Below are 72,089 nucleotides of genomic sequence, written 5' to 3'. Positions count from 1 at the left end.
TTCCTTCTGTCATTAAATAATGGAGAATGGTAGGAAACCGGAGAATTATGTATGACATGGGTTTAAGTAATGAAGTTGAATGATGGAGGAAAAAATGAATTAACAAATGATATAGAATGAGAAAATTGTGTATGGCACATAGTCTTCGTATAAATAATTATCGGTAAATAGATCACAATTTGAATTGTTAAACTTAAAACCGAGTTTCTCAAGTAATGAAAATAATAATATCTTTTTTAATAAAAGATCGGTTGGGTTATGATATTGGGATAATCCGCCCCATTTTATAATACGAATTTGATTTTGTATTCTTGTAAAATATGATAGTATATAATAATTGCTTATTTTTATGGTTTGGTGTAGCGATGTAAGCAAACCGGATGTCGGACTGTTCGTTCGGTGGAAAGTTCATTTATATTAACGATTTAGACACGGACAAAAAAAATTGTTCGGTAAGCTTAATAGACGAACACGGATAAAGGTCGGTTTCGTTCAATAGCGTGAACGTCCGATAACATCCGTTCGATTACGTCCGGTAATGTCTGTTTAATAGTGTTATGTATATTGAAATTCTTGACGAATGAATAATTTGAAGCTTGTTTCTCATGAAACACTAGAAGTTTGTGAATTTTGAACACCAAAACACTATTTGGGCATGATTAGTGTTTGGTTAATACGTTAAGTGTTAAGTATTTTTGGATATCATGTGGTGTAATGTTCATTAGTGCTTAAGTAGTTTGATATGTTTATGTTTGTTTGTCCATTAACGTTCATTAGTGTCCATTAGTGTTTGTTTGCCTATTAGTGTGTGACATTCGTGACAAAACCGGATACGCCTCTGTATTCAGAAATCAAATAATCGTTTAACTGCTTATTGCGTAACGAACGAACGATTAACCGAACGGGTCGGTTTATGACCCAGATATCCCGGGGGGCCATATATAAGTGATATATGTTTAATATAAGCTAAAATATTAGTTTTATGGCCTTAGTTCGATAGCAAACAAGTTAAACGAAAATATGCTCGTTTAACTACCCGCTTTAGATTTAAACGCGAAAGATAGTTGCAAACCAAGTATTGTATCATCCGTTAAGCCAAAAAAGACTTACCAAACACTTATTTGAAATGTTTTAAGCGATCCGTGAAAATATTTTCGATTTTTACAAACGTATAGTATGTTTTTATAAATTTACACAAAAATGGCCGAAAAACGCTCGTTTTTGCATTGTTGGTCGTACCCGATATATTTTCTAGCCAAAAACCAAACCCGAAATAAATTTGGACTCGGAATTTCACATTCGAGCACATAAATCGAGAATAGTGGGTCAAATGGGCCCAAAAGGGGGCCCAACAAGCCTAGCTCGCCAACTTGGACCAAACCCCTTTCTTTATTATTATTTGGTTTCCTTATTTTTAAGTAAACCATGAGAATTTTCCAAGTTGTTCCAGAACTGATACAAGCTCTCCCTGTTGCTCTTTCACATATCAACAAAACCCTAAGATGATTATACTTATTTTGATCATTTAAACTTTGTTTAATCATGTTTAATCTCATTTAACATAGTATGATTGCTAAAAATCATTCCTAACCATGTAAAAATCCTAAAAATGGTCCAATAACATGTTTTGATCATACACATGGTTAGAAACCTGGGTTGATAGTTTTTTGGCCATAAACACAAATTAAAGGGTTTAAACGGCATTTTGACGGTTAAAAAGTTCGGTTTTGTACCCTAACCGAAACCCTAAGTTAAGGGGCTGTTTGGTTGATGAAACTTGCTTGGTTTGTGATATAGGACTTGTATCTAGCCTGTAAAGAAGCACAAGAGCTTGAAACCTTGATTAGAAAGGAGAAATCGAGCCAAACCCGCTAAGGTAATACCGAAACACTCGTTTACGTGCTGTTTAGGTTAAGGTTGTGATGTGTATATTTTTAGGTCTTGAAATTTTTCAGGGACCATATCATTGAGTCCCTGTTCAAATTTGGATATTTTTCGACCATCCGAGAATATTTGGCTAATTTATTATCGAATTGGGACGTTTATTTGGGAAAAATAGTTAAAATACTTGAAAAATTATGAACTTTTGTGGAGAACTCAAATTTGGTATATTTTGATCACATATGAAATTTGGGAGCATTTAGAAAAGTCTAATGGTGTTTTGTGCATATACGTTCGTATGAACTTTTATAGCCGAATTTGGGCCGAAAAGAAATATTGAACAAGCTTGTTACATTCTGGAATTGAAACATATGGTTTTGGGATATAATTTCCAAGATTTTTTTTTGAATTTTTGGAAATCGTTTGAGATAAACGGACGATTTTCAGGCTAAATATAGCTGATAAAATGAATTTTTATAAATTAATAAATCAGTAATTAATTCCAGAAATATTTTTATAAGAATCTAAATATTTTATTTGATAAGTGACTAAATTTTCATAATTTAATGATTAATAGTTAATTAATTATGCTAATTGGAAGATTAAACAAATTCAATTTTAATAAAAACCGGCAAGTTCGTGATTAACGAAATTGCGGGAATAACAAAACACCAAGAGTGATCAAAAATCATATTTTTGGATTAATTAAGTAAAAACGAACTTTTTATGAGAAACCTGGTCAATCTAGATAGATTGTGCGCGTTTCTTCTCAAATCAAACTGAATAAACGGAAACGGACCCCGTAGCGAATCCGGAACCCCAATGGGTGATCTTTCTTTATAAGTTAATCATTTTATCGACCAACGCATTTACCCAAGCTTACTTCCCCATAACTGTTTTCTGAACAACTTGGCCTAGCTGGGAAAACGGGGAAACTGAGCCAAATTCGATTTTTAATATTAGACATTAAACAACATCATAACCTAAGTCTATTAACACTTTCTGGGCGTTCTAGCTATACCCAGATTAGATATACAGCCCGGTTTAGTATTGAGATTATAATAATATTAAAATATTAATATTATTATAATATTAATTAAAGGGACCAGTGATTACGAGTCGAGCAAATCCTGAACTGCCGCACTACTGATTACTTATTAAACCGTGAGTTTCATGACCCAACTTTTAAACTGCTTTTACGAATTTTTGGGGTGAAAAACATGTTGATACATATCTATATATACTTGGAATTGTTTGATGATGAGAGTAAACTAAGTGCTAACACACGAAAGTCCCCACGAACACAGTGATTAACTTCGAGCCGGTGGCTTGTGAATAATACTATTGGTTTGACAAACCCAGGCGGGGCCAGCACGGTTTGCTGAGACATTATCCCGTTTGCATATGACCATAATTATACAAACACGCTATGTAGTGTTAGACATAGCTACTCGGGGCATGTTGTGGGCGAAAAGGGGGCCACAGTTGTTGATTGAGCGTGGGAATGGAGGCACGCAGCACGAACAGTCAAGGCTTCACTGTAGCTTAGCATAATTACATCATACACATACAAACAAACGTACTTGCGAACGTACATACATACATACTTGCGTATTTACAAACTGTGATTGTTGTACGCATAACTGATTTCTTGAAACTCGTGAAACGCACCTACTATTTGTAGTTGACCCGTTTTAACATGTTTTTCAGGTACCGGATTGGATTAGAAAATCAATGTCCTACGTGTTTGACTAGCGATCAATGCTGGGTGAATTGATGCAAGTATGCTAGTAAGAAGTAAAGTCGCTTACGGACTGGATTTAGTATGTATCACCTAGTTGTAAATAAAGTTAGATCGATGTAAAATATTGTAAATTAGTTTGTATTATTCTTTATAAACAATGTGGTTGATACCAGAGGTGTCTGTTACATTTTCGTTTTACGCTTCCGCAAATCGCTTAACGGGGTGTGACATAGTGTTTGTTAGTGTTCGGCTGTCCATTATTGTCCGTTAGCGTTCGTTCACAATACTAACGAACGAACACAAACGGACATGGACTAACTTAATTTCTTAATAAACTGACATGAACACGGATTTTCATTCGGTAGTGGTATGGCCATCAAACGCCGATTATAGCTTGTGGTTGATACAATATATAGTATTTGTAGGTAGGGGGTATAACAATCAAATTTAGATTATAGCTTGTGGTCGATATATAGCTAGGATTTGTAGATAGGGGTACAACTAGAGGTGCACAAATCGGTTTTTTTAAAAAAACCGGTTCGGTTATTAACCGGACCGGTTTTTTTGGCCCGGAAAAAAACCGGTTCGGTTAATAACCGGACCGGTTAATAACCGGTTTTTGTCTGTCAAAACCCTAACCGGTCTAACTGGTTAGGACCGGTTTAGAAACCGGTTAGAACCGGTTAATAAACCGGTTTTTTATTAACCGGTTTTTTAATAACCGGTTTTTAGGTTAACCGGTTTTCTTTTTTTTTTTTTTTAATAACCATTATTTTTTCACAGTATAAACAAACCGGTAACTACAAGGCAAAACGGACTGACCGAAGCCATTCTTTGCTTTCGTTGTTAGGGTTCTTTGCTTGGAAGATGAGTATGAGTGTGTGTTGGTGAATGTGTTTTCAACAAACCAAAGATTAAAAACACATAACTTTCATTTATAGTTTTTACATTAAAAATACAAACATTAAATCGTTATCGCATATTCGTAACTCAAAAATACAAACACATAACTAATTTTCTTCGCTACCCGATCCCGAGCTATTTCTTAGGTAATCGTCGTACGCGGCTTCTTCATCGGTCATTGGTTGAGTGTGTCCTTCATTGACCTCGTCTTCATACAAGCCCGCTTCATACTCCATTTCCCCCTCGAGTGAGCGTTGATGTTGTGCCCTATCTAAAGAGTCCAAGTAATCCTTGTAGCAAATCGACATCTCTATAGCTGGTGGAGTGAGTCGAGTCCTCCTAATCGATAATATGTGCAATGCATCGGCTATGAAAAAACGCTCCATCACAAATAGGTTTATACTTTAATTTTAAATGGCCAACCGCGGCCGTATTGTTGGACGCGTTATCAAACGAAATTGAAAAGATTTTATGTTCAATCTTGTATTGTCGAATGACTTTATCCAAGATTTTAAAAATATTTCTACCCGTGTGCGGGTAATCAAACAATAGAAACGCAACGGTTCGTTTCATCATTTGCCACGACTCGGGGTCAACCCAATGAGCCGTCACACAAATGTATGAGTCGGGCGAACCATGAGGTGCCGACCACACATCCGTTGTTAAGTTTACACCAGTTTGTAAGTTTGAAAAGTATGAAATTAGTTCGGGCATATAGCCGTTATACAACGTTCAAAAACCGGTTTTTAACCGGTTAACCGGTTATGAAAAAACCGGTTAACCGGTTTTTTCACAACGGTCAAAAACCGGTTTTATTTATAAACCGGTTAACCGGTGAGAAACCGGTTATTAAAAAAACCGGTTTTTTCAATAACCGGTTCGTTAACCGGTTTTGGATCTAAAACTTGTAACCGAAATACGAACCGGCGGTTTGTAAACCGGTCAAACCGGTTTTTAAAAAACCGGTTTTCGTAAAAACCGGTTTCCGGTTTAAACCGGCAAACCGGTTCCCCAACCGGTTTTTTTGACCATCTCTAGGTACAACCATTAAATGTTCTCCATGAGTTCTCTGTTTCCTTGAAAAAGACGCTTAGCCTACATTGTAGGGCTATAAATGCCTACAATAAATGAACCGAGCGGACAAAAATAAGGCTTTGTTCATGTTCGTTCATTAAGGAAATGAATATGTTCAAGAACGGTTCGCGAACACAAATAAATTCGACAGGGCCTAGAGATTGAGACCGATATATTAATCAATATGAATAATGAAAGCATGTAAACGAATCGAACGAACACGAACAAATGCATGCTCGTGTTCGTTCATTTAATTTTAAATGATCACGAACACTTAATTGAACAAATATGAATGTTCATATTCATTTTTTTAATGAACATTTGTGTTCGTTTATTTAAAATCTAAACAAACATAACTAAGCAAAGATAAATGAGCATAAATGAACACATATGAACAAATATAAATTAACACAAACAAATATAAACGAACATAAATGAAAACACTTAAATGAACACAACTTAACAAATATAAAACCTTTAAGTAGAAAATTCATCCAGATATTATTTAATTATGTTTTATTAATACATACATGAACATAAATAAACAAATATAAACGAATACAGATAAACGAACATAAACGGACGTTCATGAATATATTTGAATGAACAAACCATGTGTTCGTGTTCATTCGCTTAATTAAACGGCCACAAATTTTTTGTTCATGTTCGTTCGTTTATTAAATAAACGAACTTTTCGTCGAACGATTCACGAACAATTCACCGAACGCTCGGTACGTTTACAGGCCTAGCCTACAGAAATTGTTCGGGATATTTTAAAAGATGAAGAAGCCTCTTTAGCAATGAAAAAAAACTGCCTTTATCAATGCTACTTTCCCGATCTTTTCCCACCTTAAATGGCCCAAATATACAACGACCCAATTTTGTATGTTTTGCCACCTAAGTAAGTAGTTTGCATATAAGTTTGCAATTTCAATCAATCAATCATGCCCAGTAAAATCCCACCGACAGCAAAGCTATAAGTAGGGTCTGGGGAGGGTGGGATGTAGGCACACCGTACCTCCATCCAAAGGAATGAAGAGGTGGCTTCCAGAGAGACCCTCGGCTCTAAGTACATGTGTATGAAGCAAAATAAAGGAAATCAAAGTTTAACAGTTATATACAAACTACTACTAATTATAATAATATTAATAATAAGATCACAGTTTAACAGCTATATAAAAGCTAATAATAATAATAATAATATATGTAAGGGAAATACCATTATGGTATGCGACCTAAATAAGTTAAGTCTAAGCCCTAAGGTATTCAATTCTCTCTAAAAATCCTTAACTTTAATTCTACTTCTCCACGAATTCCTATCCTCAACCATGTCCTCGGAAAGGTTTTGGTCTATCAAATCATGCCTAATCCTCTCATCCCAAGTCAATTTCAGTCGTCCTCTACGCCTCCTCCCCTCTATAGTAATGTTTTCTACGGATCTAACAGGATTCGTCGTCTGTCTTCTCTTTACATGTCCAAACCATCTCAATCTCCACTCTCTTATCTTGTCTGCTATGTTCGCCACCCCTAATCTCTCTCGAAACACAACGTTTCTTATTCGGTCTAGCCTTGTGTGCCCACACATCCAACGTAGCATTCTCATTTCTGCTACCTCCATCTTCCGCACTTGTGCCTTCTTGATGGCCCAACACTCTGTTCCATATAGCATTGTAGGTCTAACTGCCACCCTATAGAATTTTCCCTTTAGTTTAGTCGGGAAACTCTTGTCGCACAATATACCTGTGGCTGCTTTCCATCTACACCATCCTACCTGAACTCGGTGGGTGACATCACTGTCTTTCATCTCTCTTTCCATCTGCATATTGCTTCGTACAATTGTAGGCCTTGTGTAATGCGTTTTTAACTTCGTATCTTAGCCTCTCTATCTTTATGCAATACTTCAACTACTACTACTTAAGTTACGCAAACAACCAAACAAGTTTTTAACATGGGACAAATCGATATCATAACGAAGTAAACCAATACCGTCGGACTTCCTGTTGCATCCCCCACCACAACGCACGGATTTAAAGTTATACATACAGTTGGGCCATTAAAGCATTATTCGCCAAACAAGATTACCAAAACATCATTCGGTCATTTTTAATATTAAAATGATACATGATATGCTTGTATGTAATTAGGTAATATTTGTTGCACAGAATTACCAAAACACTACTCGATCATTTCAAGACTTATCGGACAAGTAACATAACTTATTACTTATTGTTAGACTAACATACGTATTCCAAACCGGATAAACGACTGAAATGCATATCCTAACTGGATAGCAATAACATAACTCATTACCTTGTCTCTTGTAATCGGTTATATTTCTATCAGGTCTTGTTTCATCCTCTCTAGTTTCTTACTAGTTAAAGTTTTTTAATTGTAATATAATTCTTGCCGTTAAAGCGGATAAACATAACCAAAACTAGTTATTATCTAATAACCACACCACATAAGTGGTGCACAAAAACCTGAACTTTGAACCAAACCCGAAAAAAAAAAACTAGGAACCAAGTTTTTTATATACGAGTTTTACTACCCGAACCCGTAGGGTATGGATAGGGTATACATTTCAGTACCAAACCCGGAACGGCGGAACATGACCCGATTTGTATCCAGTAATGCCTAACAACTGAAACTGGTTCCATACCCAGAACTGAGTTTTTAAAATGCCTGAAAAATACCCGAAAAATACAAATCCTTAAAAAGCTCAATCTATACACGAAATACACCTGAAACTATGGGTCAATACCAGAAAGTAGGGTTACCCGGTTTTAGAATACCTGTTACCTGATTCCATATCCAACCGAGCCCGGTGCATAGGGTACAGTTGTAAGAGACAATACATGAACCCGAACCCGAACCCGACCCAGGTATGACCAAACTCGATTTTCCAATAGCTTTATATACTCAAACCCGGTTCCATACGCGAAATTGGTATTATAAAAACCTGATTGGTGCACCACCACATATCTTCTACTCCAAGTAAACTTGTATCCCAAGGCTCCTACTGGCCGGTTCGAAATTAGGTCAACAAAAAATTCAAGTTTTACACCGACTACTTATTCGACAATATAAAAGCATCCATAACATAACATTATTATTATTATTATTATTATTTCAATATATTCCATCAACCTCCAAGCCGGCAGTTATTTTCTCCCAGACTCTCATTCCGTCATATTCATTCACTAATCTAGGGTTACATATATTCATATCTCTGATTCAAATCAGTTTCCGTATTATTCGTAATCATGCAACCGCCTCCTAATTACGTTGCCGGATTAGGCCGTGGTGCGTCCGGTTTCACCACTCGTTCTGATATCGGTCCTGATAATAATAATAATAATAATAAGTTTGAAGGTAATGATGAAGGATTGTTTGATTCTGTTGAATATGATGAGGAAGAAGAAGAGGCCGATGCTGTGTGGGATGAGATCGATAGGATTATGGATTCGAGACGGAAAGATAGGCGAGAGGCTAGGTTAAAAGCGGATATCGAGAATTATAGAGAAATAAACCCTAGGATTACTGAACAGTTTGCTGGTGACAAGCGGAAGTTGAAGACATTATCTGATTCCGAATGGGATAGTATACCTAGGGTATGATGATGAGAATAAAAGTATGGTTTTGAGAAAGGCTCTTGAAAACATACCAGATTCTGTTAGGTTATGGAAAGCGGTTGTGGAACTTGGTGATGAAGATGATGCAAAGCTTTTGCTTCAGAGAGCTGTGGAATGTTGCCCGTTGCATGTGGAATTCTGGCTTGCTTTAGCTAGATTGGACAACTATGATGCAGCTAAGAAGGTGTTGAATAAGGCTAGAGATAATCTTTCTAAAGAACCAGCAATTTGGATCGCTGCAGCTAAACTAGAAGAAGCTTCTGGAAACGCATCTATGGTTGGGAAGATAATAGAAAGGGCTATTAGGATGTTACTGAGAGATGGGGTGGAGATTGACCGGGAAACTTGGATGAAAGAGGCTGAAGCTTCTGAGCGGGCCGGTTCAGTGGTGACATGTGATGCAATTATTAATAACACAATTGGGATTGGAGTCGAAGACAAGGACCGTAAGGCAACATGGGTTGCTGATGCAATCACTGCATTTAAGTTAAAGAAGAGTGTATGGCTAAAAGCAGCACAATTTGAGAAGGCTCATGGCACTCATGAGTCACTTGATGCTCTGCTTTGTAAAGCGGTTACATACACACCACAAGCTGAGGTGTTATGGTTGATGAGTGCTAAAGAGAAATGGCTTGCTGGTGATGTGCCTGCAGCAAGAAACATTCTTCAAGAGGCGTATGCTGCAATTCCCGAATCTGAGGAAATCTGGCTTGCTGCGTTTAAGCTGGAGTTTGAGAATAACGAGCCAGAACGGGCCAGAATGCTTCTGGCTAAAGCTCGTGAACGGGGTGGGACTGAGTGAGTGTGGATGAAGTCTGCAATCGTTGAGAGAGAACTCGGGAATAGTTCAGAAGAAAGGAGGCTGCTTGATGAAGGGTTAAGATTATTTCCTTCGTTTTTCAAACTATGGTTAATGCTCGGTCAGCTTGAAGAAAGACTCGGTTGTTTACCACAAGCAAAGCACGTGTATGATTTGGGTTTAAAGCAGTGCCCAGATTCTACTCCGTTATGGCTCTCACTTGCAAATCTTGAGGAGAGAATGTCGGGATTGAGTAAGGTTAGAGCCGTGCTCACGATGGCTAGAAAACGGAACCCGCGCAACCCTGAACTATGGCTGGCTGCTGTTCGAGCTGAGTCAAAACACAGGTCTGAAAAAGAAGCTGATATTTTGATGGCGAAGGCGTTACAAGAATGCCTAGTGGTATATTATGGGCTGCTGCTATTGAAAAGGCTCCAAGATCACGGAGGAAAATTAAGAGCATTGATGCTTATAAGAAATGTGGACATGATCCTCATGTAATGGCTGCAATTGGGAAGCTGTTTTGGCATGATAGGAAGGTGGACAATGCACGTGATTGGTTGAACTGGGCGGTTACAGTTGCACCGGATGTTGGGGACTTTTGGGCTTTGGTTTATAAATTTGAACTGCAGCATGGGACTGAGGATCAGCAGATGGAGGTTTTGAGGAATTGTGTTGCTGCAGAGCCTAAACATGGTGAAAAGTGGCAGCCTGTATCGAAAGCAGTTGAGAGTTCGCATCTGTCAGTAGAAGCTATATTGAAGAAAGTAGTTGTTAAACTTTGAAAGGAAGATAAAGCTGCAGAAGACAACAAAGATTAGTAATCTCTATTTTGACTCTTTTTTTCTAGTTGGTTATGTTTCTGTTATGTTGACTTTATTGCTTGAACGCATTTCTTTTCTACTTGGGAGTCTATTATAATTGTCTTATGTTCTTGGAAATTGTTATGCATAGGGTCTGTGTCCCATAATATTATTGATTTAACTGTGTTGCAGATGACATGGAGCCATGGACTCAAGGCTGCTTGCATGAGAATATAAGCTTTCAGGCTTTGACATTGTTGATAACGTAAGTTTTATTTTTAACTGTTTGTGATTCATGAGTTCTGTAGAGCTTTTGCATGATTGCGATTATATTACAAGATAGTAATTTTGTCACAAATTAACAATTAAACCAGATGTGTTAATCCTTCGATCAGAACATATGGGATCATAACTCTAGTTGAATTTTTGAAGCAGTTTTTAGTTAAAGAAAAGGATAAAAAATTAAGAAAAATGTTTAAAATGGAAACTGGTCAAAAAGGTTGAAGGTCACCCAAAGTGTATGCACAATGCATAAAATCTCATAAAACCCTTTTATTGATTGTTGGCTTTTAATCATATTCACAACATCAGTTGCTTAGAAAGTTCGTAACAGAAGATCTTGTGGGCCAGCACTCAAATCTATTTTGATCATGCTGAAAAAATAATCCAAATGCTTCCTTTTTATGTAATATCTATTTCAATTTCTTTCATAGTAGCTATATCAGTATATATCTGTGTTTTGGAATTTTTTTCATGTTACAACTGTTAGGAGCCACCAAAATCTATATAAATATTCTTTTCTTGGCTTGTGTTTATGTTCATCTTTCCAGATTTTTTTCGTCTTTACTTTCTGGGTTGTGTTTATGATATTTGTAACAATAAAAAAACAGGGATGCGACGTATTTGATCTTCATGACTATTGTTGGTACTTCCTATTTCCTAAGCTTCATTCCTAATCTTCATGTTACTACTAAGGGCCAGCAGTTTCCGACACGACAAGAACACGGTACGAAAATATTAATGTTTGGGCCGACTCCTTTATTAAGCACTAAACCCGGACACAATCCACTTAATGAATGGGTTGACTGAACACAATCTTTTTTTAATAAGTACTCGGGTAAGGGTTTTTTAAAAGTTCGTATTCAGATTTTAGATATTATATAAAACTTAAAATTAAAAGTTTGATTATGTTCCATCATTTTCAGAAATTAATTATGCTAAGTTTTCTTCATGAACTATTGGCACATGGGTTTCTTCCTTTTAAGTTTTCGAAACCTGTTTAACTAACCCAAAGGGCGTCCCTAGGTATATATCTAACCATTCTATTACATATTTTTTGGTCCTTTTTTTTAATGTAACTTTGGAAATGGAGGAGGAAACACTGACGTGAAAAGTTACGTTCAATTTTTTTTTTATTTGTACTCATTTATGGATTGTGTTTTCGTATTATGTTGCTTTATTTTTTGGTCCGTTGAAATTTTGTGTCTCCTAATTAGTGGCGGAACCTATTGGAATCTTTTTCTAAAACAACTCACTTTGACCCGACGCCATTTTAGCTAGAACCTCTTTGACCTGAACCAAAATAATGTATTTTTAGAGCAATTCGTTTTAACCCGAAGTCATTTTGCTCAAAATGGACTAGTTCGTTGTTTTAGTTATTTGTTTTATCTACTCATTTGACCCTTTAGAGGTAAAGATCAACCTGAATCGACCCATTTGTAAATGGGTCGAAATTTCCATCTCAGCTGCTTATGCACACTGTTGATGTCGATGTTATTCGATGCCAAGTTTACAACTGGAAGCGTGAGCACGCACTTGAATTATTGAGGGAGAAGTTGAAGCGGACATCAGCAGTTTGATTGGGTCAGTTGCAGTTAGGTTTGTTCTTATTCTTGACACAAACTGAACCCCTTCATGCAATACCTCAGTTTCAAATATTTGCTGATTTTATATTTTTTGCAACATGTAAAACAGTTGGTTGTTAGGAACATAATTGCAGAAGGGAAAACAAGAACATTGGGGGAAAACATAATAGCATAGCAAACTTGTGTATCCTCTATTTGTAATATTTGAAAAGTACAGCTAATGATCAGTGGCCGAACCCGCCTAGGACCCGGACCAAGTAATCAAGTATACAAAGTTGGGTTGGTCGCGGGTCTGGCATTACCATTAAACGGATACAAGTCCGGTTTGTTTTGGTGAGTAAGACCCGTTGCACGCCCCTATGGGTTAAAAGGTTTTTACATAAAACAAATACATTTAACTTTTTTAGTCACTTTTTTTGTTAGTTTTTTTTATATATTTTAAGCACTTTCAATCACTTTTTTTAGTTTATTTTTTATATATTCTGATAAAAAAATACCAAGAACTTACCTCCTTCGTTAGCATACAACATGAAAAACATGAAATTATATGGCATAGGCTTTGATTTGATGCTACTTGATGAGGCTAGTAATATAATTACACTTTTTTATGTTCATATATTATGATGAATGAACAAAGATGACGAGGTTCAAAACAAAATCATTGTATATTTTGGAACTGATGCCGCATTTAGGGCTGTAAACGAACCGAACGAACACGAACAAGACCTTGTTCATGTTCGTTCGTTAAGAAAATAATGTGTTCACGAACACTTACCGAACGAGATTTTATGTTCGTGTTCGTTCATTAAGGAAATTAATGTGTTCACGAACACAAATAAAATCGGCAAAGCCTAGAGATTGAGACTGATGTATTCATCAATGTGAATAATGAAAGCTTGTAAACGAATCGAATGAACGCGAACAAGGGCATGTTCGTGTTCGTTCATTTAACTTTAAAAGAACACAGACACTTAATCATACAAATATTTATGTTCATGTTCGTTTTTTTAAAAATGGACATTTGTGTTCGTTTGTTTAAAATCTAAACAACATAACTGAACAAAGATAAACGAACATGTATGAACAAATGTAAATGAACACAAATATAAACGAACATAAATGAAAACACTTAAATGAACATAAATTAACAAATATAAAACTTTTAAACAGATGACCTACCAAGATAATATTTAACTAGTTTCTATAGTATATAAATGAACATAAATAAGCAGACATAAATGAACGTAAATGAACGAACGGAACATGTGTTCATGTTCGTTCGTTTAATTAAACGAACACAATTTTTTTGTTCATGTTCGTTCGTTTATTAAATAAACGAACATAAACGAACTTCCTGCCGAACGGTTCACGAAAGTTCACCGAACGTTCGGTTCGTTTACAGGCATAGCCGCATTTATTGTACATCATCGTCTCCTTAATCTCAAGAGGTGATTTGTCAGGAAACCCTATGCACCTACTAATAGAAACTTTTATGATAATAATGTGCTTCTCATTACTCATATATGCATTTTATTATCCTTCCAATTTCATGCATCATTTATATATTAACCTCCAAGAATAAATACATTCCCTATAGCTCAATAACTTATTATATCCTAGATGCTTTACTATATGCATTTAATATTTATGAATATTCCTACCACCAACTGCCCAACTCTTCCATAATGCCCTATGATTTGGGGGAAGGGGTCTTGATTGGGGCCCAGATATCTGCTCCATTGCTGACAGCTACTCCGGCTGTATACGAAACCGGAACTAAACACAACCCTTTATCTTTCAAGTTATATAAATCCAAATCCTACAAATAGCCATACACCACATACCAGTTATAATACTAATGCGAGGTGGCAAAACAGGCAGGTCAAACATGTAGGATAACAGGTAAAAACGGGTTTACCAGTCAAACTATTTTGTCGATTATTTTAAAACTTTTAAAGAACTAATGTAACTATATCATCAAAAAACAGACTTAAGTTCTTTAAATTTGAATGTAAGCTATGTGACCACCTGGTTGACCAGTTTAACTCGTTTTGTTTTAATTTATGGCGCGCTCGTTTCACAGAATAGAGTGGATTGGAATTGGAATTTACATAGGATTTGAAATCCAATTTCATTATTGATGTGTTCGTTTGATAAATGTGAATTGTAATCTATCACCACAAATGAATTGAAATCGTTTTTTTTAACGAGGACAACGACGGAAACATTTTAGTTCTTTTAGATTTTTTTATTTATATTTTGCGATATGATTTTTTTATTATCTTTTTTGAGTTTTTTTAAAAGTTTTCTATCAAGATCAAAAACCCCTCAAAAAATATTCATAAATAATAATAAAAAATTCATAATTCAAAATATAAATCAAAAACAAAAAAAGTAACAAAAAAAACTAAAATGCTTTATTCGTTGTTCTCGTTCCAAAAAAAAAATAAATAATAAAAAAAATAAAAAAAAACCTCGAGAAAAGATTCTTAATGAATTTACTTGAATTCCTCCACATTTTGGAAGGAATTGGAATTCCTCTATTTAAAGGAATCCAATTCTTTGAACCGAACACACCAAAATGGAATTAAGATTCCAATTCCAATGAAACGATCACGCCATGTCATGGGATTTGAATTCCCACGAATTCTGTGAAACGAACACGCACTTAATTCTTTTTCATTCTATTTTATCAATCAGGCATGTCATCAAGTGGGCTCTCACCTGAGACTGAGCAGTTGGGTTGCTATGAAGATAAGGAGCACTTGACACCTGAAACAAAATACAAAAAGTTAACAAAGGTAAGTCGTGTGACACACATCCAATCATGTTTTGATCATGTCCATTAGTAAATTTTACAAAATATTAATGGAATTGATCAACGACAAAATTGCAATATTTTTCAAAAATTGTCTATTCAAACTGTTGCATTTCTAGAGAGAACATGTGGGCATGTGTTTATAATAAATGACAGTAGGTGATATAAGAGGTGGAAAACCTTGACTTGGTCATGAAGAAAGTGTATGTACTCTATTGCTTCAAGAAGCACCGAAGCCGTATCCGTCTGCAATTAGAAAAACAATATATAGATGACTAGTTATGCATCTTATTTACGCATGTGCGATTAATATTCAATGTACGTACCTTGCCATATGGTGAGACAAGCTGTTGAAGGGCTGCTATCCTCTCACCAACCTTCTCTTTTCTTTCCTATTAACAATGCCAAAAACAATGTTACAATAATTTTTGTGTAAATCATATTTTAGACCGTAAATTAAAGTAAGCGAATGTGAAACCTTTGGGGAAATGGATAAACCAGCCTTTTGCCTTTTTGGTGTCAAAGAAGCAAGACTCCCTTGCTCAAAAGATGGAGGACTCCAGTTATGCTCCATCATTTTAATCACTCGCTCTATTCCTTTTGTGTCTACAGATTACAAGTATTAACTGTCGTAAACTGGAAACAAAATGTATAAAATGTCATAACAGATTTGGTTCAGCAACAGTCTTATTTGCAAGAGTACTGAAGTGTCTTAACATTGCTACTTGGATAAGGATGACACAAAAAAAATAATTTTTCAACCTCTGAGTTCCCTTCTGTAATAGAATTCAAATGTTTGAAGTAAGGGCCACGCATAAACAGGTTCATGTCTATCTTGTAGCTCGTTTAGTCGAACCCATCATACACCAAGCACGCTCAAATTCTAACTAAATGTTAATATAATAAATGGTTATGCCATAAATATCTTTATCGGAATAGTCATAGAAAAAGTAAATAATATACATCAATAGTTAAATAACATATACAACTAACACACATGATGTGTTGTATACTTGCAAAACTGGTTGTAAATGCAAACCATATATGAGATATGCTTACATTTTCTTTTGTGATTGTAATTTACTAGTATACTGATACGACGCGTTTTAATTTAACATCAATTATCTTTTGACTAAACATCAATTATCTTTTTTTATTTTCTAATGACTAGTTATTAATTATAATGCAATAATGCATGCTGGATGTAAAACATCAACCAAAAGAGAGTGAAATGAAGGGTATAGTACTAGTAAAAGAATCAACTTTGTATATTGACATTAATATATATATGAACATGGGTCCCTATATGATATCATATTTGAATATGTGAATGTTGAAAGTAGCACACATATCATATATTTAGGTTACTGTAGGACCCATCAATCTTATTCAAAAAGAGTAGGTAAGTGTGTCCATATCAAACTCATCTGTTCATCTGTAAATAAATATCAACTGTACATGCTAAATCATACATATAACCAAACAAGAACCACAAATAATAAATAAATAAAATTATTAAGTTCTAAAGTGACTACAAAATTGATAATTATCTATGTAATTTTCACTCATAAGTCACAACTTAAAAATGAGCATCCAAATCCTAGATTAACATGTAACAAGTAAAAACAATTAAAGGTAATCTACAATGTTAAAACACAAATAAATAACCTCAAATTATTTGAAAATCACAAACACGCCATATTTATGACCCGCAATTAGGGGTGTAAACAAACCAAGCCGTCCATGAGCTGCTCTAGAGATCGGGTGGTAATAAGCTGAGCCAGAACCTAAACAGGCCCGAGCCTATAAACCCCAAGTTCACTTAAGTTATCGAGCTCCTAGAGCTGACTCACAAGCCAGAGTATTTATTTAAATTATTTATATAATTGTAATAAAAGTAATTAAATAACATATATTATGTTATATATACTTACAGTTAAAACATATATCAAATAGTTTTAAATATTTATTGTTTAATAATAATTTAATTGAAAGATGAAGATAATAAATAAGTGAGGTTAAGCTTTAGAGATAGAGCTCGAAACGAGTCTAAATAGCAAGTTAAAGGAGCCGAGCTCGGTCAGGGCTAGTTTACTGTTTACACGCTACTTGCAATTCAGCAGGTGTACTAAAAATATAGGCACACAAATGGTAACAGAAAGTGCAATTTGGCTGTAGGTAATATAACGAAACTGGAATTTACTTTACCTGTCAACCTGGCGTAAATTCAATGCGAATGTTATCTCGTAACGGAACCTCTGATCATATCATATGCTTAATTCATATTTAATAATATATGCAGAAACAGAGAGTTTGAGTTAACTTATTATTATTATTTGTGACCGGAGAGTGTATTAACCGCCGGACGGCAAGGTGTGAGGGGGGAATTAGGGGATTTTGAAAGGGGTTTATGGATGGGTATTTATAGAAGGTTAGATACAGGATAAAACAGTGATTGATGTCATTATTACGTCAATATTGAATATTATTTTATTTTATGGGTCGCTTTTGACAGCTAATATCCAACCCTAGCGGTAATTCGGTAATGAAGGAACTAGTTTACTGACCATTTACCAACAGCTAACTAGGTCAGGTTTACGGGTTGTAAAAAATAGGGTAAACATGTTTTAAACGGGTGGGTTGGCTAGACGACTTGTTTAACTAAATGTGTAAAACGAGTCTGCCCAAACACTCAAATATGACCCATTATCTAAATAGGTCTGCCTGTGTATACGACTCATTTGACAATCAATAACCTTATAATATATGTTGTGACGAAACTTGCTGCTTCTAGTAATGAATTCTGTCTAATAGAATTAGCATAATAGATATTTATATTAACATATGTGCATCAGTATAACCAAATATCATAAGCGTACGTATATGATGTATACGACAATGGTAACACACATCCAAGGAAACCAAGTCTGAGAAATAGAACTTATCGATCATTTATATGTTCAAATTTGCTTAGACGTGCTACTAATATCGTCGGCCACATGTTTAGAAACAAGTTGAACCCTTAGTTTTTTTTTTCGAAAGGCAACTTTCATTAAACAGGCCAAACTAGCAAGAAGCTAAGGTCGACAATACAACACAACAAAAGAAAATGCTTAGAAAGAAAAATTACACCATTCTATTCAAGATAGGTTTTTGAACGACAATCTGTTCTTTATCCAAAGAAACGCCAAAGATTTAACGTCTTCAATCACCTTATCAACCGAGCTCTCCTTATTTTCAAAGATAGTTTGGTTCCTTACTTTCCATATGCACCAACATGTAGTCATAATAATACCTTGTAGAACCTTTTCTTTTTGTTGCAAAGTGAAGTTGTTTTATGAATTATAAGATCACAAACCACGAATGCGAAAATGGGAGGTATCTTACACCAAGAGCCAATACACTGCCAAACGCGATTTGCCATTTGGCACGAGAGAAGCAAGTGATTTGCATTTTCCGGGCATTCCTCACAGAATGAGCAAATGGTCGTGTTTACCGGAATGTTTCTAAAAGCAAGAACTTTCCGAGTCGGTATCCGGTGCATCTCAACTTTCCACATGAAAATATTTTTTTTTTTTGGGATCCGATTGTTCCAACCCATTACAATGGACCATTTAAACTAAAAGTATTAAACAAAACCTTTTTCATAAACACCACGAAAACTTCCCCGAAGAGTCAGCGGTCCAAACCCATTTGTCTAGTTGATTCGAAAGATTTACGTGTTGTAGTAAATTTTTTAAATCAACTAATTCATTTCTTTCATCCCCGCTCAAAGAATTTCTTTTCCATTTCCATTTCCAAGAATGAATCCTCTCGTCAAAGCAATCCACAACATAACAATTTTTATAGCCCACATTAGCAAAAAGGTTTGGAAAAACATCCTTGAGAAGTTCTGATATCAACCACGTGTTAATCCAGAACCTTATTCTTCTACCATTACCAAGATTACCTTACCAAGGTTACCAAGTTTTTGACTTGAAACAGCCAAATGGTTCTCCAACTTTGCAATTGTCATCTAAACCCGGTGAAGCGCTTAGCATGAGAAAGAATTGGCCAAGATCTAATTGAGCTATGAATTGACATGATCACTTTTCGCCATAAGGAATCATCTTCGAGTTAATATCGCAAATACCATTTTGATAATAAAGTAATGCTTGAGTCTCGGAGAGGAGAGAGACCAAGATCACCAGCTTCGATTGGCGTAGTAACCCGGTCCCAACTTACCCAACAAATCTTATTTCTGCCTGAATTACAACCCCAAAAAAATTCCTTCTTTTTGCTTCGAGTTGCTTAATGATCTTTTGCGGAGCTTTATATAAAGAAAAGAAATACGTAGGTAGAGATTCCATTACCGATTTTAAGAGAGTAAGCCTTCCACCTACAGAAAGCGAGGTTGATTTCCAAACGGCTAGACGTTTGTCAAAAGTGTCCAAAATCGAAGACCAGTTTGCAATCCGATTCATGTTGGCTCCTACCATGAGACCTAAGTAGGAAAAGGGAAGTTTGGTTGAATTACAATCCAAAAGATCTGCCTATCAGAAGCTTCCCCATCATCCACCTCAATTCCAATTAACTTTGATTTACAAAAATTAATTTGTAAACCAGAAATAAGAAAGAAACATTTTAGAATACAGTTCATGTTAAGAACATTTCGTTGATTCCAATCACCAGTGATTAACGCATCGTCCGCGTAAAAAAGGTGTGTGATAACTGGCTCGTTATGGTGAGTTTGTAAACCATGAAAAATGCCTTTATCACTCGCGCAATTGATCATACAAAAAAGGGCCTCCATACCTTGTCCTTATAGTTGTTAAATAATTCATAAATCATGTTTGGGAATAGTACTATTGTAAACCCATATCTTCTTATTTTAATATGGCTTTATAATTTGAAATGGTATATTGCTTCTCAAAAACTGATTTATTAGTCTCATTATTATATCAGTATTAATGAATATTGGCGTTACGATTGATGTGGCAGCCTATGAGCGCTAGCAATACCACGCCGCACGTAAAGGGGGTTGTGTTAACGTGCTAGCGAACTCTTTAGCAGACGGAAGGTGGAGTCACTCGCTAACAACCAATCAAACCTTTTTTTTTGTTTCTTTATTTCTTACACCATCATAACTAGTTAGCTAATCTACAATGTTCATGTTAACAAGTGGACTTGTTAAAAACCCTCTAGCTATGTGGCACTAATGCAGCACTTTAATCTTGCTAGTAAAACACTAAAACCATAGCACATAGCCTAAGGGCTTTAAAATACGAGCTTTACCATAGCTAGAAGAAATGAACAGTTCAAGTATCGTACCAAATAGTGAATTTGGATATCTATCGCACATACTGATCAATGAAAAGAATAATTTTATGTATTATCTAAATATTTGGTCATTTAAATAAAAAAAATAGCTTGAAATTTTGAGTGTAGTATTAACATTTGGGGGAAATAATTTTCCTTTTAACCACTAACAACCAAGTACATCAATCCTAATCTTTTAAGACTAATTCAACAACGAGTCGAATCCTTACCAAACTTTCAAATTTCAATGATTTTTAGCAGTGTATCAATAATTTTATTTTGTTAAATCTTATAACTGATTTATTGCTGTATATTTTATTATCTAATTAGTACGACACTAAGCTAATTTTATTTGTATCAACCAACACTCCCAATGTTTTCATTGATATAAAAACTAACCCAAACTCACACGCACTTGATATATCTAACCCGAACATGATTAATTAACTCATTTATTTAAGCATGTTGACATTTAGTAATCAAGGTGCACATGTTAATCAACTTGGTGGGCTGTGAAAGGCGAAATTAAATAGGTTGAAACAGGTTGGTCGGACGAGTTAGCTTAATTAGTTAAACAGGTTAAGCATGCAAACCCAAACATAACGTGCTCAAACTAAAAGTAGTGGCTCCTTTTAGTGGCGCTAAATCAATGACATGCAAGCAAATGCTAAAACCACTACGATAATTATGAAGGTATTCCAAAGTTTTCTCCGTTAAGCCCTTAACGGGCTCTATTGCAACAAATAATTAATTTATGGACCGTTGAGTGGGAATTTGTCACCAATTCAATATTTTTTTTCTTTTTTTTATATCTATACATATAAACTTAGGTATATTTTTAATCATATTATCTCATAACTCGTTTTCCGATTCTCTCATATTTTACACAAAAAACGATCAACTACCCAGTAAATGAGGCGGTGATAATAGATGCTAGAGTGGGGGTAAAACTTTTAGTTGAGAACGATCAAACATCATGCGGGAATCACTTAGACAACGACCACCATTAGAACGGTTGATTTTGATCTACATACAAAGCGGTTTGCCTAAATGGTAGAGATAAAGCAAAGGCTAAGGCCCGATCCTCATCATCTATTTCGACTAGCTACAATAGATCCTTAGATAATATCTCACGTGGGAAGCTTGGATTCTAAAATCGACCGCTTACTTGAGTTTAGAAAGGAACAACAAATTGATATTGATTTTGCTTTTCTCGAAAAGACTTATCTCATTTACCACCTGAAGATCGAGCTATATTTAAGCAAAGAACGATATCCGTGAAAAATATCGTGCCAATGAGTACTCGTTTTTTCTTTAAATAAAGATATTCTGGTATTTTTTTTTTACTTCAAGTATCCTTTGTTTTTTTTATGATTATTATTTCAAGTATCTGTGTTTCTTTTTTTCTTATTTCAAGTATCACTTTTTTATTCCTATGTGCTTTTATCTTTTATTATATTAAAATTTTTTAATATTTTATTGTGTGGTTCTATTATTTAATCTACTACGTTTATTAAATAATATAATATTAGGTAAACAAAAAATTAGTTGAGTAATAAATGCAATTAGTTAAAATCACTACACTTAGTTTAAAAGAAGTTTTAGTGTATTCATTTATGCTTGCATGGCGCCTAGGTGACATTTTACCATAACAATTAGTTAAAACCACTACACAATGTCTTATAAACGGTTAAGATGTGCCAAATCAATATTGGATGATTTTTATCTTATCTTAATCTCTCATCTCACTCCTAGCCTATTTTTCCCTCATAATTCTTAATCTCTCATCTCATTCATCATAGTTATTTATGGGTCATTAGTCAAAACCACTTTGTCAATTGGGCTATAATATAGTTGGGTGGATTTTATTCATTATTCAAATGGGTGTAATCCGAACATGACTAGTGCAACATAGCTGATTGGTTGTGGCTTTTCAATATTGCAGAAAATTTATATTTAGGTCTGATTTATGGTGTTTGATGACATTATGCTTTAGATTATTGTCTACATGCGCATTGATCGTCATCTTTTAAATATTGTTACACGGAAAATTGCATTGAGTTCGTATTTTCCATCATGTGTAGTACACAAGGTGAAATATGAAAAAAAAAATACATTTCAAAAGTCGTGAACACACACAAACATACATACACAAATATATATATATATATATATATATATACATACATACACACACACACACACACATATATATATATATATTAATTTGCATTAATTGTAGTTTATTTTGTACACTACATTAATTTACATGTTAAATGAGAGCTTAAAATGATTATTCGCAAATTTGAAAGTATTTCTTTGTATAAAACATTTGTATCACATGTTGCGCTTAATGTGACATTCGTCAATTTCGGATCTTGTTTGTATACGTTTTTGTATTTGTTTATTATGTAAACCGACCCGATTTGTAAACCGAAGCTTATGTTATAATCAAAATGATGGATTTATGTTACAATATTGTTTCACACTTGTTGGATCTTGAAAACATCCTATTTTTATTTTTATTTATTTATTATTTATTTATTTATTTTTTTGTTGTTTTGTGTTTTTGTCTTGATCCATTTTGCATGAAAACTCTTGTGTCTAACACCCATATTTGACCACCAACATTACCCTATATATACACCACCTTTCCTCTTCATTTTCCCTTGCTACAACTCCAAAAAAAAAACTCTCTCAAACATCAAAGATTCAAGGTTATCTTCTTAAGTGTTCTTGAAGGATTTTGGTCTTTCATCTTAATTAGTTTATGTAGCCTTATTAATACTTGTTTATGGTTGTGCAACATATATATAATATACACCCCTTGTTTACCTTTGGTAGTTACTTCTCCGATTCCGGTCGGTGAGGTTTCGGACCCCATAAGGCAAGGCTTCATGGAGGACTTCGTGTCCTTGATATATATACATCTATATAACTTGTTTATACATATTAATCTTGCTTATTTTAGTTTGTTGGTCATGTTTACAAGTTCCATGGTTATGGGTTTTTAAGAGTCTATGCTTCGGTTTAACCATAAATAGCTCTAAACCGTAAACCAAACTTTGTTACTAGTTTTGTTTGTTTAAACATACTTAGTGTTAGATCTAAGTTTCTAAAATCATTTTTACAAATTCTATGGTTATGGGTTTGTAGAATCTTACCTCGGTCTTAACCCGAAACACAATCCGAACCGAAAACCAAACTTTTGTTTAAAGACTTTATTGTTAACTTTTGGTATTTTTTTATTTGTACATTATTATACAAGTTATTTAGTGTTTGGACATGTGGAAACCATCTATGAACTTGTTGTAAGATGGAAACCAAACCAAACCGATTCTTGCTCGCTTAAGACACACAAGTGTGTTTGTTTTTTTTAGCCATCAAGACTTGTATATTTCTTTAAAAATAGTTACAAATTGATTTTTAAATATTTTCTTAAGTACTTGGAAATGTTGGATCCAACTTGAATCTCATAACAAAGTTTGGACCGACAAAATCGAACACTCGCTTAACGTGCGTTGTTAGTTCTAAAACAATGGAACTACATACTTGGTTAAGTCTTTTATTGAGTTATCTCATAACATTCAATATTTTGGAAAGTTGACTTTGGGTTTGACCAATTATCAAGACCCGAACCGACAACCCGAACACTCGATAAAAAAAAACCCGTTTTAGTATCTTTATTCCAAAGGGATTTGCATTCTTGCATTTTACCCACCTTATTACTTAACATAGGTTGAGTAAATATAAATGTTAGATACTTTAACCCGGTTTCGAGCAAACTTACATTTTTAAAGGGTTATTATTATAAATTCTTAAATAGTCACATTTTAAACCTTGAACTTTAATTATTTACATTTCTCAACATTTATTTTGTTTAAAGACCTTCAAGACAACCTTTCTAAATTCAAGACTTCTTTTCTTTTTAGGCATTGTGCGTTAAACTCGTCGTTCAGACAAATCTCCAAATTATCATCTTTCAAGTTTACCACTTGAAGGTGAGTACTTCATACCCCATTTTCCATCTTTTATTTTGGGGGTGACATTTCATACTTATTCAACAAAATGCTTTATATTTGAATCTTAAACCACAAACGTAGTTGTATACTTTACCTAAATAATTGCTCGATTTGGTGTTCTATGCTTATATGCCTATGTGTTTATCGCTTTTGGTTGATGGAACTATAAAATCCTAGACTATTTGGCATCCCCTTATAGCAAGGTGTCGTTAACGTAATACAATTAACGATAACTATAAAATCCTAGACTATTTGGCATCCCCTTATAACTAGGTGTCGCTAATGTGTTTAGCGATATTTATTTATCCAAATTACCACTTTTATTTATCGTTTCGTATGCAAGTTTTGTGGCTATCTTTATTATATACTAATATGATTAAACTTATGAATTGCTCACTGACCTTTGTGTTGACAAACTTTATTTTATGAATTGTTGCAGGTTTGCATCTTGGTTGATTTATGATTGTGAAGAAAACGACATCAAAGACCTTAGGATATTAGTAAAAATGAACAATATCAATTTGCCATATTTTGTGATATCTTGTTTATGGTTATTTTATGGATAATTGTTATGTGACATTTTCGATGTTGTGAAATGAAATGAGTTTATTAAATACTGTCACTTTAATTAGTGTCATGTGCTTATGGACAATCGTTACACCTTGGCATGTTCTGCCGCCTTTGGTCGGGGTGTGACAGATTGGTATCAGAGCCATGACAATAGGATATGTGGTTAGACGTAACGACCTAGTATTGTTATGCTTAGGGTCCTATACGTGTGCTCATACGTGTTTACTCTATTTTGATTGTTCATATCGCATATTCTTTATAAACTTGTTTAAGATTCACCAATATCCCAAATGTTCACATACGCACACTTTCATAGTATTTCCAAGGTATCCTTACCTTAAAACGCAAAAAGTAGATTTTCATTGTGTTTTATGGATTACAAGATTAACTTGGATCCCGTTGTTTATAATCCCTTAAAGATTGCATTTATATCGGGTTCGTAGCTCTTATAGGAAGCGAGACATTATAAAATGACCATTTGACAAAAAGATTCCAAGAATCGAAGGTGATTTACTTACCTGGAATGGTGGGATTATAGTGCTCGTTTTCTAAGCCACAAACCATGTTATACATGTCAATACTTTAAGTAGTCGAATGCGAGCGTTCCGGTCGCCATCCTAATTTTTCGGTGTCAAAACAATAGAACTACGGTGATTCGTGGACTAGTGCTTTGACATGACGTTGTATCCCGATTTATGGTGTTATTATCGTTATTTGAGTTAAAAACATGAAAAAAAAATTGCGGTGATTCGTGCACATGTTTAGACTCCAACGTTGTGTTTTATAAAATTTTTTTTTTGAGTTGGAATATCAAATCATAGTGGTTCATGTACGATTTTCCGACTCTATAAACCTCAAAATCTCAAAATTTTAAGCTTTAACCCCTCAAAATCTCAAAATCATTTATGATTGTTTCCAGTTTGTTGTTTATATATAAAGATTTATATTTTATCTAACACTAACATCTACTCCTCACTAACTCTAGGATTCACAATCAAAAAGAAAATTTAACTTCACCTTATTCTTATTTTATACACTCTCATATCCATTTCTTTTTTACCTAAAACTTATTCCATTTCTTTATAATCTTTTAGCATGCCTCCACTAAGACCGCGCAAGAGCACCAACCGACGTATGGCTGCTTTTATCATCAAGCAAATAGCCGCTGTGATTCCCGAACTTTTAACTCAAATCCAAGCTACCCAACCTCCTCCACCCGTTGTTGCACCCGTTGAACCCAAACTCGTATCCTACCCATATAAGCAATTTACTAGTGCCAACCCAACCTAATTCTGGGGTACGAACTGTGCGACTACCTTGTTGCAATGGTTCGAGTCTATGGAGAATGTGTTTAGATATAGCGAGTGCCCCGAAGCGAAAAAGACAAATTTCGCTTCAAGCATGTTCAGAAAAACCACTCTAACATGGTGGGGTAGTGTCATGCATCTCCAAGGGTCGGAAACGGCTATGGCTCTTCCATGGTCCGACCTCAAGGCACTCATGATGAAGAAGTTTTGTCCCAAACACGAACTTCAAAAGCTTGAGGAGGAATTTTGGAACCTCAAGCAAGATAGTGGTGATAACGCCGCTTACTCACTCCGTTTCCACGAGTTGAGCATTCTCATCCCTCATTTGGTTACCCCGGCTGAGCGTGAGCTTGACAAATACATTGGGGGTTTACCTATGCAAATCCGGGACTCATTCATGAGTAGCAAACCCGTGAATCTTGAGGATGCCATTACTCTAGCAGGTGCGCTATCGGAGAATCATGTGAAAGCGGGTACCCTAACCCTTAAGAAACCAAACGAAAAAGCCAAACCCGAGCCCGCACCATAAGCCAAGGTTGAACCCGCACCACAAGCCATTAACTACTCCAACTCTTCCCGTCACAACAATAACAACAACAACAAACCCAAAACCAACTACCGAAACTATGCCGTTACCCAACCCCAACCTCAACAACAAACCCAAATTCCACCCAAAACCCGAAAACCCTATACCGGTACCGCCCCACTATGCAACATTTGCCAACTCCATCACCCACCAAACATGCCTTGTCGCCATTGTACCATTTGTAACCGACTTGGTCATCTCAACACCACATGCCGATCCGCACAACGAACCCAACCTAACCAACCAAACCAACCAAGAACTTTTCCCCAAAATACTCAACACCGATATGCACCTTACCCACCAAACCAACCTCAACAACTCCGAGCTTGCTACAATTGCGGTGACCCTAACCATTTCCGCAACAATTGTCCTCGCCTCATTCTTACTAACCAAACCATGACCGCACCTTACTACCAAACTCAAGCTTACCAAGTTAAAACCTACCAACCTCAACTTTCCCAACACAATGCACCACTCATCCAACCCATCTAAGCCATACAAGCACCACCTCCTCCACCACCGCAAGCACCTCAAGTCAACCAAGGCAATCAAGGACGAGCTTTCATGATGAATATTAATCAAGCTCAAGCGGCAAACAATGTTGTGAACGGTATGTTTTTAGTGAACCAACATTTGGCTTCCATTTTATTTGATACGGGTGCCGATAAAAGTTTCATTTCTTTGAAATTTGAGTCAAAAATTGCCGTGTCTCGAACCAAGCTTTCCCGGTCGTTTTCTGTTGAAGTCGCCAATGGGAACTCCATCACCATAAATTCCGTCGTCTGCGATTGTACTCTCGTTCTTGCTAACCATAAATTCTCCATCGATCTCATCCCGATGCAAATGGGAAGTTTCGATGTCATAGTAGGCATGGATTGGTTATATTTGCACCGTGCCGAAGTTGTTTGCTTCGATAAATTCATTCGCATTCCGCTTGTTAACGGTAAAATCCTTAAGGTCATCGGAAAAGCTACTTCGAGAAGGCTTAATCTCATGTCGTGCTCTCAATCGCAAAAATACTTACGCCAAAAGTATGCTCCGCTCCTGGCTCTTTTGGCGACAAAAGACAAAAGGGAAAGGAAAATCCAAGATATTTCTATTGTTCGTGATTTCCTCGATGTCTTTCCCGACGATGTCACCGGTCTTCCACCCATTCGTCCGATTGAATTTCGAATCGATCTTATGCCCTGCGCGATGCCTGTGGCCAAGGCTCCTTACCGTTTAGCCCCGTCAGAAATGCAAGAATTATCGAACCAACTCGAAGAACTTTCCAATAAAGGTTTCATTCGTCCTAGCTCTTCTCCTTGGGGCGCTCTTGTTCTCTTCGTGAAAAAGAAGGATGGTTCGTTTCGTATGTGCATCGATTATAGGGAACTTAACAAACTCACCATTAAAAATCATTATCCCTTGCACGAATCGCCGACCTATTCGACCAACTTCAAGGCGCAACTTGCTTCTCCAAAATCGATCTTCGATCAGGTTATCATCAATTGCGTTTTCGCGAAGAAGACATTCCAAAAACCGCTTTCCGTACTCGATATGGACATTTTGAATTTTTGGTTATGCCCTTCGGGTTAACAAATACACCTGCGGTGTTTATGGACCTCATGAACCGCGTTTGCAAACCATTCCTCGATAAATTCGTTATTGTCTTTATTGATGACATTCTCATCTTTTCCAAATCCAAAGCCGAACATGAGCATCATTTGCGTTCCATTCCCGAACTTCTTAGAAACGAACAACTTTATGCCAAGTTCTCCAAATGCGAATTTTGGCTGGTGCAAGTTCAATTTTTGGGACATATCGTAAACAACAAAGGTATTCATGCTGATCCCGCTAAAATTGAGGCCGTTAAGGATTGGAAAACTCCAATGACTCCCACGGAAATTCGATCCTTCCTCGGTTTAGCCGGATATTATCGACGTTTCATTCAAAACTTTTCCAAGATCTCTTGCCTCTTACCTCCCTCACTTATAAAGGAAAACAATTTGATTGGGATTCGAAGCAAGAAAAAGCCTTTTGTACTCTCAAGGACATTCTTTGCAATGCTTCCATTTTAACCCTTCTCGATGGAAACGACGATTTCGTGATATTTTGCGATGCCTCTCATCAAGATCTTGGTTGTGTCCTCATGCAACGAGGTCAAGTCATCGCTTACGCATCAAGGCAACTTAAGGTCAACGAGAAGAACTACACCACTCATGATCTCGAACTTGGTGCCGTTGTTTTCGCTCTCAAAATCTGGAGACATTACCTTTATGGTACGAAATGTGTGGTTTTTACCGATCATAAAAGCCTTCAACACATTTTTGACCAAAAAGATCTCAATATGAGACAACGACGATGGGCCGAATTACTTAGTGATTACGATTGCGAAATTCGTTACCATCCCGGTAAAGCGAATGTTGTCGCCGACGCCCTAAGTCGAAAGGTTAATGTTAAATCCGTTCTGCTTCTAAGCATTGTCATTCAAACCGATCTTCAAATTCGAATCTTCCAAGCTCAAGTACCTTCGTTGAAGAAGGTAACATGTATGACGAAATGTCATGTGGAGCCGAACTTCAACTCGAAACCAAACCCGATGGTCTTTTGTACTTTCTCAATCGTTTGTGGGTTCCAAATCGCGATGACCTTTGTACTTGTATACTCGACGAAGCTCACAATTCGCGGTATTCCGTTCATCCCGGTGCGGATAAGATGTATTTCGATCTTCGTGCTACCTTTTGGTGGCCGGGTATGAAAAAGGACGTAGCTTTATTCGTATCTAAATGTCTTACTTGCTCAAAAGTTAAAGCCGAACATCAAAGACCTTTTGGTCTACTCGAGCAACCACCGATTCCCGTTTGGAAATGGGAAGACATTGCTATGGACTTTATCACTAAATTACCCAACACCCAAAAGGGCAACGATAGCATTTGGGTGATCATCGATCGTTTGACCAAATCTGCTCATTTCATTCCGATCCGCGAGAAGTATTCTGTCGAGCAGCTTGCTCAAATCTATGTCCGAGAAATCATGTGCCGACACGGTTTACCATTGACTATTATCTCTGACCGTGATGCTCGTTATACCTCTCATTTTTGGCGTTCACTTCAAGAAGTTTTGGGAACACGTCTCGATCTTAGCACCGCTTATCATCCTCAAACGGACGGTCAATCCGAACGTACAATACAAACTCTCGAGGATATGCTACGAGTATGTGTTCTTGATTTCGGTGGGAATTGGGATTCTCACATTCCGTTCATTGAGTTTTCTTATAACAATAGCTACCATTCGAGCATTGAGATGGCTCCTTTCGAAGCTCTTTACGGTTGTAAATGTCGTTCTCCGATAAGTTGGAACGAAGTCGATGAAGCTCAAATCACGGGACCCGAAATGGTTCAAGAAGCCACCTACGTTATTGATCAAATCCGTAAGAACCTCCTAGTCGCTAGAAGTCGTCAAAAGAGTTACGCCGACAAACGGCGAAAACCGATCGAATTTAATGTTGGCGATCTTGTCCTTCTAAAAGTATCTCCTTGGAAGGGGGTAGCCCATTTCGGAAAGAAGGGTAAACTAGCTCCTCGTTTTGTTGGTCCTTTTAAAATCCTTGAGCGCGTTGGAAAAGTAGCTTATCGACTCGAACTACCGGAAGAACTTACCGGTGTTCATCCGACATTTCATGTTTCAAATCTTAAAAAGTGCTTAGCCGAGGGTAATCTCCATATACCTCTCGACGAAGTACATGTCGATGAGTCGATGGTCTTGGTTGAACGACCCGTTGAGATCATGGATCGCAACGAGAAGAGAACCAAGCGTAGCCATATTCGGTTAGTCAAAGTTCGATGGGAATCACGGCGCGACGCGGAATTCACTTGGGAGCAAGAAGACAAAATGAAAGATAAGTATCCACATTTGTTCGCAACATCGTCTTCGTCTTAATTTCGGGAAGAAATTTCCTAAAGTAGGGGATACTGTGACATTCGTCAATTTCGGGTCTTGTTTGTATTCGTTTTTGTATTTGTTTATTATGTAAACCGACCCGATTTGTAAACCGAAGCTTATGTTATAATCAAAATGATGGATTTATGTTACAATATTGTTTCACACTTGTTGAGTCTTGAAAACATCCTATTTTTATTTTTATTTATTTATTTATTATTATTATTTTTTTTTTGTTTTGTGTTTTTGTCTTGATCCATTTTGCATGAAAACTCTTGTGTCTAACACCCATATTTGACCACCAACATTACCCTATATATACACCACCTTTCCTCTTCATTTTCCCTTGCTACAACTCCAAAAAAAAAAACTCTCTCAAACATCAAAGATTCAAGGTTATCTTCTTAAGTGTTCTTGAAGGATTTTGGTCTTTCATCTTAATTAGTTTATGTAGCCTTATTAATACTTGTTTATGGTTGTGCAACATATATATAATATACACCCCTTGTTTACCTTTGGTAGTTACTTCTCCGATTCCGGTCGGCGAGGTTTCGGACCCCATAAGGCAAGGCTTCATGGAGGACTTCGTGTCCTTGATATATATACATCTATATAACTTGTTTATACATATTAATCTTGCTTATTTTAGTTTGTTGGTCATGTTTACAAGTTCCATGGTTATGGGTTTTTAAGAGTCTATGCTTCGGTTTAACCGTAAATAGCTCTAAACCGTAAACCAAACTTTGTTACTAGTTTTGTTTGTTTAAACATACTTAGTGTTAGATCTAAGTTTCTAAAATCATTTTTACAAATTCTATGGTTATGGGTTTGTAGAATCTTACCTCGGTCTTAACCCGAAACACAATCCGAACCGAAAACCAAACTTTTGTTTAAAAACTTTATTGTTAACTTTTGGTATTTTTTTATTTGTACATTATTATACAAGTTATTTAGTGTTTGGACATGTGGAAACCATCTATGAACTTGTTGTAAGATGGAAACCGAACCAAACCGATTCTTGCTCGCTTAAGACACACAAGTGTGTTTGTTTTTTTTAGCCATCAAGACTTGTATATTTATTTAAAAATTGTTACAAATTGATTTTTGAATATTTTCTTAAGTACTTGGAAATGTTGGATCCAACTTGAATCTCATAACAAAGTTTGGACCGACAAAACCGAACACTCGCTTAACGTGCGTTGTTAGTTCTAAAACAATGGAACTACATACTTGGTTAAGTCTTTTATTGAGTTATCTCATAACATTCAATATTTTGGAAAGTTGACTTTGGGTTTGACCAATTATCAAGACCCGAACCGACAACCCGAACACTCGATAAAAAAAACCCGTTTTAGTATCTTTATTCCAAAGGGATTTGCATTCTTGCATTTTACCCACCTTATTACTTAACATAGGTTGAGTAAATATTAAGGTTAGATACTTTAACCCGGTTTCGAGCAAACTTACATTTTTAAAGGGTTATTATTATAAATTCTTAAATAGTCACATTTTAAACCTTGAACTTTAATTATTTACATTTCTCAACATTTATTTTGTTTAAAGACCTTCAAGACAACCTTTCTAAATTCAAGACTTCTTTTCATTTTTGGCATTGTGCGTTAAACTCGTCGTTCCGACGAATCTCCAAATTATCATCTTTCAAGTTTACCACTTGAAGGTGAGTACTTCATACCCCATTTTCCATCTTTTATTTTGGGGATGACATTTCATACTTATTCAACAAAATGCTTTATATTTGAATCTTAAACCACAAACGTAGTTGTATACTTTACCTAAATAATTGCTCGATTTGGTGTTCTATGCTTATATGCCTATGTGTTTATCGCTTTTGGTTGATGGAACTATAAAATCCTAGACTATTTGGCATCCCCTTATAGCTAGGTGTCGCTAATGTGTTTAGCGATATCTATTTATCCAAATTACCACTTTTATTTATCGTTTCGTATGCAAGTTTTGTGGCTATCTTTATTATATACTAATATGATTAAACTTATGAATTGCTCACCGACCTTTGTGTTGACAAACTTTATTTTATGAAATGTTGCAGGTTTGCATCTTGGTTGATTTATGATTGTGAAGAAAACGACATCAAAGACCTTAGGATATTAGTAAAAATGAACAATATCAATTTGCCATATTTTGTGATATCTTGTTTATGGTTATTTTATGGATAATTGTTATGTGACATTTTTGATGTTGTGAAATGAAATGAGTTTATTAAATACTGTCACTTTAATTAGTGTCATGTGCTTATGGACAATCGTTACACCTCGGCATGTTCCGCCGCCTTTGGTCGGGGTGTGACATTTAATGTGATGGCACCTTTCGGACATGCAATCCTATTACCAAATCATGTTTGTCACATTTCGGACTACAACTGCATGGCATGTTTTGTTCCCGTTTGACCTCAGACAATCATCAAACATGTACGGGCCATTTTAAAAAATGGTGACTTTAGTTCAGGTCAAAACTACTTTAATAAAAATTGATATTGCTCACAACGGGTTGCTTAAAAAAATTGTGACCGCTCAAAATGGTTCAAATTGGAAAGACAAATTAAAAAGAAAAAACGGTCTAAACTATTTTACTTGTTTGTTTAGATTTTGACCTAACACAATTATCGGATTCGAATGGATAATTTTAAAAACTATAATTTTGGTTCATTTAAAAAAGCATTAATAAAATTGATACGGATCATAACAAGCTGTTATCCAAATTGGTAAATGGTCAAAATGGCCTGAGTCTAAAAAAGATAAATTTTAAAAATGGTTCGACTCGTTTAACACGATTAATGTTTATGATGTAAATGACTTGGCATTTAGAATTTAGGGAAAATTGACGAAATAAAACATTATGAACAAAAAGAATGTTTCTGATGCTGCAAGCACTCTGCACCACCAGAAACATGTAGATTGAGATATAAAGTTGATCCTATTAAAAATTGTAACTTAGTATAACATTTTTTTATAAGTGTTGTAATAGTAATGTTTAAATTTTTAGTTATTGGAGGTCTAAATATGAAAAAACTATATGTGATTCAAAATACTTGTGGGTTAACCCCATTTAATTAATATTTACTGTTAAATGTGTTTATTTATTGTTTTCCTTTTATATAATAATGTGATTATTGTCACCATTCTTCTTATAGATAGACGCCTTTAATGGATGTCACTGTGATAATTTTAGATTTAATTTAAACTAAAACTAGTATTATGGACCTAAAATTGGAAAGAATGATAAGCAAAAGCTCTACATATTTTTAATTTTTTATCCACTTTTTAAAAATTGAAACATTTTTATCTACCCTTTTATACATATCATTAAGTATACTTATTACATGTCGACACTATTATTTTCTTTTATATGCTTATTTACAAGGTATACAACTTGGGAAAGAAAATTGTCTTAAAGGCCTGTGAAAGACCTTACATTTGTAATAGCTTGGTTTTATTACCATGAAGGAAGCTTATAGATTTATTATATGGTATGCAAAGCTACACGCAATTTCAATAATAAGAAGTATTTTGAAAACCACATTGAAATAACATAGCTTATTTATATTCTATCTTTAGTTTTGTTATCCCCTCTCAAATAACAGACCTTATTTATTTTTATCATTTAACAAATTTCGTGTAATATATATGTTGAAAAACTAATGTCTCATACGTATCATGCTTCAAAGGTCAAATCGTGTCCGAATTTGTCACAATCGATTCAATCAATTATATTAACCGAAATAGCTTATCATAATATTTAACCGAAATAGTTAAAGTAATATTTCTATATAATATTGGCATATGATATATTTTTTTAAAGAGCGTTCGGACCGATCCCTAGGTAAGTCTTTCTGAGACAGTATGTCAATCGTCCATATTGATTTTTTAACGTTCCAGGTCTGGCCTGACTCACTCAAGAACACCATAAAAGAGGAAACACACAACCGTGAAAAAAAAAACCCTATTGAGTCAAGTTTCGAATTTAAGACCTTAAGATCCCAAGCATTACCATTCAGGAAAAAAAAAGTAGAAGAAGAAGAAGATGAAAACCTAAGTCTTATCCATCATCGTCATACAATTAAACCAGAAGACCAAATGGTTGAATACATTTGATATTAAGCTAAATATTTCTTTTACCATTTAAGAACCTTACATTAACAACATAAATATTGCTATTTTTGATCATCACTGTTTAATTTTACAAATAATGCATCAAAATGTTCATTTTGTTATAATATTAGCCCTAACTATAACAAGCTTAATATGAGACTTGGAGTTAACAAGAAACAATGGAATAAGGAAAATATAAGAATATGAATTTTTACTGATGCCTTAAATCTAGCAAGATACATGGTATTTATAATATCAAAAGAACTGTTGCATATACTATTGGGAGGAGGGGACAAGAGTTAATAATTGGTGACAATAATGAAAATGTGTCATACACACAAAAGTGTCGGTGTTAATAACACAAAAGTGTCGGTGTTCATAACACTCCCCCTTGGATGACACTTTTTCAAAACTTCGGGGTCTTGAAGTACCGCCTCATTAAAAACCTTGCTAAAGAAAAACCCAATGGGAAAAAGCTTTAGCTAAGGGAAAAAGAGTGCAGTATATAGCTCCCCCTCAAATTGCAGGTCGTTACATTGTTCGTACATGGCGCATGCCAATATCATGAACATGTTTCCTGAATGTTGCTGTGGGAAGTGCTTTTGTGAAAAGATCAGCTGAGTTGTTGTTGGACTGGACATATCTCATTTCAACCTGATTGTCTTTAATAAGGTCTCGAGTATACTCAAAGTATCTTGGTGGTATATGCTTTGTTCTGTCACTTTTGATATATCCTTCCTTCATTTGCGAGACACAAGCTGCATTATCTTCTTAGATAGGAGTTGGAATTCGATCTTTCTCTAGTCCACAAGAAATCAATATGTGTCGTGACATAGATCTTAACCATACACATTCTCTTGAAGCTTCATGCAATGCAATGACTTCAACATGATTTGAAGATGTTGCAATGAGTGTTTGTTTCTGAGAACGCCATGAAATCGCAGTTCCTCCATTCTTAAATACATATCCAGTTTGAGATTTTGCTTTATGGGGATCAGATAAATAACCTGCATCTGCATAACCAACTAACCCTTCTTTTGAATCGTTAGGATAAAATAAACCTAAATCAACAGTTCCTTTTAAATACCGAAAAATATATTTAATGTCATTCCAATGTCTTTTAGTAGGGGATGAACTGAATCTTGCCAATAAATTAACTGCAAAAGAAATGTCAGGTCTTGTACAGTTAGTAAGATACATAAGTGCTCCAATTGCACTGAGGTATGGTACTTCGGGACCAAGAATCTCTTCATTATCTTCGCAAGGACGAAATGGATCATTGTCAACATTGAGTGATCTAACAACCATCGGTGTGCTTAAAGGATTTGCTTTGTCCATATTGAAACGTTTTAAGAGTTTCTCAGTATAAGTTGACTGATGCACAAGTATTCCATTATGAATATGCTCAATTTGTAAACCAAGACAATATTTGGTTTTTCCAAGATCTTTCATTTCGAATTCTTTCTTTAAAAGAGCAATTGCTTCATTAATTTCTTTTTGTGTCCCAATTAAATTTAGATCGTCAACATACACAGCTATGATCACATATCCTGATGTTGTCTTCTTGATGAAGACACATGGACAAATAAGATTATTTGTGTATCCTTTGCTTATCAAATAATCACTCAAACGATTGTACCACATCCTTCCAGATTGTTTCAGTCCATACAAGGATCTTTGTAATCTGATGGAATACATTTCCTTAGGCTTTGAGCTTATTGCATCGGGGAGTTTAAATCCTTCGGGAATTTTCATATAGATGTCACTATCTAGTGATCCATACAAGTAAGCTGTGACAACATCCATAAGGCGCATCTCTAAATTTTTAGAGACTGCTAAGCTGATTAAATATCTAAACGTAATAGCATCCATGACAGGAGAATACGTTTCTTCATAGTCAATTCCTGGCCTCTGAGAAAAACCTTGAGCTACAAGTCTTGCTTTATATCTTGTAACTTCATTTTTCTCATTTCGTTTTCTCACAAAAACCCATTTATATCCTACAGGTTTCATTGACTTTGGTGTAATGACAATAGGTCCAAAAACCTTTCGATTGTTTAGTGAGTTTAATTCAGCTTGCATAGCATCTTTCCATTTGTTCCAATCTTGGCGATTTTTACAATCATCTACAGATTTTGGTTCAGGGTCATCATTTTCTTCCATGATATCGCTTGCCACAGAATAAGAAAATATATCATCAATATTTTCCATTTCATCTCGATCCCACATTATATGTGATTTACCATAGTTTATTGACAATTCTTTATTGGAATCATTTATTTCTTCCTGAGAAAATGTTATATCATTTATTCTTTCCTGAGGGAAGGTTTTGTCAATCATTCCTTCCTTAGGGTCAGTATCCTTCTCAGAACCCTTTCTTTTTCGAGGATTTTTATCCTTTGAACCGATTGGCCTTCCACGTTTTAAACGTTTTTGAGATTCATGAGGTGCATTATTATGGTTTTGCTTGCTTGGAATCTCAACTCGAGCTGGAGCATTAGCAGCTGGTATATGAGATTTAGTGACCCTGTTTATATCAGTAAATGCATCAGGTAACTGATTTGCAATTTCTTGTAGATGTATTATTTTTTGAACCTCTGTCTCACTTTGTTTTGATCTTGGGTCTAGGTGTAACAATGATGGCACACACCATGATATATCTCTTTCTTGCTTTTTCATTTCTCCCCCTAATGTTGGGAACATTGTCTCGTTAAAATGACAATCAGCAAAACGTGTTGTAAATACATCACCTGTTAAAGGTTCAAGGTATCTTATGATGGAAGATGTTTCATATCCAACATATATTCCCAACCTTCTTTGGGGACCCATTTTTGTGCGTTGTGGTGGTGCAATAGGAACATACACAGCACAACCAAAAATTCTAATATGAGAGATATTTGGCTCATTTCCAGAAACAAGTTGTGTGGGAGAGTATTTATGATTTGCACTTGGTCTCACGCGGATTAATGATCCAGCATGCATAATTGCATGACTCCAAATAGAAACAGGGAGTTTTGTCCTCATTATTAATAGTCTAGCTATTAGCTGTAGGCGTTTGATCAACGACTCGGCTAAGCCATTTTGTGTGTGTACATGAGCAACAGGGTGTTCTACAACAATCCCCACAGACATGCAATAATCATCAAAAGCATGTGATGTAAATTCTCCCGCATTATCAAGCCTTACTCTTTTAATGGTATAATCCGGAAAATGTGCACATAATTTGATAATTTGAGCAAGAAATTTTGCAAAAGCAACATTACGAGTCGATAATAAAGAGATATTAGACCATCTGTTGGATGCGTCTATTAAGACCATGAAGTATCTAAATGGTCCACATGGTGGATGAATTGGTCCACATATGTCACCTTGAATTCTTTCAAGAAACATTGGTGTTTCTTTATCGACTTTTAATGGCGAAGGCCTTGTAATTAATTTTCCAAGAGAACAAGATGTACATTGAGGCATTTTATCTATTTTGTGGATCTTTTGACCTTTCAGTGGATGCTCATGTGTATTTTCAATGATCCTTTTCATCATTGTGGATCCTGGATGGCCTAATCTGTCATGCCATAAGTTTATGATACCAGAATCGCAACAATTTTCTTTGACTGCCATATGTGCTTGAGGCACATTTATATATGTATAATGCAAACCAGAATGGAGCATTGGCAATTTTTCCAATATTTGATCTTTGCTTATGATATGCAAATATTTTTCATTACTAACAGTCTTTAACTGAGTATCATATCCATTATGATATATGTTTCTGAAACTCAACAAATTTCTTGTTGATTTTGGGGAAAATAAAGCATTTTCTATTTTGAGCTTTGTACCATTTGGTAATGCTAAATTAGCTTTTCCCACTCCTTCTATCAAGTTTGTAGGACCTGATATTGTATTGATGATCCCTTTTGTTGGTTTCAGTTTATAAAAATATTTTTTAGATCTAAGTATAGTATGCGTGGCTCCACTATCCGCTATACATATATCTTCTTCATTTGTTTGATCTTGTGCTCCGGTGATTTTCATTTTAAATCTTGAAAAATATTAAGAAAAAAAATAAGTGTATAACGAAGACATATGATATTTTAATAAGAACTTTATTTAATTGAAACACAAGTAGTACATGAAAGAGAAACTACATAATTAAAGATAATGAGAACACACTTAATAATTGCATATAATTATAGTAGTCAAGCAACTTTGTTTCAAAGTTCCACCCCAAAGTCTTCAACGCTCAGCTCAGCATTGATATTATTAAAGTTATCAACATGGTTCACTTCTTTCTCTTTTCCTTTTAGAGAGGCTTGGTACAGTTCACACAGATGTGGAGCTGTGCGACAAGCCTTTGCCCAGTGGTTTGTACTTCCACATCTAAAACATGAAGTGCCATTGTTTTCGGACCTACCAGCTTCATTCCATTTATTTTGGTGGTTGGAATTGGTATTGTGTGGGACATGATAATTATTGGCTCTCTGGTTACGACCACGACCACGGCCACGACCACGACCGTAAGAGTTATTGTTCCATTTGAATGGATGCTTACGATCATTAAAATGCCTTTTGTCAAAATGACCACGTCCACGTCCACGGCCTCGTCCTCGACTTTGTTCCCATTTATGATCAGAATTTTTATGAGAACTTTTGTGAGCAACATGTGCTTCTGGTATTGCTAATGAACCCGTGGGACGAGATTGATGATTTTTCATCAATAATTCATTATTTTTCTCTACTACAAGGAGTAATGCATTTAGATCAGAGTATCTCCTAAAATTCTGCAAACGATAATGTGTTTGCAAGTTTATATTTGATGCATGAAACGTGGAGAAAGTTTTCTCTAACTTTTCTTCCTCTGTTACGGGATACCCACAAAATTCTAGCTTTGAACAAATTCGGTATAAAGCAGAGGTGTAATCATTTACCCTCTTAAAATCTTGGAACCTAAGACTCTTCCATTCATCTCTAGAAGTAGGAAGTAAAACTTCCTTTAGATGACCGAATCTGCTTTTCAAATCTTCCCATATCATATATGGGTTATCATAATTAAAATACTCATGCTGTAGTAATTCATCAATATGTTTATGGATGAAAACATCAGCTCTTGCTTTATCCTGGTCAGAGCAATCATTGTGTTCTTGGATTGTGTCTAACACATCCATAGATTTTAAATGTCTTTTGACATTTGCTGTCCAAGACATATAATTTTCTCCAGAAATGTTAAGTGCAGGGAATTCGAGTTTTGCTATATTTGACATTTTGTTGCTAAACATAATAGAGCAAATAATAAGATAAATATTAGAATCCATATATATCAATGAACAATGAGATACAATACATTGGTAGAGCTATAAACATATAAAAGAAAAGGAAAATGCCGAAATCTTCAGATGAGAGATTAAAAATTAGAATGAGAAGTAGTATAAGCATTATAGTGACCAACATTAAAACCGGGTGAATCATTTTGAGAATTTTATCTTGGATAAATTTAATAAGAAGAATGTTTGTTGTAAATGAAATGGGGTTAATGATTGGTTATTTATAGTGAAAATTTATAACCTTTTACAACGGTTATATTACCGTTTATAACGGTAACATTACCGTTTGTGTGTGTGTATATATATAATATATAATATTAATTATTTTAAAGTAAGATAATAAATAAGATATTAAATACAGTTTATTTTATAAAATATATATAATTAGTATGCACAATAATAAGAATAGAATTGTTAGTGTAAATAAATCTAACTTCTAAAATAGTTATCAAATTTTAATAACAATGTTTATACACATTATTGCTATTACTCAGTATATTAGTTAGTATATGTATATGCATAGATATATATCTAATGTACATAATTAAAGAAGTGTTTATGATGCTTATGTAGATACCTTTGTATCTATTACCTTTCTTGGTTAGAATATAAGCGGCTCGTGCTGATAACGTGTTATAATATTAGCCCTAACTATAACAAGCTTAATATGAGACATGGAGTTAACAAGAAACAATGGAATAAGGAAAATATAAGAATATGAATTTTTACTGATGCCTTAAATCTATCAAGATACATGGTATTTATAATATCAAAAGAACTGTTCCATATACTATTGGAATGAGGGGACAAGAGTTAATAATTGGTGACAATAATGAAAATGTGTCATACACACAAAAGTGTCGGTGTTCATAACACATTTTTCTTTTTTCCCAAAGTCACATCAATATAATTGAAATCTGAGTTGGTCCCACTGTCTACGTATGTCCTTAACGTACTGTGATCGTATTCTTGCAGACTAAACTCTCGATCTCCATCATTAATCATTCTTTTTGACACGTGTCATGATCAGAGCTAAGAGGTGCATGATAAAGTTGTATGTAGGACCGTAGGGAATCAATTTATTGTAAAGCGCACACAAAAGTCAGTAGATTCAGTCATTCAGTGGGCCCACGCGCTTTTGCCCCTCGTGCTAATGTCAACCGCTACTGTGGACGTTTTGCTAAAATACGCCTTTAGTTTTCTATTTTAGACCCTTGAGTTTAATACTTGAACAGATGCAGTCCTTATACAAATGGCTTTAGTTTGTGGTTTAAATCAACTGGTGATTTTTTATTTTTGAACGGCAGAGGATCTCACGTGTAAACTTATTTTGTTTGAGACTATATCTAATGTCTACTCCTTGACTGCCATGAGGCCATGCCCCCTGATACGTGGAACCAGATGAAATCCATAAACCTTCACTTGATGTCAAATTTGAACCCGGGATTAAATCCCTGATTTGTCCATTCACCTAAATGTTCGCCGATCCAGCCCGAGTTGGAATCGAACCTGCGCTTTCACTAGAGAGAGCAGACTTCTTACCACTGAGCCAATGAAAGATGTATGATTTTATTATAGTTCTTTAAAACAAAAAAACAAAACAAAACTAGCAAATTTTCGTATGCATTCTTAGAAGCAATAAATACAAATTATATAACAAGTGGTGCTTAATTAAGATAGTTGGATAGACGTATATGCATAAATATTTTCTTGAGTATAATTAGAGATTGAACTTCTGAAACGTTTGAACAACACATTACATAACAAATGAAAATGAAAGCTAGTGCTAGAGTCAAACATTCTGGTTGTGCAGCAAAATAGTTCGTAAAAGGATATTTACTAGTTAATCAAATGCTTTAGCGTATGACTTAATTTAGAAGTGTTACTTCATGACATGACATCAAATGTGATGAACACGATAAGAAAACAATTGAGGTTTGAGTTGTCATTTTTCTATTTCGTTTAGTGAATATTTGTGTCTAACGTGAGCCTTTTGACTTGTTTAATTAAACATATTGTTTTGTCAAACCCATTTAGAGTTAGAATAAAAAGTATGTTTTTACAAGGTCATCTCGCCCCCTCGTTTAACCCATTTTTTACAACATGTTAATCCATTTACAACTTGCAAGTCGTCAATCTAATCAACTCGTTTAGATAAATGTATTACGCTGTTACATGACTATAAGTTTGATACAGTGTTAAAAGTATTGCCATGATTATACTAGACATTTAATTGGTTCATTATGTCAGCTTGTCAACCTAAAACCACTTAGTTAGCTAGACCAACACGATTGACGCCTTTATACCTTACACCTTGGTGAAGTCTAGGAAATAGTGTCTCGATAATACTTTACATCCATTGTTGAAGGTATAAAGCAATTTGAAATAATCACGATCGTCAACATTGGTCAAAAAATACTTAAGGAATACAAAGATCTAAACTCATATGCACCATATGAAATTTGAAATCCACATTAGTCATGAAGTACGAATAAGTACATACATGAAAGTATGATGTGCATATATCAAAATGTAGTTCCCCACTTAGGAAAACATTATCTTATCATTGTGTTTGTGATTTGTTCAATTATGATATAACATTCACGGCCAGTGTGAAGTGCATTTATGAAACTATAAAGACATTCACAATCAAACATTATTTTACATTATTCATTAATAATAAAAAACAACCAAACAATTTACAATGAAGTGGCAGGTAAGCGGGCAACAAGCTGCGCCGCAACCCCCTTTTGGAACGAAATAATTAAAAGAAATGCTACATTTATGTAAGTTTTTAAATACCATTTGGGATATAGAATTAGGTGGCTCAATCATATTAAGAATTTTATTTCTTGTCATAGATTGGTTCACATATGTTTATATCCTAAATTTGTATACTAAATATTATAAATGTAATAATTTCATTGGTAATCAAAAAATTTGCAATACCATATTTGTATCTAATAAATTGGGAAATAATATTCATAATTAAATATGGAAATATAATAACTTTTTCGGTGATACAGAAATAGAAAGGTTTAGTTCAAGACACTGATTAAATTTGCAATATCATCCTCTGTTGAAGCTTACAATAAATTTTTGATCAAATTTTGACATGAATGTTTTTTTCACTGCGTCTTGAATAAAGTGGTAACGAAAAAAAAATCACAGTATAGCATTACTATAACTGTGATAGAGAATTGACAGAGAAATAATTCTAGAAGAAAATTTGTTACTGAAGTTTGAATGCTCAAACAATCACATTGAGCCTTTATAAAGGTGGGTTTTTAACTTTAGCAGGTTTTCTAAATTTTTTAAATTATAAAATAATAATGGAAAACTAAAAGTAAGATATTTCTATGCGAGCTTAAATTACGTAAGTCAGCTAGAAAACACGCAAAGCTAAATTTGAAAAGATTTAAATGTTGCGAGAATTGGTAAAAAATGTCTTCTTAGATAGAATTGGAGATGTAAATGGTGGAGTTTGAGTCTAACAGCTGGGCTGTTTATTATATGGTCCGGCTCGTCAAGACCTTTTCTTTGACTTTCAATGGGCATCATAATGTACCCCGTAGCCCAAGTTATGCCATTTTTTAAGTTTTCTAACACTTCCTGTCAAGATGACTAATATAAAAGTCTACAAACTCTTAAATCAACTACGGTGGTACAATTAACTTACAAGCGACTCATAGCCGCACCACACAGGTTTTATCAAACGACTAGACATCGTTTTAACATTTTTTATCATAAGCTATATGAGTGGCAATAGTACTATTTTGAGCCTTAACTTTTTAGGTTTATTATGGTTACCGTAAAAAACAAAATTATATAGCATCGTTGAGTCTCCGCAACTTGATGGGTATTTCCCAAGTTCTGTTATAAAAATTCATAAGTGAATCCAGAATTTTTTACCAAACTAGTGTTGGTGAAAAAAATATTTACCATTTTGGTGTTTCATGATATTTACCAAAATAGTGTTTTTCATTTATTTTATATTCATCTTTATTTTTAAATTCTTTTATTGGAGTCTTTTAATTTTTTTATTTAGTCAATCGATTATTTATTTTTTATAACATAATGCTTATGTATATCTTTATCAATCAATCCAGTATCTTTTTTTTATATTTTCTTATCAGTCAGCTTTTCTTTCTTTCTTTATTTTTTTTTTATTTTTTTTTTTTGTATTTTCACTAATTGTTATAATTCTTTTCTTCTTATTTTATTTTGGAAAATTGTTTTTAAATAATCCCAACTATCATCTATTGGCAAATAGCAGGCCCAACTTTGCACTTGGTTGGTGACGGTCTTAACTAAAGGGGTATTTGTTTTTAACGGGCCGCGACTAACGATGTTAACCCCGTTAGTGATTTGCTGACGTGGACCTTCTTCTCCGGCCGGAAACTTGCAACTCGCCTCCATTCTCCCTAATATCGTTACACCGTCTGTCTCTCTATCTTTCCCCTCATACGAAACCTAACCGACGTGTCGCCGTTGTTGTCTCCGGCGAAGTCCACCCTCGTCAATCGTGCGTCATTCGAGGTAATTGACACTTCATTCGACTCGTTTTGACCCCCTTAACAAAAGCCCTATGCTTATTTTGTAGATTGTGTAACATTGATTTCGAATTTTTGAAAATAAGATCGGGTTTGGTATATAGGGATTGGCCATGGAAGAAGATGTAATGTACTTCATTTTCAAAATTCCGATGTGTTTTGAAGAGAGAGGGAGACGGTGTGATGATATTAGGGAGAATGGAGGCGAGTTGCAGGTTTCCGGCAGGTTTTTGGCCGGAGAAGAAGGACCACGTCAGCAAATCACTAACGGGGTTAACATCCGTTAGTCGAGGCCCGTTAAAAATAAATACCCCTTTAGTTAGGACCACCACTAGCCACGTGAAAAGTTGGGCATGTTATTTGCCAATAGGTGATAGTTGAGATTATTTAAAACCAATTTTCCTTTTATTTTTTATCTACTATTGTAAAATATAAAAACAAATAAATCATCTAAATAAATTCAAAATGAAATAAGAAACATAAAAAGATAACCAAATATTAAAACTTAACTTGCTACAAGCCACGAGTCTCAATATCAAATATAAACGAAAATAAGAAATTCAAAGAACACAAACAAAAAGGCAAAAATGCCAAATGAAGTTGAGTCGCTACCGATCTCTACAACTATAAACAAATTTAAAAAGAATGTGTAAAATAAACTGAATATGCTACACTGAACAAATTTAAAACGAAAAGAATCCAGAACATCAGTACCAGTTAGGTTCGTTACCGTACCGGAACTTAACCCAAAAATAAATTCGTAAATGCACATATTTAAAACAAAAAAATAACATAATTTGGTAAAATCCAGACGTTGCGGTGATTATTCGACGTGGATTTGATCGGTATCGGTTAGGTTCGTCAAAGTCTCGAAACTAAACCTAAAAAATAAAATTCGTAAAATGAATATATTTAAATAAAAGCAAAAAATAAATACATTTGAAAACAATTAAAAAAAAGAATAGTAACGAGATAAAAAAAAGATAAGAAAAGTTTTGTTGATAAAATATAAAAAAAGGTTAACTAATATAAAAATAATAAAAAAGAAACTCTAATATAATGATTTAATAATAAAAGGTGAATAGAAAATAAAGAAAAACACTAGTTTGGTAAATAGTTTATCATGAAACACCAAAATGGTAAATACTTTTTTCACCAACATTAGTTTGATAAAAAATTCCTTTTTATTTTTTCCCCGTACCTACAACAAACTAACTCAATCGACAAATAAGTCAACTATATATTCGGTTGTTATCCTACGTTTGACTGTTCAAATATAAAGAAACTTGTGAACAAAAGTACAAAACCAACATAAATCATGGCATGAATTATGGTTTTTAATATGTTGTTAACGTCAATAAAACATCTTCCCAATTAGTGTCTTTTTTCATAAAATAATAAACAATAATTTACAGTATGTTGATGTTATAAATAAGAAATATAAAATTAATGATTATTTCATCGATAAATTTCATTAACATATCTGATCTTCCTTGTCATTTCTGTCCATATAATAACAAAATCAGGTTTCAGGTACGCACCTAATTTGACGTCATTTTATAAACAATTTAAGGTTTATATTATTACTACATAGATTTAATGTCTTTATTTCCTGTTAAATTGTCTGTTTCTGATGCATCCTTACGTTATATATAGATATCAATCTTATTTAATCAATGAGTATGTTCGATTTAGGGATGTTTACGGTCTTGTTCGGTTAGAGCATTTTTGGTAGAGCCACTAACTTTGATTATGAATACGGCATACCAAACCGGTGTGGTTGCTATACAGGGCGCCAGACCGGCTAAAATGGTTTATAATTTAGAATCGTTAGTTCTTACGAACTTTAAAAAAAATGATAAACAGTTCGCTAATATTATACATATGCATGTCAAGTATCAGGATTAAACACAAACAACTTTTAACGTTAGAAGTATAAGAAACGTACATTAGTTGAATTATGCAAACACAAGAGTAATTATTATTACACTATAGCTTTGAATTAGAGTAATAATAATTGCTTAGTGTTAGCATAGTTACTCTAATGTTTCTTAAACTTCTCACGTTAAAAGTTGTTTGTATCACATCCTACCCCCTACATATAAATATCAATATGCGTATCTATGCTACAAAAATTAAATGGTCTTTGGCGTAGTGGTACCAAAGTGTTGGAAAAGTGAGTCATTCCTAGCTAGAAACGGTGACTGGTGAGGGTTCGAGCTTGTGGGTTAGCCGTTAAAAAAATCTACTCTACAATAATAAAATAATATTAATAACAATATGACAGGTTATGTTTACATGGTTGATTTCAAGTTAGAAATTATGAACTGAACTGTTAAACTGGTTCCCCAAATTGTGAACCGAATCACATATAAATCTCAAACCAAAAGTCCTTGTTTACTTCGGTTTAGTCGGTTTCAAATTTCAACAGTTTAACGTTAATAATTAAATAACTAATACTTATTTGTGGCTGTACGAGAGAAATCATCGATCACCAAAGCTGTTTTAGGGATGGAATTGAGATTTAGATCATGTGAAATGTAAAATTTTACTAATTTTGTTGTTGAAATATTTTGAATAGATATGGAAGAAACCGTGTTTACATCTGCTATAGAAGGAATGAAGCATATGAAGTCTGATCATGATGAAATCTTGACAAAACCGTTCTTGGATGTTTGCAAAATGTTGTTGCCAATTCTAGGTGCACACCTCACTTCTTGTTCAATAATGTAGCTACCTAGAAAACCTTGTCACTTGTAGTTCGGTTTCATAGCATGTTTTCGAGTCTTACAAGATTTCGTTTTTTAAAATCAGATAAATTTGGAGCTGCCATGGCTGTGGTGAAATCGGATATTAGTGGAAACATCACGGTATGGTTTTCCAAGTTTATGCATATTGGTTTCTTTAGTCTTTAAGAATCTAGTGGTCTTCAAGAGATATTAAGTCTAAAAACACTAGTTTGAACATTTAGTCTCTTGAAGGCTACTTGCACATTGCAGCCTTGCAGGCAATGTAATAATGTTATATTTGATCACATTGGTTAGCAAACAAAGTATTGGTGGGGTCCGTGAATTTTCTGTAACAGGGTCTCATGTTTAAAAGAAAAACGTCCTTCATTTGTTGAAAGAATTACGTGGCTGTAATTTTTAATTGTAGAGATTGGATTCTAAGTATACAGAAAATCCAACGAGATTCAACTACTTATATGCTCTTGTACAAGCTGAACTCGAAACAAAAACCACAAAGAATTCATCAAGTTGTACAAACGGGCTTCTTTGGTTGACAAGGTATTAATTTCTTACCTGTAACACCTTTGGCATATCGCACATCAGTTGTGATCCGAAGCGTCATTGGATACATCATAAATAACCACTTAAGCATGCTTCGGTAAAAGTAATTCTAGAATGGTTCACCTTCTAGAAAACCTTCCCTTGTGCAAAAAAAAAAGAAAAAAAAAGCAACCGTAGGTTTAATGTGGGCAAACAAACAATATTAATTGGACTCCAAGATCTATCAATGCAGTTTTCAAAAGATTGAGTTTTACAATTCAAAAAGGGCTTGTGACGTAGCTTGTTGCTAGTTTGCCTTCTATCTTGATGTAAATATAATATTTTATTATCAAATAGTGCTGTTGAAATGACAGACAAGATCATGTTACATATTGTTAGCTTGTATTTTTGTAGAGCAATGGATTTTTTGGTGGAGCTTTTCCGTAACTTATACCAACATCAGGACTGGACAATGCAACAAGCATGCAACGACTCCTACAGCAAGACTTTAAAGAAATGGCATGGTTGGATAGCAAGTTCTAGTTTTACGGTAAGTTAATTTCAGCTCATTAATTTTTATCATCGATTATAACGTGTGCATTGTATAAACTTCCAAATGTAGGTTGCCATCAAGCTAGTTCCCGATAGAAAGAAGTTCATGGAGGTCATAGCAAGCAAGGGAGATACATATGCAGATATGGATAAATTTTGTGATTCGTTTTCACCTGTTCAATCTCAGATTCATAAGTTCCTAGTAAGTCATATATCTATCTGTTTAACAAAACCAAAGGTTTCTAGGGGTATCAGTTGTGTTGTGTTGTAGTTGACGGTTTAGTTATTCAGATAGAACACGCTCCATATTTTTATTTGTGTAAAAAAATATCAATCCTAACATACGAACAATTAAATCATGCTATATGAACGCAGCCCGTTTTAACTTATTTATTTAAACGTGACATACATGTTGGTGGGTAATAATCAAGTTGTAAATGTACTAATTAAGTTAGCTGACTGCAAAAATAGATTAAGTCACAAATGTGTCAAGCTGATTAACTAATCAAATCAACTTGTTTAATTAACAAGTTACACAGGTTAACCCAAACATGGGTCGTTTATTAGATGGATTACTTCAGTCAACCTCTGTGTCGTGCCGAAAACTTTGCACCCTAACTTTTGTCACTTTGATTTCATATAGCACTCATGTGGCGTGGATTCTATGAAGGCAGCATGATGGAAGAAATCTCAATGGGAGTTTTTATGTCACCTTATTGGCCCATTGCGTTTATCTTTTGTTTGCATCATTTTTGTTGACAGCAATTCATTGTTTTTTTCTACTAAATTGATTTTTTATTAGAAATTTATATACGTATCTGAACTTTATTGTGATAGGATGTCATGAACGTATAACTAAAAGGGACAACATAACATTGCCTTATTATTTTTGGCATCGTTGTATCTTTATATATCGTGATAAACTCGAAAGTTCAAGCTCGAGCAACATTTGAGTAGAATAGGATGTGAGAATGGCAAATGTAAAATTGATGAAATACACCAAAACATAATATAAATCAAGCGTGAATAAATTTGAACGAAACTGCAGGTAACATGCTAATATCCTTAATAGCCATTGACATACCCTTCTCGTTAACATGTTTCATTGTGTTATATCAAGTTACTAACATTAAAAAACATATATATTGATCAATAAAATCAAAAGTCCGTAGAAACTGAAGTAGAAAACCCCAAGGGATATAATGTGGTAGTAAGTTTTCTCCCATCTATTCTAGATGTACTAAGCCTTACATCATACTCGTTTATATATATAAGGAGGTTTGGTTCAAAATTAGTAGGTAATATCATATTTTGAAAATTAACAGAATGACAATTAAATTAAGAAAACAAGTAAACATGTGAGTTAATTGTGTTTTACAGTTAAAAGTTAAAACTAAATCAAATAGAAACACGAAATTAGGTAGGAATATTAAACTGAGGCTCTTGAAGTAGAAATAGGAGCCCCAAAGTTCAATAAACCCCTATGACAGTTTGTCAAAGCGTCCGACTCTGTACTCTGTTAGCTATTTTATTCAACTCTATACAGTTTGAGATTATAAACTGTTTTAAGTCTAGTTGTTTATAGCAATTTCATGTTCTATGTAGGTTATTTTTGGATTATCTCCAACGCTAATAGCACATTTTACAATTTCCGAATAACCCCTTGAATTATTTATTATAATAATAATAATAATAATAATAATATTAATTGGAACTGCCAAATTCTTGCTCTAACCCTACATTATTATTATTTTTTTAAAATTTCGAATCTAGCAATAATCAAATTTAAACATCTAGTTATTTTCATTTGCTCTCTTGTAATTGATGTGACAAAGATAAAGACGAAACCCATACATATAACACAAATACTTAAATTAAATATATGTATAAATCAACACCAAAATTAATTAAAAAACCAAAATATGGGTTTTGTACATTTATGTCCTTGAATTTTAGTGGCTCCCTTAAAATCTGGGGCCATTCATGGCTGATATGCATTGGCAACCTTGGCAAAATATATCCTAACTTCCAGTTTACTAAATTTTATTTATGTTTTTAATAATGATATTTTTCTTCGAACACACTTTTGTCCCTCAAATTTTGTTACCATTTTCTTGTTGGGAACAATCATCTTGGTCATTGCTTCCCATGATCTCATGTTCCAATCACTTATAATAATTTTATATAATTTATTATTATACCGTGCATATAGATTCACACATAGCAATCTTCATAGTTAAAGATGAAAACCTTTCTATGATCAAATTCAAAGACGGGTCTACGTGCTTTTCTGGTGTTGTTAATATTTACGAATTGAATAGCCTTCATGAGCAAGGCCATGAAAGGTCTATTAAAAGGCCTACGCTACATCTCTGAAATTTTTGGTATGGTATACTTTTCTATTGTTTGATTATGGTTTTGATTGTGATTATTATGTTTTAATTCACGAATTCGTTGGACTGACAGAGGCCGATAATGAAAAAGAACCCGAAATACAAATTGGTGCGCCCACAGATGTTAAACACGTTGCCCACATTGGCTGCGATGGCCCGTCTTCAAATGCTCCTAGTTGGGTAAGTATCGGTCTATTTTATCACACTTCAAATATGTTAGATGTCATTGCCAATATGCCATTAGGTTGTTCTTACTTGAGTTTTGTTTTATGTTGTACGTGTACGATAGATGAATGAGTTTCAAGGCGATGCCGATGGTGGATCAAAAGGTACATTTGTTTTGCTAATGAAAGATCTTAACATCATTCAGCATTATACTTAACCAAAAACATGCCTTTAATATACTTTTTGTGTGCACCTTCAAAATTTTGAACACAATATTGTTTATTGCATGATATAGATTCGGGAACTTCAAATCGTCATGGCAAGTCGAAACAATCCAAGAAACAGGCTTCTAACAAGAGCTCGACTAGTGACAATGACGCAAGTCGTGCAAGGCGGTCCAAAGCCTCAACTGCGGGAACAGAGTCGCCTTCACAAGACTCAGCGGCAAAAAAGAATAGGAGGAAAAAGAGAACATCAAACAGAGATCCATCTGGCTCTAACGCGGACGAATGAGGTCAATGAGAGAGCATTTTGTGAATACGACCGTCCGTGAAACATACCATGTTTTTTTTAAACATCTTTACATGATATTTAACAAATTTATATCGGGTTATAGGACCGAAAGTTGTTTTATGTATAAACCATTAGTTGGTGCTCGTCACACTTTGTAATTTATTTTTTATCTTGTGCACATATGCAACAATGAGAATTGTAGCATTTTGGTTCATTCTAGTAGTCAAATGAATTAGTCTCCAAACAAGTAATATTGTTAAATAATAATTAAATAAATCTTACAAGGTACAACACTCTTAAATACGGGCACCGTTACCTTTTTCTGTTTGTTTGTTTGTTTTGTTTTTAAATCTTAGATAGCACCAAATAACATAGGAAACTCAGGTAACTTGCCTGCTGGCCTATGTGTAACACTTTACAATTTATGTATATGTGCGCATGTGCACGTGTGCATATCATATATATACGGACATAACAACCTTAAAAAGAGATGTTATGTGATCAGTATTCAGTCAGTGTCAGTGATGAACATTAGCCACCATCACTCACAATCTAAATGGTCCACGGATTTCTGTGACTGTGCCAGCAATCCGGCTACATGTAACCACCATTCATCTCTATTTTTATGTATGTTTGGTTACACGAATGAGTATGGTATCAAACTATCAATGAATGGTTTGCAGGTTTCATAACATGTTGTCTTCCATGTGTAACCTTTGGTCAGATTGCAGAGATGTTGGATGAGGGTCAAAGTTGTAAGTAACTAATAAAAGTATCATTTCTTATATCCTCATTGTCGAATTTGTAGTATATATTTGCTCCGGTTTTTAAAATTCAGGGTTGGTGCCTGATTTGATTTGCAGGTGAGAAAATTTAAAACAGATAAACTGAAATGATTTGGTCATGAGAATTGTTTGAAAGCACTGATACGTATATAAAATATAAAACAATACCGAGCTAAAGAGAACGTAATGTATGTTAAAAATGTGTTTTATTTTCTAGAACCGTAGAATTTGTTCTATGATTGCATATGATAAAAGTTAGAAAATTGATCTAAAAAGTAAAAATGCTCGTCGGTCAACGTCACACCCCGACCAAAGGCGGCGGAACATGCCGAGGTGTAACGATTGTCCATAAGCACATGACACTAATTAAAGTGACAGTATTTAATAAACTCATTTTATTTCACAACATCGAAAATGTCACATAACAATTATCCATAAAATAACCATAAACAAGATATCACAAAATATGGCAAATTGATATTGTTCATTTTTACTAATATCCTAAGGTCTTTGATGTCGTTTTCTTCACAATCATAAATCAACCAAGATGCAAACCTGCAACATTTCATAAAATAAAGTTTGTCAACACAAAGGTCGGTGAGCAATTCATAAGTTTAATCATATTAGTATATAATAAAGATAGCCACAAAACTTGCATACGAAACGATAAATAAAAGTGGTAATTTGGATAAATAGATATCGCTTAACACATTAGCGACACCTAGCTATAAGGGGATGCCAAATAGTCTAGGATTTTATAGTTATCGTTAATTGCATTACGTTAACGACACCTTGCTATAAGGGGATGCCAAATAGTCTAGGATTTTATAGTTCCATCAACCAAAAGCGATAAACACATACGCATATAAGCATAGAACACCAAATCGAGCAATTATTTAGGTAAAGTATACAACTACGTTTGTGGTTTAAGATTCAAATATAAAGCATTTTGTTGAATAAGTATGAAATGTCACCCCCAAAATAAAAGATGGAAAATGGGGTATGAAGTACTCACCTTCAAGTGGTAAACTTGAAAGATGATAATTTGGAGATTTGTCGGAACGACGAGTTTAACGCACAATGCCTAAAAAGAAAAGAAGTCTTGAATTTAGAAAGGTTATCTTGAAGGTCTTTAAACAAAATAAATGTTGAGAAATGTAAATAATTAAAGTTCAAGGTTTAAAATGTGACTATTTAAGAATTTATAATAATAACCCTTTAAAAATGTAAGTTTGCTCGAAACCGGGTTAAAGTATCTAACCTTAATATTTACTCAACCTATGATAAGTAATAAGGTGGGTAAAATGCAAGAATGCGAATCCCTTTGGAATAAAGATACTAAAACGGGTTTTTTTTTATCGAGTGTTCGGGTTGTCGGTTCGGGTCTTGATAATTGGTCAAACCCAAAGTCAACTTTCCAAAATATTGAATGTTATGAGATAACTCAATAAAAGACTTAACCAAGTATGTAGTTCCATTGTTTTAGAACTAACAACGCACGTTAAGCAAGTGTTCGGTTTTGTCGGTCCAAACTTTGTTATGAGATCAAGTTGGATCCAACATTTCCAAGTACTTAAGAAAATATTTAAAAATCAATTTGTAACTATTTTTAAAGAAATATAAAAGTCTTGATGGCTAAAAAAAACAAACACACTTGTGTGTCTTAAGCGAGCAAGAATCAGTTTGGTTCGGTTTCCATCTCACAACAAGTTCATAGATGGTTTCCACATGTCCAAACACTAAAGAACTTGTATAATAATGTACAAATAAAAAAATACCAAAAGTTAACAATAAAGTCTTTAAACAAAAGTTCGGTTTTCGGTTCGGATCGTTTTTCGGGTTAAGACCGAGGTAAGATTCTACAAACCCATAACCATAGAATTTGTAAAAATGATTTTAGAAACTTAGATCTAACACTAAGTATGTTTAAACAAACAAAACTAGTAACAAAGTTCGGTTTACGGTTTAGAGCTATTTACAGTTAAACCGAAGCATAGACTTTTAAAAACCCATAACCATGGAACTTGTAAACATGACCAACAAACTAAAATAAGCAAGATTAATATGTATGAACAAGTTATATAGATGTATATATATCAAGGACACGAAGTCCTCCATGAAGCCTTGCCTTATGGGGTCCGAAACCTCACCGACCGGAATCGGAGAAGTAACTACCAAAGGTAAACAAGGGGTGTATATTATATATATGTTGCACAACCATAAACAAGTATTAATAAGGCTACATAAACTAATTAAGATGAAAGACCAAAATCCTTCAAGAACACTTAAGAAGATAACCTTGAATCTTTGATGTTTGAGAGAGTTTTTTTTTTTTTGGAGTTGTAGCAAGGGAAAATGAAGAGGAAAGGTGGTGTATATATAGGGTAATGTTGGTGGTCAAATATGGGTGTGAGACACAAGAGTTTTCATGCAAAATGGATCAAGACAAAAACACAAAACAACAAAATAAATAAATAAATAAAAATAGGATGTTTTCAAGACCCAACAAGTGTGAAACAATATTGTAACATAAATATATCATTTTGATTATAACATAAGCTTCGGTTTACAAATCGGGTCGGTTTACATAATAAACAAATACAAAAACGAATACAAACAAGACCCGAAATTGACGAATGTCACAGTCAACTCAACTGTTTTGACTTGCAATCCAACCCGGTTTGGTTCTAAATGCAGCGTGTGCGGCTCAAGGCTGCATCTACTGCGCCTTGTGGTTAGTTTCATGCCATTGGGTCTATGCGTGCATGTTTAGAGAAAAACTTCGAGCCAGGTATGGTTTGCTACCAGACCCTTGTAACGATTGTTGTGTTCACTGTTGTTGCCATGGTTGTGCCCTATGTCAAGAGCATGCTGAGCTCAAACACCGAGGGCTTGATCCAACTATAGGTTAGTTCTATAAATTTCAAGATTTGGTCCGAATTATGTTGGTATTTGGCTTAACATGGTGATGTTTGTTTAATAGGTTGGATAGGACCACCAAATGTTCCTTCGCGTATGCCACCTTCAATGCATAGAGTTTGAAGTTTGAACTCATTGTAATTGATGAACGAGTTACATTTACCTTATTTTTTAACGATATATTCGCACTTAAAACAATTTTCGATCTCATGTTTGATGTTATTACTAGAAATTTCAACCTGATTTTGTTATGTGAATGCATGTAGAAGGTTGATTTGTGTATGGTAAACATATATGATACCTGTTTGGTATGTATAATATGTTACCTGCACATAAGGAATTATAAAGGAAACAATGCACTAGAGAAAATAAATATATTTCTAAAGCAGTAAACTCAATATATGAAAGTCTAATTTTGTAGGAAAATTTTTATACTTCCCATGTATTGCTGAATGTTGGTGAATAAAAATCGACCAGAATGACAATTAATTTAAACGCGTGAATTAATAAAGTTTTACAATCAAAATAATGAAATTAAGGAAAAAGCGTCAGGAGGCTTTATGTGGAGAATATTGTGTCTGCAAATCTGGGAAATTGCTTATGGCTAGTTGTCACAACGTTGTGTTCATTTAGCATGTAGTCGAGATTTTTTCCATATGGGTCAATCGTTTTCAATGCTCAGATTAATAACGACCCAACGTCATAATTTCGGGTCCGGTCGCGTCATGTCACATTATAAAAGGCAACGCCATAATAAAAGTATATTGTCATTGAAAAAAAACACAACATAAAAATTGAATGTCATTTGAAATATTAAAAGAAAAAAAAAATTTATAACCGTTCGCTATAGGTTTCAAGTTTTGAAAATGATCTGCCTATCCATTACATCTTCCATTGCCTTTCCCAAATAACCTTTATAAGAACCTGGTCAATTTCAGTCTATTTAGTTCCAACAAGTCAAGTAGTTAATTTTATAAAATCATTAGAAAAACAGACAACACATTGAATATAACACCTTGTTGTCTTTTTTCTATTTGCTCTGTCATGTTTTTAAATATCAGATAGCATCAAGTGACATAGTGATCTCAGATAACTTGCCTGCTGGCCTATATGGAACATGCACGTGCATATATATAAAGATTTACATCCTTAAAATCAGACATGTTATGTGAACAATATTTTGTCAGTCAACAATGAACACCAAACACCACTCCCCACAATCTAAATTGTCCACTGAACTCTTTGAAGGTGGCCGCAATTCGGCTACATGTAACCAGCTGTAACATCCCAAGTTTCACAAGGTATTTAAAATAATCGAGTTTAAATGAATTATGGATAGTATAAGTGCAATTATCTAAAGTATGAGGGGATTAAGTGTCATTAGATGAAAAGTTAAACATGAAACCCTTCCCTCTTCCTATGAATATAGCCACCATCTCATTTTATAATCCTCATCACCTCAAACCTCCTTCTTCACCAAATTCCCGTTTTTTAGAGAGCAACCCACAAAGATCCGACGATTCCCGGAGATCTAACCGTCGGATCGGTCTCAAATTTTAACTGAGTGTTCATAGAATATAAATGAAGATTTCCACCTGACGGATCTTCGATCATAGGTTGGGAAGCCTGGTTTTTATCAGCAAAACCGTAAATGTGGAAAATGAAGAGTTCCGGCGACTGTTTGGGTTTTCCGGTGACGGTGGCGACGATTCTGGTGGCGCTGGTATGGCTCGGCGACTCGGTCGCGTGGCCGCTTTAATCACTCAATTCCGAGTTCGTTTGATATGGTTTTCGGCTATTCGAGTGATTTCGAACAAAAACCACAAAGGTACGTTTATTAAAAAGGCTTATTTTTCGTGTACGGATTTGCATGAAACTTGGTAGGATGAAAGATCGGGCCACGATTAGTGATAAAGTAATGAACTTGTTAGTAAATGGGTTAGTTGGTTCGGTTCGGGTAAAACAAGTAGCTTTCGGTTCGTTACAAGGACGGGTATACAAAGTTGGTACTGCCCAAAACCCATAAAAAGGGCAAAATCGGGTCTTAAGTAAGGACCTCACAGGAATATGGCTTTAAAATGGCTTTTATGAGAATTGTTTTCATGAAAATGGTTTTCATGAGAATGGTTTTTATAAGAATAGTGTCTATGAGAATAGTTTCAATGAGAATGGTTTCCATGAGAATAGTTTCAATGAGAATGGTTTCCATGAGAATGACTTCCATGAGAATAGTTTCAATGAGAATGGTTTCCATGAGAATGGTTTCCATGAGAATGGTTTCGATAATTGTTTTTGTTTTCCCATGTAATGCGATTCGTTAGGAACTTCACTAACCTAGAAGAATGACAGGGTTAGAAATATTTAATTGATACTATAAATTATTAAACAGATAGACGTGGGCAGCTAAGGAGAAGTGTTACAATTAACTCCGAGTGGAACAACATCCAGGTGAGTTCTAGCCCCTTTTTATGTGTTATGTTTTCGGGGCTGTGTGCATACTACGATGTGTTAGATTAATACACTTACCTTAAATGGTGAGTGTATATTAGATATATATTTACGTATGAATGTGAATAATATGGAATTATTAACTAGCATGCACGTAGTTGTTATATTAGTTATGATTGAAGGAAGTAGAAAGGAAAGGTAACGAAGGTAGGATTGTATGGTATGTTAGAGGGCACCGGGCCCTAATAATAACCGAGATATGTAAGGACCGGACTCTTATAATATCCAACGTATGGAGGGACCGGACCCTTATAGTATCCAAGGTATGTAGGGACTGGACCCTTATAATATCCAAGGTATGGAGGGACTAGACCCTTACAATATCCAAGGTATGTAGGGACCGGACCCTTATAATATCTGAGGTATGTAGACAGTATGAAGTATGAACGAATGTATGTATGTATGTATGATAGATGAACAGGTAAGTATTAATACGTATCTCCGGACGCGTATTAGTAAGTAAGTGAATGTAATGTATGTTAATTAACTAGAACTCACTCAGCGTAGCTGGCTTTTAGTATGCACGCAGGTAAATAGATTAAAGGAGCTGGCTTAAGGATGACACATGGTAGGGACTGGAAGGCTGGCATCTTGAGAAGAAAGATTATGAAACTTTTATGTTATGTTTTAAGACAAGTTAACCTTTGTTAAGACAAGATGTGTTGTTTTGTAACATATTGATTGATGTTTTGAGTTATTCTGTGAAAGTTTTATTTCACTCTATATTTAGAACTGTGTTTATGAGTAAATCCAACATCCAATGTAGGGCACCGAGACCGGGGCCTTACACCAGCACTCATCTTTATATTTTTGTATGTATGTTTAGTTTTATGGTGAGGATGGTACCAATGAATGGTTTTGCAGGTTTCATAACATGTTGTCTCCCATGTGTAACCTTCAGCCAGATTGCGTAGATGTTGGACGAGGGTTAAAGTTGCAAGTAAACAATAAACTTATCATTTCTTATATCTTCACCATCGAAATGTCTGGTTTAGTGTCTGATTTGTCTTTTCCAAAACCATAGTTTTGTCTCGAAACTTTTATGGTTAAACCAAACTGTGAACACCCATATAATAAACCACCCACTACTCTTAATATTCATCGAAACTTGTTAGGAACGGAGTGGCACACAACGGATATAATCAACACACACACAAACGTAGGTTGACTAGTGACTGACCTCCTATCACCCTATGCTGTTGGTGATCATGTTGAAACTTTTAACAAATTTTGTGGGTTCCTTACTAGTTAAACCATTAATTGTGACAAAAGTTATAGAAACTAGACGTAAAAAGTGTAACTCTACTATTTTGACTTGTAATCCAACCTGCCCAATCTATTATTAGATCCTTGATGGCATTATAAATGTAGCGTGCGTGGCTCAAAGCTTCATCTATGGTGTCTTGATGATGGTTTTGTGCCATTGGCTCTACGCATGCATGTTTAGGGAAAAACTATGAGGCAAGTACATTTTGCCACCAGACCCATGTGACGATTGTTGTGTTCACTTTTGTTGCCATGGTTGTGCCCTTTGTCAAGAACATACTGAGCTCAAATAACGAGGGCTCGACCCATCTAAAGGTTAGTTCTATAAATTTTAAATTTCGGTTTTGAACTGTGTTAGCTAGTATTAAGCTTAAAATGGTGATACTTGCTTAATAGGTTGGATTGTACCATCGAATGTTCCTCTACACATGCCACCTTCAATGGAAAGAGTTTGAACTCTTTGTTATTCGATGAAGGGTTACATTTACAAATTTATAAAGGAATAATCGCACTTTAACATTATTTGATCTAATATTTGACGTTTTTACTAGAAATAACAACCTGCTTTTGTTAAATGAATGCATGTAGTCACGTAGAAGGTCAATTTGTCAAATAATCGTGTGTTGCGAATATACTATGACATGAATATAGTCAATTATAAAAGAAAGAACACATATAAAATAAATGTATTTCTATATGTGTAATCAATCATGAAAGATTCATTTAAAAAATATATATGCTTTGTTTTTAGTTACAATTTTTATTCAAACATGCTCATATCATTTTATACTTTATGATGATAAAATTACTTTTAACGCTATGAACATGTTTATGACTTGATTGTTTCAAACATGTTAACAATCTTTCTCTTTTCTAAAATCTTTGCAACCACACGACGCCAAATAAACCATACGCATGTGTCTCACTTAACCGATCAATGTTACACGTGTGGAGTTACTAATACGATGTGTAACGATTGTAAATTTTCAATTGAATCTATGCTTCATAGTGCGCTAAGTGAATAAGTGGCACTGATAACAAGACTTAGTTTCATATGAAACATTTTTTAACAAGGTGTCAAGAATTCAAGTATGATTTTAATAGTAAGTTTGTTAACAAGAATTATATTAATAAGGTCAAATTATTCTATAAAGGGAGACAAAAATAAGAAGGATGAGAATGATTTATAGCCACACAAAAAAAATTAAAAATAGATAAATAAAAAATCATAACTCAAATTTTAATAAAAAAAAGTAAAAACACAAAAATGTTTCCACCGTCTTTCTTGTTCTTAAAAAAAAAACTCGAAAAAGACACAATGTTAAGTGAAAAAGACCATTGTGTCTTTTTGTTTATCATTGTGTTTTGTGTTTATTTTCGTCATTAATTGTGTCTTTTTTCCTTGACATTGTGTTTTTTTTCTTGATATTATGTTATATTACTCAACATTGTGTTATATTTTGCGATTTATTGTGTCTTTTTTTAGTTATAATTTCGGAGGGTTTTTTTTTGGAACGAGAATGATGAGGTGAAACATTTTTGGTTTTTAAACTTTTTCGTTTTTTATTTATATTTTGAGTTATTATTTTTTATTAATTTTTTAGAATTTTTTTGAGGGGTTTTTTGTGTGACTACAAATCCTTTTCACACTTCTCATTTTGTCTCCTTTGTATTTTAACTTTTCCCTATATTAATATACTCGTGTTTTAAAGTTTGTTAACAAGATCAAATGAAACAAACAAATCAACGCATGTGATGTATTCTTTTAATCCAATCCCAGAGAAATCTATAAGGCAAAAACTTTAACTTAGTATTACTTGAATTTCTTCTTAAATTTCTCTAATACATATCTCGATACCCCCTATTAACATATTTTTTTTGGAAAATTGGTTTTAAATAATCCTAATTATCATCTATTAGCAAATAACATGCCCAATTTTGTATTTGGCTGGTGGCGGTCTTAACTAAAGGGGTATTTGTTTTTAACAGGCCGCGACTAACGGATGTTAACCACGTTAGTGATTTGCTGACGTGGACCTTCTTCTCCGACCAGAAACCTGTAACTCACCTCCATTCTCCCTAATATCATCACACCGTCTCCCTCCCTTTTCAAAACACATCGGAAATTTGAAAATGAAGTACATTACATCTTCTTCCATGGCCAATCCCTAGATACCAAACCCGATCTTATTTTCAAAAATTCGAAATCAATGTTACACGATCTATAAAATAAGCATAGGGTTTTTGTTAAGAGGGTCAAAACGAGTCAAATGAAGTGTCAATTACCTCGAATGTCGCACGATTGATGAGGGTGGACTTCGCCGGAGACAACAACGGCGACACGTCAGTTAGGTTTCGTATGATGGGAAAGATAGAGAGAGAGAGAGACGGTGTAACGATATTAGGGAGAATGGAGGCGAGTTGCAGGTTTCCGGCCAGAGAAGAAGGTCCCACGTCAGCAAATCACTAACGGGGTTAACATCCGTAAGTCGCGGCCCATTAAAAACAAATACCCCTTTAGTTGGGACCGCCACCAGCCAAGTGTAAAGTTGGGCCCGTTATTTGCCAATAAATGATAGTTGAGATTATTTAAAACCAATTTTCCTATTTTTTTTATATGCGTAGCTTTAACACAAGAAACAAAAATGGAACATGGTCAATTACAAACATTTATATCATATTAGTCTGACTAAATAGTGGTGTACGGTTCAGCCAATAGCCTCAACTAAATTAATCAATTAGTTAATTTTGGTTAATTAGTTTGATTTATTTGATTAATTTTGATTAAGAACCAAAATAAAATTTGGGCTAAATTTTTACTTAAAAATACATTGAATGGATGCATAAATACATTAAATGAATGTATAAATACATGAAATTGTGGTATAAAACACGAAATACATGAAATATGGGTACAAAAAAATTATAAATATATGAAAATATGAATGATTCGGTTTGGTCAACCGAGGGCATAAAAATAATCAATAACTGCTTTTTGTTAATTCGGTTATCGTTTAATTTTGATTCAGTTTCGTTGATTTTTTGTTCGATTTGGTTAAGGGTTTGGCTTTTGCTCACCCCTAGTGTGAAATATAAGTTCTTAAGGAAAATCATAATGGGTGATTGGGTGTACTTAGGGGTGGCAAAACAAAAACATGTTGTTTTAGGTCAATATGGATAACTTTTAAAATTGAAATGAGTTAGGATGTTTCAAAAGAATTTTTTAAGAAGGTCCAAGATGAGTTGAGAAAATACTTGTGACTTTTGGTTATGGGTTATAAACTTATAATAGGTTTGTCTATGGTTAGACCGGACTAAAACAACCTCCATTCTATATTATTTCAAAACAAAACCCACGAAACGAGCAGAAACCGAGAACTCGAAACCGAAAACATCGAAACTGAACTGATATTGAAATCGATCGAAAAAAAACCAAACAATAAAAACCCGAAAAAAATCGAACCTGAACAGAGACAAAATTGTTTTTTTTTTTAAATGAACGAGGACGGCAGATGAAACATTCTAGTTGTTTTACTTTTTTTCATTTTTGATTTATATTTTGAGTTATCATATTTTTATTACTTTTTTTTTTAAATTTTGTTGAGGGATTTCTGAAACCCTTTATATTTTAACTGTTATTTGGGTCAAAATAGATTAACTTTACTCATCTTGACCCATATCCATCATAACCCATTTTTTTAAAAACTCATCCGGACCTAAACTCACTTTAACCCATCACCCCAATCCAACACATCCCATTCGTATTTGTGGTGTACATTATTATTGTCAACTAGTGTCATCCCGGCGCGTTGCGCCAGGCAGGTCGGTAAAACCCGAGCGATGGTAAAACCTAGGCTTTGATGCGGTAAGTCGACACGAATTCGGCCGTTTTCAGTTACGTGTGTTATTGTACCGGAACTAAGACAAAAAAAATAAAAAAAATTATAAAAATTGGGGTGGACCAATGGCGTGGCTTCGTTCAGTAAAACACGGTTATTGGTAAAGCCCCGTTATCGATCCCGGACGTTGAGGCGGTGAGCCTAAGCGAATTTGGACGGTTTTCGTCATGTTTGTGACAATACTAGAACTGAAAAAAACATCAGCATTCTGTCGGTTTTCATTACGGTAATAGAATTAAAACAAAACGCAGTGAGTCTAGGCGAATTCGGTTGGTTTCCGTCACATTCGTCACGGTACTAACTAAAACAAAATTAGAAAAATAAAAGAACAAAAATAATATTGGCATTCGATCCGTTTTTATTACAGGCCAAAACTAAAACAAAACAAAAAAGAAAAAAAAAACAAAAAAAATACCACTAATTCGGTACTGTAAAGTGGCCCAACAGAGATTTTGCGACACAAACCTTGTAAATAGTTATAGATAATAATAGAAGCAAGTAGGAGGCCAATCTAGCAATTTCATGAAACACAGCATTTAATTACTTTTCTTTTAAATAAAAAAAAAGATATTTATTTTATTTAGTTTTAATTGAAAAAAAGAAAAAAGATATTATATATATATATATATATATATATATATATATATATATATATATCTCTTTGACACCTCCCAAACCCCCTCACATGCTCCCAAACCCGTCCTCTCTAAACTCACCAGCGAGTCAGGAGCTCTGTTTCTGCCGGGAAATCAATCGATCCAATCGTCTCCGTGTAGCCGATCAATGGAAACAACGGACGCACCACCGGTTCCGGAGGTTCCGACCGAAGGCGAACCCGCGCTTGTGGAGGAATTAGGGCAAAACGTTGATCAGATTTTCCTCAAAGTCGATGAGGTACCGGTTTTTTTGCTTTAATTAGACGATTGATTAAGTGCTTTTGATTGTTTATATTGGGATAATTGATGACGATCGGCTGCTGAATGTTAAAATTGTGATTATTATGAGTTTTGTTGTATGAAACCCTAAGTTTAGGTTAGGTCCATGAATGTGTGAATTTACTGTTTTATTACCATGTCATCTTCCTGTTTAATCTGAGTAATAATTATTATTATTATTGTTATTATTATTGTTATTATGATGATGATGATGAACTTTTATTTTATACAGATTGATTTTGATAAATTGATTCTAAAGTTTATAATATGGAGATAGGTAGGCAGGGCTATTGTTACCGTAATTATTATATACGGTTAATTGATGATGAGTGGTTGCTGCATAGCGACTTTTAGCAGGAAATGGTAAGAGTTAGAATGTTGGAATTGTGATTATTATGAAACTCATAAGTTTAGGTCTATGAATGTTACTAGGTCATTTTAATTTTAATCTGAGACATTGATTTAAAGCTTTTATGCTAGAGGATTGAGCTAGATGCTATGCAGTTAATGCACCGATACAGATACATGAGATATAGGTTATCGCGGTGAGAAATTGGTAATTTTAAGAACATGTAGGATTTGTATATAGAGCAGTTTAACTCAAACTAACAATTCAGTACAAAACGCTAACAATTGCAGCAGGTAGGAAACTAGGAGCTGATTAAGATTTAAGAACATTAATAGCGGCAATAGCCAATAAGAAGAAAGACGAATAGAAGAACTAAGAAGAAAGGTACTGATATTGGGAAAATTGGTATATTATGCGTACCAATATTGTGACAGATATTTCATATGGGGACCGATAATTGATATTGACTGCATAGGCTAGATAAAGATCAGATGAGGTTTTATAGAGATTAATTTTGATAATTTGATTTTAAATTTTATATGGAAATAGGTAGGTAGGTACGGACACACCATTGTGTGATATGAAAATAAAGTCTTTCACTATTTTTAAAACTTTTTGATACTTTGAAGTCGGATGCAACCGTTACATTATTAATACATAATGAAACTGAAGTCCTATGTTGAGGAAGCGTTGTCTTATGAATTTAGTTGAAAAGATTCTCCCTTAAATCGGATCTCTAGATTTAATAGACAGTGGAGTTTGTGATATATCTTATGTTTCAAGTTTTCTCTGATTAATTGGACCGCTAGAACATCATGTGTAACCATATAGAGCATGTAAACTATTTGTTCTAAGTTTGGCAATAGCGAGAGGATTAATTGTGGACTTGAGTAGTCGGAAAGATAAATATTGCATCTTCATGTAAGAGTCAGTCTTATAAAATACCATAAGAAGTGGATTTTTTACATGGTTTTCTTAGTGTTATTGTGTTGATCATATTGCATTACATTCTTCACTTTATATGCATTTTTAGTGTTCAGTTTTTAACTACAGCTTGAGAAAAGATTGAATGAAGTTGAGCTGTTCTACTCAAAAGACAAATAAAAAGCAGTCAAACACTTCTAAAGGTAGTTCAGCAACGAAAGACAATGAGAAAGATAAACAATTACCAAGCTTTAAGAAGCGACAGCAGGATGCATCACGCAGAGAAGCAGCTGCTGCGAAGAGAATGCAAGATCTTATGCGCCAGCATGCGGGATTGTTACGTGCGCACATCATATATCCTTTACATCTTACCAAACTTTTCTTGAATTTATGAATCAGTTTTGATTTTTATTGGAAGCAGATTAATTACACAATAAAATACATTGCATGACAATTAGAGATTTCCCATGTAACCAATCTTGCTTCATCATATCATATTTGAATAGGTCGAAGCACTGTATCTTGACAATTTTAACATTTTAATTTTTTTGGGACCCACCAAGTTGATGTACAGACGGTTAAAGATACAATTGTAGGCCTCGTTTACTAGATGTGACTTGTGAGTAGAAGTTAAGATGAAACCTAAATTGTGTAGGATATCTGTGAAATCTATCGTTTATAACGTTACCCTCGTATTAAATATTCTTATTGCTTAAATCTTGCATTATGATAATTGGTAAAGCTCAATTACGTGCTTTATTACATAATATGCTACCATATTTGAACTTCCTTAACTGTCATTGGTGTTACGTCGCACAAATGGGCTGGACCATTCTTGAAACCCGTGGACGTTGTAGGGCTTGGATTGCATGATTATTATGAGGTATTTCTCTACTTTTTAAGTCATCATTTATCATCTAACTATCTATATCTTGTTTATGGTATGCGACATTGCTCACTTTATGTTGCTGCACAATTTTCAATCTAGATAATTGAAAAGCCAATGGACTTCAGTACAATCAAAACTAAAATGGAGGCAAAAGACGGGAATGGGTATAAACATGTTCGAGAAATACACGCCGATGTGAGATTAATTTTTAAGAATGCGATGAAGTATAATGATGAGAGAAAAGATGTTCATGTCATGGCCAAAACTTTGTTAGCAAAATATGATGACAAATGGATAGACATTTTGCCAAAAGTTGATGCAGAGGTAAATTCCTAACAAAGGATGTAAACTTTGTAATTGTTCAGCGGTTGTTTGGTAACATTTAGAACTATGATTTGTATTTGTACTTGTAGGATGCAAGAAGAATAAAAGAGGAAACAGAAGCACAGTTAGATATACAGCTGGCTCAGGAGGTTACTCATGCTAAAATGGCTAGAGAATTGAATAGTGAAGTAGGTTAAAACTTTAAAGCTATTTACCAAATTGATCATTTTAATATTTTTTTAATATCTTCTTGATGGTCTTGTTCCTTTTTCAGCTTGATGCGATTAACAAGCGGCTTGAGAAAATGAGGGTAGTTGTGCTTAGCAAGTGCAGGTTTGTCCTAAGATTATCTTTAAGCATACAAGCATACGACCTAAATTTGTTTATTAAATTAATAATGAGTTAATGATAGTAATAGTATAGAGTGTGCAATTTCAGGAAAATGTCCACGGAAGAGAAGAAAGCACTGATGACGGTTTTGACGCAGTTATCACCTGAAGATCTGAACAAGGCGTTACTTATTGTTGCTCAAAATAACCCCAGCTTTCAAGCAACGGGTCAAGAGGTTGACCTTGACATTGATGCACAGGTTATAATCTATACTTTAAACAAATCGAATATTCTGTGTTAGTCAGCATGTGTGGTGACTTTGTGTTTTTGTTCATGTAACATGCAGAGCGAGGCGACATTATGGAAGTTAAAGTTCTTTGTGAAAGATTTGCTTCAGGGTCAAGGAAAGAGTCCAACAAGCATTGGTGGCACCGCCACCAACACCACCACTACCAACAATAATCAAAACAAGCGGAAACGAGAGACAAATGATGGGCCCGCTAAGCCTACCCAGAAAAGGAGTAAAAAGCCTTCATGAGGCTTTTGTTACATGGTTGAATCTGTGATTATGTTAATAATACATCTCTGTTAACGTCATAATCAAGGTTAGCTCAACTGAATCTGCACCTTTTTGGTTATTTAAGTAACATCTAGTTGAAACATGTAGTTTTGGAGTCTTTGGTTACAATGGATTTTTTTTTTTACTTTGCTTAGCCGGGATTTGCCAGTTTTAATCGTTAATACAATTGGTTGGTTTTTCAAAATGATTACATATTTGTTTGTACATTATTGAAACTTCTTCTGGAGTTGGATTGGTTAATTACATGCTTTCCTGTTTAAATAAAGATCACCAATTATATAGATATAAACCACAAAATCCACATTAACCCTATAGTTTACTCTTAAACTGCTTAAAGAACGCCTTCAACCCATCATTATAATACTAGTGTTGGCAAAATATTCAAATTGATCACGATTTATAATATAAATTGTTTAGTTGATTCAGATTGTGGTTGAAGTTCAATTGCATAAAATAAGCTAATGACTAGTGATTATAACGTAGGTGAACATCTAACAACAACGTCAAATGTTTGCCGAAGATTGCAATGTCTTAACATGTGTTCTTATACGATGTGATCGTATTAATGTTACACTTTTATATGATCGTATTAATGTTACACCAAGTGTAACAAGGAAAATAAAGTAGCCAAGGAACACTTATTTTTTGGGTTTTTGATTTATACTATACACTACACTAACAAGTGAACGAAAAATTAACAAACTAAAATGACGACAGCACCTGCTCCCTACAGTGCCGTCAAAATTTGATCCAGAGTATCTTAGACTAGCTAGGACTAGTATGGTGACTAAAAGCAAAAGTTACTCGACTATATAGACAAAATATTGTAGTCCATGATTAACTTGTAGGGATGGTTCATGCCACCAACAACCATTTTCGTAAGTAAGTTAAAAGCATTATCAACCCGTTCTCTGAAAATGAGAGGGAGATTTGCAAATTATATAGTATAGTTATAAGTGGTTGTGAGGGTGAAGAGAGAAATATAATGATAAATGTATCAAAAGTATTATTTAATTGAATATGAGAGAAAAAATAAAGTGTATTACGATTATATGATATATATGATCGGGAATGAGCTAAGAATGCTCTAATGTTGGAAATGGAATCATCGCAGTCATGCAACCGTTTCTAAACAGCACAATAAATAGTATCCAACGTCAAATGGCTATAAAGATTATAATTTTTACAAGTTTTCTTGCAAAAGAGTTATACAATCCACTGAAATCAAACACTAAACCTGTTTATGATAACAAGATGTTTAGCATCACATTGTCATGATCAAACAGCGAGATTTGGTTTGAAAAATCATGGAGAATGGATTCATGATCAAGAGATTCTTTACCGAAGGCCTCCCATTCTTCACCATCCTTTGGCTCTGCAAGAACTCCACTGTCCCCTTTCACAAACTGGGGATTTAGTTTTCATGGGGATGATCAGGATTTTGACGTATAAATAACATTAAGAAGGTATTTTTATGGAGGGCGGTTGCTCCCATATACTTCAAGTGTAGGTATGCCCCTATACATCCATGACGTGTATCCCAGAAACAACAAAGCAATCAAAAAGACAAATAGCATCGGTTAAGAGAGTGACAACTTGTGGTTCCAAAGAGAGATTATAGGTCACTATCATTTGTGAGGCTCAAGCCACAAAAAAATCTCCTAGATAGGGACATCTCGTGGTCCAATGGGGGACCATTATAGGACGTCAATATAGATGCGATTGTACATGTAGCTAACAAAGCGACGCATACGCATATGTATTGAGAATTTGTTATAGATCACTCATAAACAACTTTGCTTTAATACCCTCACGGTCACTTATCACCATAATAATTTGATAAAAGTATGTATCTATCAGTCATTTTGTCTTCATGTGCACAATGACTACTGTGTAAAAGATTAGAAGCAGCAAACACCTGTGTCCACCATACTTTTTTGGGTTAAACGACAATTATATGCCTCCAAACATTTAACATGAATAATTAACTCCAACATGACATGCAAATGGTAAACCTAAAAGCCTCACTTACCTAAACACTAACACAAGCTTGTTAGGTTACATAAAATATTTAACATGGTTGCATACAACCTTCTAATAATACCCCGAAAGACACGCTCGTTTAGCATGATTGCTACACACCTCAGTTAAAAAAAAAAATACAACCCATAAACTAACTACATTACCTAGGGGAGGGGATTTAATTATTGATAAAATTATAAATCTACATCATTTTAATTAAAAAAAAACATTGTTATACCTACATGTTAACCCATTTAGCACAGTCAGGTAAACGTGTTATTCATGTGATCGTGTCATAAAGGATTAAGCTCATTTATACACCCTTTTATTCAAGTCATTAACATGTCACCAGCTTTATGACTGAAACGCCTGTATCTTAAATCTTAACTCGTTTAATTTCATTTCTAGTGATACGATCACAACAGGCCACTTCAACTTTAATATGACGCACTTAGTACAACATTTTGCCATATTTTTTTAAAGTTCATAAATATTTAACGTAATATAAAATAGTTACAATATTATGAATGGTTGTTTACTTAAGTTTCTATTCAATGACGAGAGGAATTACAAAATAATTGACCAACAATGTGTTGAGTTTAATATTTCATTTAGAACTATAATGATTCTTACATTAGTTAGAATATTATGACATTAATCAATGACAGACGCTGTATATTCGTGTTGGGTGGTGAAATCTGACATGCTTAGACCATTAAACAACCATATATGAACAAATCATTCATATTTTGTATGTTAGCGTGTTATTTATTATCAGTTTGGTGAGAGCAGGAGCAACAAAACAAAGTTATAGCATATGATGCTAAACTTTTTCCAGTAATATGATTGTTGCACTCATATATATAAAACATGATGACCAACTATCCGTTTGTATATCCAAGATAGTAGTATAACACTAACATGACTTCACACCGCAACACTTAGGTAAAAAAAAAAAAAAAACTCTTATTTCATTAAATTTCAAATTTACTTTTATTATATTTATTAACACATGTTATAAAATTAACATTTACAACCCGTGTATTACACGGGCATATAGGCTAATATAAAATAAAACGCAACTGTTCAATGTTCATGCTAGCTAGTTACGTTTGCACAACCACAACTGAAAAGTATATAATTTAAGTTCAATTCTCCGTCACATAAGCCCCAACATTTAGCTTTAGCGGCATCAGAATAATGATAGAAGACTATGCGAGTACTTGACTTTCACTAGTTGAATCCTTAAACTAAACAAGTTTTATCTCACTAAACTGTCGTGCATTCAAACAAGTATTTGCGGGTATTACTTTTTTTTCTCAGATCAAAAGATGAGTGTATTCCCGATGTGAAGAATTTAGTCGGTAACCTATTTGGAAGACCGTTAAAATAATAATAATAATAATAATAATAACAACATTTGAAGCATCGTCTTCCACTTAAAACAACCAACCTTAATTCCAACAAACAAGAACAACATTAACCAAAACAAAACAAAACAACAAACTCCATCTTCATTATTACATCTGAATCCACCGAGCAAGCTGTGTCGGATTCACAACACCCGGAAGAACACAAGCTCCAGCACCATCATTACTATTACTAGCCAACATCATCAAATTCGTTACCTCCTTATAACTACTCTCCGTCACCGGCCCGACTTTCTCACCGTCGAATCTCCGCCCTAACACCGTGCCTCTGGTTCGAAACTCATGCGCCATGTATCCGGCTAGTAGCTTGCTCGATGACGGAGGAAGTGGTTGGTTTAATTTGCGCAGGCGTTGGTTATTGCTATTGCTATTCATTGGGAATTAGAGAGGGGTGGTTTTGTAATTAAGTGTGAATTGAGGGGTAAATTCGTCAATTAGGGTTTGAAGTTTGATCGGAATATGATGATGAATGGATCCGGTGGGGAGAGAGTGTGGGATTGGGGGTTCTTTTATAGAGAGAAAATTGGATGTCTGTAGTGTATGTTATGTATATGTTGATGGTTTCATACAAGTCCTTAACGGTGGATACAATTACCATGGGTGCCAAGTGGTGTTTTTGTAATTATTGGGGGTAAAAAGATTTTAGTGAAGAGTCGACCGGTTTTGTATGTAGTTTGGCTTAAAAGTTTATCACATTACAACTCATTCTTTCTACATGAATAATCATTTTTACTCTTAACACATTTTTGTCTCAACATTATCATACTCATTAAAACTCGCATTGTATGTAAAAACACTAATTACATGAGAAAAAAA

General features: G+C 34.4%; 5 protein-coding genes and 2 pseudogenes across 6 annotated transcripts; 5 read left to right on the top strand and 2 right to left on the bottom strand.

Annotated features, from left to right (window-relative positions):
- The first annotated feature begins 8,865 nt into the window (after positions 1 to 8,865).
- Positions 8,866 to 10,854, top strand: LOC143545443 (protein STABILIZED1 pseudogene; annotated as a pseudogene).
- A 3,537-nt stretch (positions 10,855 to 14,391) lies between these two features.
- LOC143545442 (transcription factor bHLH153-like) lies at positions 14,392 to 16,123 on the bottom strand. The gene is made up of 5 exons (XM_077037343.1): positions 15,998 to 16,123; positions 15,846 to 15,911; positions 15,700 to 15,765; positions 15,426 to 15,473; positions 14,392 to 14,520 (listed from the first exon to the last, which is right to left on the bottom strand). Exons 1-5 carry the CDS (start codon positions 16,094 to 16,096, stop codon positions 14,392 to 14,394), a joined length of 408 nt encoding a protein of 135 aa, XP_076893458.1. The 5' UTR covers positions 16,097 to 16,123.
- A 31,626-nt stretch (positions 16,124 to 47,749) lies between these two features.
- On the top strand, positions 47,750 to 49,721 carry LOC143545423 (glycolipid transfer protein 1-like). Its single transcript, XM_077037326.1, has 6 exons — positions 47,750 to 47,922; positions 48,036 to 48,091; positions 48,378 to 48,508; positions 48,905 to 49,040; positions 49,113 to 49,244; positions 49,686 to 49,721. The coding sequence occupies exons 1-6, from the start codon at positions 47,805 to 47,807 to the stop codon at positions 49,719 to 49,721; spliced, it is 609 nt and encodes a 202-aa protein (XP_076893441.1). The 5' UTR covers positions 47,750 to 47,804.
- Positions 49,722 to 51,380: 1,659 nt separating this feature from the next.
- On the top strand, positions 51,381 to 52,113 carry LOC143545441 (CRIB domain-containing protein RIC5). The gene is made up of 4 exons (XM_077037342.1): positions 51,381 to 51,426; positions 51,509 to 51,615; positions 51,725 to 51,764; positions 51,896 to 52,113. Exons 1-4 carry the CDS (start codon positions 51,381 to 51,383, stop codon positions 52,111 to 52,113), a joined length of 411 nt encoding a protein of 136 aa, XP_076893457.1.
- Positions 52,114 to 52,637: 524 nt separating this feature from the next.
- LOC143545422 (cell number regulator 2-like) lies at positions 52,638 to 55,995 on the top strand. Its single transcript, XM_077037325.1, has 4 exons — positions 52,638 to 52,713; positions 52,797 to 52,868; positions 55,596 to 55,805; positions 55,882 to 55,995. Exons 1-4 carry the CDS (start codon positions 52,638 to 52,640, stop codon positions 55,938 to 55,940), a joined length of 417 nt encoding a protein of 138 aa, XP_076893440.1. The 3' UTR covers positions 55,941 to 55,995.
- Positions 55,996 to 64,248: 8,253 nt separating this feature from the next.
- Positions 64,249 to 67,939, top strand: LOC143545421 (transcription factor GTE6-like; annotated as a pseudogene). Its single transcript, XR_013137426.1, has 8 exons — positions 64,249 to 64,384; positions 65,828 to 66,052; positions 66,509 to 66,581; positions 66,687 to 66,911; positions 67,001 to 67,099; positions 67,186 to 67,244; positions 67,350 to 67,500; positions 67,588 to 67,939. The product of XR_013137426.1 is annotated as a transcription factor GTE6-like (transcript).
- A 3,424-nt stretch (positions 67,940 to 71,363) lies between these two features.
- Positions 71,364 to 71,648, bottom strand: LOC143545440 (uncharacterized). Its single transcript, XM_077037340.1, has one exon. It carries the CDS (start codon positions 71,646 to 71,648, stop codon positions 71,364 to 71,366), a length of 285 nt encoding a protein of 94 aa, XP_076893455.1.
- Positions 71,649 to 72,089: the final 441 nt, after the last annotated feature.

This window comes from Bidens hawaiensis, unplaced genomic scaffold (genome assembly GCF_021521415.1).
Source record: "Bidens hawaiensis isolate Kalapana, Puna unplaced genomic scaffold, B.hawaiensis_p1.1 tig00013977_1, whole genome shotgun sequence".
In the NCBI taxonomy this organism is placed as follows: Eukaryota; Viridiplantae; Streptophyta; class Magnoliopsida; order Asterales; family Asteraceae; genus Bidens; species Bidens hawaiensis.
The sequence above is the reverse complement of the archived record's forward strand: the minus strand, read 5'-3'. Positions and strand labels throughout refer to the sequence as shown.

Bases quoted from the DNA above. Each gene is read 5' to 3' on its own strand.
- LOC143545442 (XM_077037343.1), bottom strand. From the start codon at position 16,096: ATGATGGAGCATAACTGGAGTCCTCCATCTTTTGAGCAAGGGAGTCTT. The intron at 15,766-15,845 runs GTACGTACATTG...TTCTAATTGCAG, and splicing joins TTGTCTCACCATATGGCAAG to ACGGATACGGCTTCGGTGCT. The intron at 15,474-15,699 runs GTTTTCCACCTC...ATTTTGTTTCAG, and splicing joins TTCTTCATGACCAAGTCAAG to GTGTCAAGTGCTCCTTATCT.
- LOC143545441 (XM_077037342.1), top strand. From the start codon at position 51,381: ATGAAAGGTCTATTAAAAGGCCTACGCTACATCTCTGAAATTTTTG. The intron at 51,427-51,508 runs GTATGGTATACT...TTGGACTGACAG, and splicing joins CTACATCTCTGAAATTTTTG to AGGCCGATAATGAAAAAGAA. The intron at 51,616-51,724 runs GTAAGTATCGGT...CGTGTACGATAG, and splicing joins CTTCAAATGCTCCTAGTTGG to ATGAATGAGTTTCAAGGCGA.
- LOC143545422 (XM_077037325.1), top strand. From the start codon at position 52,638: ATGAACATTAGCCACCATCACTCACAATCTAAATGGTCCACGGATTTC. The intron at 52,869-55,595 runs GTAAGTAACTAA...TTCTAAATGCAG, and splicing joins GTTGGATGAGGGTCAAAGTT to CGTGTGCGGCTCAAGGCTGC. The intron at 55,806-55,881 runs GTTAGTTCTATA...TTTGTTTAATAG, and splicing joins AGGGCTTGATCCAACTATAG to GTTGGATAGGACCACCAAAT.
- LOC143545423 (XM_077037326.1), top strand. From the start codon at position 47,805: ATGGAAGAAACCGTGTTTACATCTGCTATAGAAGGAATGAAGCATATG. The intron at 48,509-48,904 runs GTATTAATTTCT...GTATTTTTGTAG, and splicing joins GGGCTTCTTTGGTTGACAAG to AGCAATGGATTTTTTGGTGG. The intron at 49,245-49,685 runs GTAAGTCATATA...GATTTCATATAG, and splicing joins CTCAGATTCATAAGTTCCTA to CACTCATGTGGCGTGGATTC.
- LOC143545440 (XM_077037340.1), bottom strand. From the start codon at position 71,648: ATGAATAGCAATAGCAATAACCAACGCCTGCGCAAATTAAACCAACCA.